Raw genomic sequence first — 70,826 nt, 5'->3', positions numbered from 1 at the left:
GATAATCTTTTTGAACCGACGAGAGGAGTAAACTTGATTATAAAGATTTCGATAATAATTCAATGGGCATGTAAAACCACCTGTGTAAGATAGAGTATTTAAATCTTTTTGTTTTGTTATAACTAAACTTATCATAGCCCCACATACCACCTGATTACAAATGAAATTGATTTCTAATTTTACGGTAGCATAACAAAGTTTGAGTGCATTCGTTAATCTTTTAACATTCGATAGAGATAAAATTTCATAAAATAAAAACTAAAAGGTTTTTTTAAATTTTTTTTTAACTTGTTTATTTACAATTAAGGCAAAAAAAAAATTTTATTAATAAAACAAAAATAGTTGTAAAATTTCTAATATATAACTCTTTCCATAAAACTTAACATGATTAGAATACATTTCAAAAGAAGGTTTTAAAAGCTTAAACTTTTTTGGACTACTATATAACTCTTTCTATAAAACTTAACCTGTTAATTTAACTTTCATTTTAATAAAGATTTGTAAAAAACTGACAAGTGATAATAGACACTTAATAGAGTTAACATACCCAGTTGAAGATCAATAATGAATAAAATATCAGGCTCAAGATCAATGAAAATAAAATATTTTTATGATACATAATCAAAAAACCATAATATGACAAACAGCACAAACGATAATACTTTTGAGGACAATATTGAAAAAGTAGAAACTTCACGTTAATGTTGAATTACAGCTATGGAAGATGTGAAAAAAGCAAACTTTTTGTCCTGGTTTTTTTCTATATATAAAAGTTTTCTTTAAAAAAAAACTTTTTATGTTTACGTGTTTTGAATAAATTTTAACTCAAGCTTTTGTACCTCTGCTGTCAAAGTTGTTGCAAAGTATCTGAAAATTGCATAAGATTATAGTGAACTCTAAGTTTTAAAGGTTTTAAAGATATTTTCAGGGTTTATAAAAAGGTTTTCAGGTTTTAAAGATACTTTCAAACAACGCTCTTTCATTTTTAAATGATTAAAATGACATGTATTTTGATAAAAAGATAGCATAATTAGTTTATTGAAAATTTGATGTCACAAACTATACAATTTTTTCACTAAAGCTTTGAAGATTATAAAAGGATATTGGTGTGATTTGTCATTAGGCAGCTTTTTCTTAATTTTTGAAAGTGAACTCAGTTTAAGTAATAATGTCATGAACTAAAAGATTATTTTTAATTCTTTCACTACAAAATGTAAGACAATTTAGTTACCTCTCTGAAAGCAATACTTGTATGCCTCAAGATCCGTATCAGTAAAATTTTTAAGGTTTCCCATGTTCCTTATTAGGTCCAATAAAGAAAAGTCACTTGATGAGAGAAACCACTCAGGAAGATATGGTAACTAAAAAACAAGTTTTTATTTACTTTTATAATTCAAATCACTTATCATTTCTATGCCTTTCTTTCTTCATTTTGATTTTCTTTATATTTTGGCTTTTCAATGTTATTTTCATGTTATTTATATCAACTAACCATAAAAAACAAAACTACAACAACAACATAAATCAGTTGTATACACTTTGCAATACAACAAACTACCTGAAAAAAATAGATATAACCCATCCTCCAAAATTGTTTGAATGATGCTTTTTGAAAAGCTCTTGAATAAGGTACATTAACAATAACTAATTTATTGACAACTTCAGGGAAATCTTAAAAGAAAAAAAAAACTAATCAATCAATTTTCAAATAAAATAAAAACATTTCCACTGTATGTGTATATATAAACATGACAAAAGTGGCAAACATTTCATGTTTCTTTCACAAAAGTTTCGATGATTAAGTACAGAAAAATTAAAAAGCCAGTATTTTTAATGGGTCACAGATTAGGCAACTTGTGAAAGATCTTAATTTTGACAAATCAATGGCTGAAGTCAAATCCAAAGCAAAGGAACTTATTTGTTTAATTTATGAATAATTTCATTGGTAACAAGATATCTGACATCCATGTCAAGCATTTTGAGTGCATGCTATTGAAATTGCAAGAGCAAGGGTGCAGCATGAGCATAAAATTTCACTTCCTGCATTTAGACCAATTTTCACAAATTTTGGGGAATTTTAGGAGCAAGGTGAAAAATTTCATCATGATATTCAGACAATGGAAGAGCATTATCATGGAAGGTAGGACTCACATATGATGGCAGACTACTGCTGGAGTTTGCAACATGATCAACCTAAAGTTGTTCATTCAAGGAGATCTTATAAAAGATCATTTTATTGTGCTAAATAGAAATTTTGTTAACATATGTATTAGCCTTCTTGTATTATTTAGTCAAAATAGTAAAACTTTTTATTTTAAAAAGAAAGCTGTTAGCAATTTTCCAGTATTTTTTTATAGTCAGAGCCATAGAAACACCTAATAACAGTAAAAAAAATTAAGGAAACAAGAATCATGTCAACCAATTTTATTTTAGTAATGATTTATTCACATTATAAAAATTAAGAGTTGAAATACATTTTTCATGGTGTCTATTCAATTCTGCCATGTCTGTGTACATTTTCTTTCTTTTTTTTTTTTTTTTTTTGCAATTAATCCCATATGCAAAATAAAAAAACACCAAATAGAATTATGAAATATAGATATTGCAAATACTTTATTTTTTGAATTTTCTTGCATATTAGTAAAATTGCTTTAACTAGAGTGGCCAATTTGCACATTAAGCAATAGATAGGCATATCTTGATTTGTATCCAATAATTTTTTTATGATGTTTGGAATAACACTTTAAGAAAAAAGGTACCTGTAATAAAAGCATATATACCACAGATGTGAAAACAAACTATATTCAGTTTTAACTAACATTACAGACAAATTATTTATTTGCTTGTTGACTATTGATAAATAATCATGTCTATTGATAAAACATAGTTACTTACTATAAGCCATAGTAAAAGATACAAGACCACCCCAATCATGTCCAACTAAAACACATGAATTGTATCCCAGCTCAAGAATAGCTTCTTTCATATCTTCAGCTATTTCATTGACATGATACCTATCCAGCTTTGAAGGCTTACTTGAATCTCCATAACCTGCATTAAAAAAAAATTTGAAAAGAAATTAGCTTTAAATTAAAAAGTACTAAGAAGAAAAGCCTTTGGAAAGCTTTTATTTTTAGTGAAACTGACCCTGCTTTTAAGATTCAAGTAATATTTTGAGAATAACGTTTTTCAAACTTTCATTAAGTGACTCATTTTTTCTAGAACTTTTTTCTGGATATTTTCTCTGTTAAAAATAGTGATTTTTTTTTTCTTGTATCATATTAAAAAAGAATTATAACTTCCTCAATTTTGGAAAAAATTCTGAAAATGCAAAAAAAATGCTTAAATGAAGTCCACTATATTTCTTTTTTTATTCATCAACAAGTCCTTATATGTTAGTTTTTATAAGCTTAAATGTAAAGACTTGGTGAATAGAAAAAAAAATTTTAAATAATTTAAATATATACCAATTTAGAAAATTGATCAGAAAATTTGTTTATATTTAAAATTTTAAATATAGATCAATTTTCATTATTTTTGAGTAAAAGCCCATTATGATATAGGATACAAGGCTTTGATTATTTGAAAAAAAATCAAACCCCAAATGTACTTACACATTGACAATAAAGTGCTATATAACTGATGATTTTAAAATTTTGAATAACTCTTTTTACTGTAACACCATATGGAGTGTCAAAAAAATGCCAAACTGCTTTTCAGTCTATTGTATTTTATGAAAACAAAAAAATAGAATGAGAAAAAGCATAACTATTCAGTCAGTGATTATAGATTCAGTCTCAAATTTGAAAATCATCATTTCAAGGGCTGAAGACAGTTAGGATAGATAATTGTTAATCAGAATTTTTTGAATAATGTGGCATAAAATTAACTTATGTATTTTTATTCTGACTGTTTGCATCATTGGTGAAATAATGGATTTTCTGATTTTGTGAATATTCTTTGTTCAGAACTGGTATGATTTTGGAAACTGAAGATTACCCTCAGTATTGTACAGCAGATAAACATAACTGAAGGCTACCCTTAGCATTGTGCAGCAGATAAACATAACTGAAGACTACCCTTAGTATTGTGCAGCAGATAAACATAACTGAAGACTACCCTCAGTATTGTACAGCAGATTATCAGACAACAATAACTTTTGCTCATTTAGAGCTTTATTGTTCTTAAGAACAATAGCTATAACCAGTGTTAAACAAACTACTCAAAGCAGTTTCATTTGCTCAATCTTCTACCTGTTTAATTTAACTTTTTTTTCATTTCTCTCTTTTCTTGGACACTTTTCATACTCATGAAACATACATGCTTTATTTTCTATTGAACATACAGTTAAGGCCATTAGATCTTTTAACTTTAACTCATTTTTTTAATTCTTTTAGAATAAGATTTGGATTTTAATTCTATATAAAAACACAGGTTGTATGTCCCTGATTTTCTAGCAACAATACAATGTTTTGGCCTTAAAAACATATGATATTATCTCCAGCTTAACTATACCATTGGATTTTAAATCCTTCTAATTGTTTCTGATGAAGTTCTTAAAGATTGCATTTGTTGCTTTGGAATGTGCTTTCCACCATCAACTGTCTCTATGCTACCACAACCCTTCTTCTGGCAAAACCCTGCTATTACTATTATCCTCATAAGAGTGACATTTTGCTTTACAACTTCAGTATTAAATTTTTTACAATTTCTTATGTCTGTTAATCTATCACCAAGGATTCCTTTAATGTCCCACAAAGCTCTAGCTTGCTTCACCATATATTGAGTTAATTTAACTTGATTTGTGGTTTCCTGAATAGTCCAATGGACAATAACTAAGTTGAGTAATTTTATATTTTGTGAAATATTGATCTCATTATGAGACTTTGGTTTAAGCTGTTCCATAATAAAATCTAAAGGGGAGCTTTTTTGAAAGTACTGATTTCCGGCTCCTCTTGTTCAGATGCATTCAAAGATTCATTTAACAACTTAACTTTCTTTTTTACTTTATTGTCTATTTGTAGCATACTCATGCTGGATAATCTTTTAATAGGAGACACACCAAATTTACTAAGACAAGAGTTTATAGCATGCACTTGTATAACAGTTATCCTATAACCTGAATCATGTCTTTTCTCAACTTCTTCAACAGCCTTGATTTTTCATACACAGCCAAAACAAATTTTCAAGGAATTAAAGTACAGTTTAATTGATTATGCTCCAGAGTGACATTGGTCAGGTTTTCTTTAACAATCTTTGAGTAAATTAGTTGAGGGTCACATCATGACTTATTGTATGTTGAATATTAACAAATAATTTGTAAACTTTGATGAGTACAAATTGTATGCAGGTGAACATTTTTTTATTCCAGTTCTTAAGGTTATTTTTCTTTATTATATAATTCTGAATTTTGCATAAATTGCAATTTTTAGCTTAACTAAAGTTACATTTGGGTATGGTATCTTTTCCATTAAAAGACCAGATCAAGGATAAGCAACCATCTGTGCCTTTTTCTTTTTAAGAAACAACTTATAATTGGTTACATCCCTCACATGGACAAGGAGGCAGGTAGGAGGGGAATTGGCTTCTACTAACACTAATCAATTCTGATAATTGAAAAAGAGGGTTTCTAAAAAATACTATGATTCTTGTTGTGAACATAAGTTTAAAATGTTTGCACTTTTATATAGTTGGCCTAATGGTTTTGTTTTCTGTTAATATTAGATCATTATAAAGTGTTAGAAATATTTATGAGTTGTCACAAAATGGATGAAAATGGGGTTTTTTAGACAAGTAGTCTAAAAAGACTACAAGCCCATTTTCCTAACATGCATGCACAACAGGAAGGTCGAGATGTTTTACTTGTTCTTAATTGTGAAATTGGTCCAGCACTTCTTAAAGCCTGTCAGTATGACTGTGATCGTGATTCAGTGTGTTTGTCAAGGGCTGCACAGATTATAGGCAAAACTATATTTGACACCGCTGAACCTTTTACAGGTACATTTCAGCCAGGGTGTCAGGAAAGGTCAGTATCAAAAAACCTCCTTGCACTCATTAATATGATACTAGAAGGTCCAAGATATTTATCTAAAAAGATTTAGTCTAAGTAAAAATCCCTATTTATAAGACAGAAATATCTGGAAAATAAATCTAGAAAAAATGAGTCACTTGTTAAAAATTAGAAAAAAGTTATAAGATTTTAAAATGGTCTATTTTTACCATTTGTGAAATTGAGGGGTACCAGCCAATAGTGTTTATAAGACTATAATTTCTGAACTGCTGCAATTGGAAGCATAATATTTCAAATTTAATCTACACTTAACCGCAAAATTAACGCACCACTTATAAATTCTGACTTATTTTGTATTTCCCAGATATTAAAATATTATGTATTTCCCGGATTTATCAATTACAAAGATGATAAAAATGTTTGTTACGCATTTTATAGGTTTTATTCCCTTATTTAATTTCAAAAATGTAGCAGCTTTTTATAAGTAGCATGTTTTGATGTAATTAAACCTCACTTCTAAAACAAAAGTATGTATTGCTTTTAAATTGTTTTAACAGTAGAAAAGATAACTTTCATTTGAGCAACACATTGTTTGCAATTCAGCGTTCTAGATAAAATTTAAGTCATGATCAATGTGTTGCACTTGTTACTTTGTTTAACAAATTACAAATTTGGTAGAAGATTTGGAGTACCTCATACAACAGTCGGTAGGGTTCTACAAAGTTTTGTAGAGGCCAATGATCATGTTAGACGACTTGGCTAAGGCAGACCATGAGCTACCAATGTCATGGAGGACTGATTTTTAATGCTACAAACACTGAGAGAATGGTTCACTACAACACAAAGTCTCCAAATACAACTTGCTGAAGTTCATAGAACTGCTGTTAGTCAAAATACCATAAGAAGAAGACTTTGTGCTTTAAATTTATGACCTTGGGCAGCAGCTACTGGTCCCAGATTGTCTGTATACCACAGAAAAAACAGACTAACTTTTGCAAGAGGTATATGAATTGGGAAATACATGATTGGGGACAGGTCTTATTTACAGATGAGTCAAGGTTTTGCCAAGTAAGTTCTGAACGCTGACAATGTCTTAACCGTATTTGGGAAGAAATGATTAGATTAGAAGAAATGATTAGATCACTAATTGAGAGTATGCCACGGTGCTGTCAGGCTGTAATAACATCAAGAGGTGCTAACACTAGTTATTGATAAGTTAAAAATGTTTCAATTTAAGCTGTATTAGTGTGCATAACAATAATAATCATTTTACTTTATTTTGTTAAACAAACCATATTTTTGGTTTTAGGTTTTTTTTCACCATCCTCAAAGTCAGTTTTATTATTATCATCAAAATAATTGTTCATGTGTTTTATTCTTAATATGTTTGTCAAAATATATGATAATATTGACAGCACATAAAATAAATCGAACTGTATAGTAGTTCGTTAATTTTGTGGTTAAGTGTATTTATATAATGCAGATGAAATATGAAAATCACGAATATCGGAAAAATCAGAGATGGTATTCCACAGGCTGTTGCTTGAAATGATCTGATCCTTTGCTATCAAGCAGTTTGTCTTCAAGACCTAGAAGAATTGCTATTATGAATTCAGTAACTAAGAAACTGCCAGATAACGAACCGGGAGCCAGTATTGACTAGTTCAATTAAAACTTCTGAAATCAGACAGTTTCTATCTAATTTCAATAAGTTAAGTACCAACACTTCAAAACAATCAAAATTAGGCACAATTTACTGTTAACAAATATTATTAAACTTTTTTTAAAATGTAATCAACAACAAAAATCAGCAATTTAAAAATAAATATGGGTGGAATTCATAATGTGATAAATTAAAAAGACACTTTTTTTTTTTAGTACTATGCATACAGTTGCAGACATAGACAAATAAATGCAGACTATATGCATACTACTGCAAGTGTACACATATGTATATTGTAGTATATGTATTTACAATGTGATGGATTAGAAAGACGCATTTTTTTTTAGTTTTAGAATTCAAGCCTACCATTGCACACCAACTATATGCATACCACATTGTAAATATTTGTCCTATTTTTCAGCATCCTAAGTGTAATTTTCAAATTCTGCACCAAAAACACTTTCCAAATACACAATGTTATATTTTTTCTGTGTTATTTTTCAATTTTTTAAAGGAAACATTTTTAAAAATTTCACGAAAACAAAGTCACTTTGGCAAACCAGGTCAATATCAAAATTGCAGTATCTATAGTGGCTAAGTACCTCTGGTCACTTTGTATTATAAAACTGGTGAACCTTTTTGACAACTTTTAAAATAATAAAACTGATGTTGTTAACAGTCTTAATTAGCTCTATATGCATAAAAAACACATGTTCAATGTAATGTCAATATATTAAGTATGTTAATACTCATATTGATATTTGCATACCAATATCACTATATGTAGTTGGAGAATCATTGAGCCTATTGAAAATTAACGCTAAATAAATAAGGAGTATTTTTAACTTCAATACCTGTCATATCTACTGCAACTACATAAAGATCTTCACTAAGACCTTGCAGCTGGAAACGCCAAGAATACCAGAACTCTGGAAAACCATGGAGAAAAAGTACTAATGGGTTACCTTTTTTACCTTTTGCAACGTAATGAATTTTAATGTTATTTCGATTTTTCAAAGTCAAATACCCATGAACTCCAAATTCAGGGCTAAGCAAACATGGAGGAGATACATGGTCTTTTGCTTTTATTCTTTTCCCTTTTAAAAAATTTAGCACTAATGTAATGACATATCCTGTGATGTACTTTGTAGAAAATGCCAACACAAAGCAGTAGTAAACAAAATCCCTCCAGAATTTTTGAATTACTGAAGCCATTTTTTTTTTTAAAAAAAAACCCTATGAATGTAATTGTAAAACTTTTTCAATAATTGCTATCAAGGTCCATTTACATTATTCATTTTTATAAATATAGGAAATGATACATTCATACATACATACATATACATATACATACATACATACATACATACATACATACATACATACATACATACATACATACATACATACATACATACATACATACATACATACATACATACATACATACATACATACATACATACATACATACATAAATGCATGCATGCATGCATACACACACAGAGAAAGATATATATATATATATATATATATATATATATATATATATATATATATATATATTATATATATATACATATATATATATGTATGTATGTATATATATACATATATATGTTACAAACATTTAATTTCAAAAAAAGCCTTGCCTAAAATATTTCAAAAAAAAAAAAAAAAAATGGCTTGCGTGAAGAAAGGTATTATCGGTTTATGAAAAGACAGTTGCACGTGTTTATCATTTTTTGGTTTTTGGTTTTAAAAAAAACATTTCTCAAAAGTGTCTCCATATGGCCCGTAATTCTATACGTATATTTTTTTAGCGGGGGCAAATGCTATAAACAATTCAAAGTTTTTTTCGAGAAAAAAAATCTTTCGTAAAAACGCAATTTTTTAAGTAAATTATCTTTACGTAAAAAAATTCGAAAACTCGAAGAATTTATGGCTGTTTGTATTATTTTCGGCCATTGCTATAAAGCATAAAACGTATGCGTCACTAAAATTCACGAACTTTTTTTATTTGTAATACATCATTGAAAACAACAACTTTTTTAAAATTTCTATTAATAAATTTTATCCGTTATTAAGTAGGCTGTGCAGTCTATTCTATTTTTATGAATATTTTTACATTCTAGTATTTGGTGTTTAAAAAGACTGTGTAAAATTAATGTAGGAACATGGATTTAATTTTTTCGGATGAAGACTTAGATTTCGAAGTTGCAGAAAATGAGCTTCGCCACCGATTGCCTCGAGAGGTTGGTGTTTAAAAAATTACTTAAAATTACTAAATTTTGATGTTTTTTTTAATGATTTTTTATCGAACAAAATCAGAAATCATACTAAATAGGCGCAGAAATTATATTTTTGTTTTGTTTTTCAATATCATTTTAGTTTAATGGTCGCTTTTTTAACGAAGATGTTTCTGACAACGTTTTTCGAAAGCAGTATCGAGTCCCAAGACCTTTATTAGATTTTTAGAAACTAGGCTTAAAGATGATTTGCCACATTATACTAAGCGAAATAAAAGCATTTCAGTACGTTTCCAGATAATGGTATTTCTTCATTTTATTGGCACAAATGTTTTTTTTCATGTTCTCAGAGACTGTCATGGAATCTCTACCAACACAATTTATCGTATTACACACAGCGTAGTAGAAGCTATTTTCAATGTTAGTGTATTAAATTAATAAAACTATTGAAAGTATATATATATATATATATATATATATATATATATACATACATACATACATACATACATACATACATACTTTAAACTACTAATAGTGCTAATGATATATAACAAGGGTAATAATAATGGTAATAATAATTGCCATTGTTATTACCCTTGTTATATATCATTAGCACTATTAGTAGTTTACTTTACATTAGTTTATAACTATTTGTATATAAGCTTGAATGTAAAATCTTTTTTTAGAAATATATGATTGATTGATTACATACTTATATTATGTTAATATATACTATATATTACATACTTATACCAGTGGCGTTGCGTGAGAAAATTCCAGGGGGGGGGAGAGACCTTATTTTTCCCAACTGCTTAACATAGTTTTCACAACTGTTTTTTATAATTTAAGAATTCAAAAAATCAATTTTTGTCCTATTTACAAAATCTACTGATTGTTATACTACATTGCACTCACTTTCATGAATTGTCAATTATCAGTATTTATTGACTTCTTTTAACAAAACATAGCTTCCTTTACATTTATACAAAATATTCAATTCAAAAAACGTCTAAAGGTTTTACCCATTCATAGTGAAACTGTATCAGTCCAAAAAAATGTTACAATTTACAAATCCAATAAACTTTACAAACCATTTTGGCAGCATATATAGCAGTTTAAAATTTTACGGAAATGAATTAGTACAAAGGAATATGGAAAATATTATTTTATTTCAAAACTTATACGCACAATATTTTATCATCACTATCATTTTTTGTCTACTGTTTGATTTTAATATGACGTTTCTTCAATTGAACCCATCGTTTAACAAGATGTTCGGGGTTAACTCCTTTACAAAGTTCTTTTTCGCACTTTAGTAGCATGAGGCTATCCAATCTCTCGTCACTCATTGTTGTTCTCAGATGTGATTTTACAATCTTGAGTTGACTGAATGAACGCTCATTTGATGCTACACCATAAGCAGCTGTGATTACAAAAATGCATAATTTATGGGCTTGTTTCAGTATATCCTTTAACTTCACAACATGGTACAAAATGTCTTGCAGCGTCTTAGCTGGTGTTCTTGATGACTTAAAATCTTCATGACCTTCTTCTAAACAGATATCTATCAAAATTTCCATCTGGCTTTTCAGCACATGAACGTCTGGAATATGATCCTTGTATCCAGGAGGAAAAAGTTTGTTTGCTTTTGTTAAGTTTTCAATACTCAAATTATCCTTATTTAAAGGAAAACTAAAAATTTTGGTGATAGGGGCAAATATTTCCTTTAATGCTGCCGAGTTTTCTGTTAAACCCATGGCTAGAGAGTCTATGACCTCTTTGAATTCTTTCCGGTAAAAAGCTTTCATCTCCATTGCTATTAATCTATGGTGTCGTTCGTAATCATTTTCTGCATCAATGTGTAATTTCCTAGAAAATATTACTGCACTTTCAATCAAATTATTCATAGCATCTGTATCGTTACTGATATTTTGTATGTTCTTGGCAGTACTTTCAATTACATTTATACTGTCGATAACATTGAAGTTTGGACTTTCTAAGATTTCTGTTAATATTTTTATCTTCTCAATGATATTCTTCATGAAGAAAAGAGTAATAATGAAATCAAAAGTTGTTACTTTTTTCAGAAGTCCCATTGCCTTAGTTCTTGTGTTAGTATCAAAAATCTTATTATTTGAGATGCTCTGAAGAAGATCAACAACCTTCTCTAAACACTGATTTAAAGCCTTAACAGATTTTGCTAGACAGGTTGTTCTAGACAGGTTTACAAGCTGTAGTGCACTGTCAATGTCTTCCAGTTTTTCTTTTAAATGACTAAATCTTTTTGTGCTTGATGTGAAGAAAACATGCAACTGTTCGAGGACATTAAACAATTCTCGTATTAAAGTATTAACATTGCATGCATGTTCAAGAGCAGTGTTTGTTCTGTGGTCTTGACAAGGTATGTAGGGTACATTATGGCCAACTTCTTCTGTTATATACTTTTGTACTCCTTTAAATTGTCCAGACATTGAACTCGCGTAATCATACGACTGAAAAGCCATCTTTGATGTGTCAATGCCTTCTTTATGTAAAGAAGATAAAATTAGCTCAGCCATCCCTTTTCCAGTCTTATCAGTGCATTCAACGGATTTTAAAAGCCTTTCCCGAATCTCACCGTTTTCATTGGCTGTTCTCACAACTATACTCATTATGTCCTTATTTGACATATCGGGAGTAGTGTCGGCCATCACGGAAAAAAAATTGGAGCTATTAATTTCTTCTATGATCTTTCCCTTTAATTCAGTTGCAATTAAACTAATCATTTCATTTTGAGACGATGGACTTGTGTATGTAACTCTATATGGACGAAGGGCTCTATCTTCAATCCAGGCTTTTAGTGTGGGATTGTGGCGAGAGATAAGATTCACTACTGCAACAAAGTTACCTTGATTAGCACTGTCCGATTCCCTAAACGCTAGCCCTTGGCTTCCTAAAGTCTTGCATGTATCAATAAGAATTTCAACAGTTTTTCTATTCTGTACCTCTATTTTTTGCTCTTCTATAAGAGCAAGTCTATTGGATTTATCAATAAGGTGATCTATATGACCTTTTTTCATAAGAAAGTGACAATATTCACTTAATGCAACTTTATGTGCTTGAGAGGTAAAGTGTGCCTGAAGCTTTCCAAGTTTTTCTTTCCCATAGCTTTTCATCTTGGACCAAGATCTTACCCCAACATTTATCCAAGCATCTTCAGTTTTTCCCTTCTTTCCAAATACCTTAGGGAAAAGCCGGCAGACAAAACAAAATGTGGCATCCTTCTGGGTACTGTATTCTAAATGTTCAAACTCTTTGTACCACTGGGGATTAAATCTATTTTTACCGTCACTTGGGAAACTAGCAAGTTTTGGTTGGTGTGGTCCTAACTGGATTAAATACGATTTTTGATTATCTGTAATTGTATGTGGACATAATCCTGGGTCATGGCTTATCAATGCTGATGAATCTGATTTGTCAATTATAATACTTTGAGCTTTGATATCGAGTTTTCTTAAAAAAGCATTTCCCATTTTCAAAACATTTTTTGACATTTCCACCACAGAACTTGTTGCATTTACAATTTCAATCGCAGCGAATTTTTCATTTACTAATTCTTCTTTACAGTATTTTTTATAAATGTCATTACAATCTTTAAGATTATCTATTAAAACACCCAAATTCCCCATGAGCAAAGTCCAACTTGTTGTTTCACTGCTTACTTCAGAAGTATCCAAGTTAATAATATTCATGTCATCCTTTTCATCTCGGTCAGGAAACTGGTTTAAATGATCTGATTTAGAATTTAGTTCTGTAAGTTTCTCTGCTTGTTCCTGGACTACAACATAACCCAAGTTTTCCCCTTTTGCATCATTATCTTGAATTTTTGAACTTGCATCCTCTTCAAATTTTTTATCAGAAGATGTTGATTCTTCTTCTATGGATATACTACATGTTGAAGTCGATGTTTCAATTATTATCAAGTCTAACTTTGCATGTTCACTACTTTGTATTTCATCATCCACTTCGACATCATCACCAGCATTCTGAGGTACCATTTTTCGTTTTTTTGAAGCTAAGGAGGCTAGAAAAGGATTCTCTGGGGCTCCCACTGTTTGTATATGAACCTTTCTACCACCATGAATGGATCTTTCATGACTGGTTTTATAGTCGTTGTTAAATACTGCTTTGCATACGCAACATTGTAATTTATATCTTTTGCTTTTCATAGTTAGTGCTGGAAAACAAATGCAGATACTATAATTTACCGTAATTTTTAACTGATTTAATGTTTATAAAAGTTATCACTCTTAATAAGTGTGATAACTTTTATAAACATTAAATAAGACAAATGTTGAAATCAATTCATGGAAATAAATATTCACGTTTCAAAGTAGAAAGTATGAAAAAAAAAAGAATAACTGCTTTTAGTCAAACATACAGCATAAACTTTCAGCTGCCATTTTTATTGTTGATAACAAAAAAAAAGTAGCGCGAAAAAAAAAACAACGCGGAAATCAAAAGGGCTCTTCTTTATGACTCCACAATTTATTTCGTCTTGTGGAAAACAGCCATAAGTCGTTTAAAAAACGTAAAGTTTATTTGTCCAAGTCAAAAAAGAATTAGATGGATGATGGATTTTTGCAAACATTTTAATTTTATTTAACTAGAAAGTATTTTTTGATTTTATCACCTATTTCCCAACTGTCCCAACTCTCGGCAAGGAAATTCCCAACTTTTCTCTTTTTTAGATTCTGGGAGGGGGGGACTCCCCCCCCTACCCCCTCCAAGGCGACGCCCCTGACTTATACCATAACATTTGTAAATATATATATATATATATATATATATATATATATATATATAAGGTAAGTATGGGTATTAAGGCCCACCTTTGTCGAATGCGCGGTAAAGAAATGCTGATTTTTTTTTGCTGCCAGTGATAAAACCAGATAGCTCTAATATTTTAATGTCGAAAAAAAGTTTCACAATTTATTTTTTCCCTAACTTTGGATTAGTGGGCCTTATTACCAGCCGGGCCTTAATACCCATACTTACCTTTATATATATATATATATATACATATATAAAATATAATGTAACTATACATATTTTTATTTAAATAGTTTGCTAATTAAAACATACTAAGCTTCCCAAGAAGAACCTCTTTGTTTTCTCTGATCTTAATTGCTAGTAACATTTTAAGTTCTTTAGACAGCATTTTATTTTGTGGTGTATCTGTGTATTATTTTGTTGTGTATTTGTGTATTATATGGCATATTTATCAACTACTTATACTTTTCTTTAGTCAAACACTATTAAAATTTTGTTTAACCAAAATTACTATCGAAAACCTACATAAATAAGTATGGAATTTTAAATTCATGCATGAATTGTTAACGAAGCACAAAAAGGAACTGAATAATCGATTAAATGCAGATTTTAAGTAATTAGTTTATTATGGAGTTACCAAAATCCTTTTCAGTTTTATCTATAAAATATCTACATAAAAACACAAACAAAGAATGTTCAATGATTTTGAAGCGCGAACTTTGTTCCAACAATGGCCGCTAAAAATCACTAAGAAAATATCTAAAATTGAGATCAAAAATCTATCTGAAGTTTTTTTTCGAAAAAGCGCATTTTTTATCTGAAAAGGCTATTCCCTGGTTCGTTTATAGCATTGGATTTAATAGCGAAGTTTTTATCTTAAAAACGGAATTTTTTGAATGTTTATAGCAATGGACTTTTTTTTCTTCGCTTTTTACGGTAAAAACTTCGTGTTTTACGGAAAAAACTTCGTGTTTTATGTTTATAGCATTAGCCCCGGGTTATAATTATGTAATAAAGCCCATATATCTGACGAAGAATAATTTATTACCAAAGTCCATTAAACTTAAAAAAAGTTGCTAATAGAAAAATTGTCAGGTAAAATTTGCCATAATAAAAAAGCTTAACGAAGTCATAGAGTATTTACAATTAATATTTTCATTGACTGTCTTGAAAGCTGACTGAGACAGCCATGACAGATGGACTGAGAAAATGATGGCGGCAATCAACATAATTATGGAAACCTTTTTTCATTTTGATTGTTATAAAGAAATACTCTTTTTTTGACTCTTGATAATGACGTCGAGATTACTGATTATTAAAATAATTTGTTATTTTTTTGTTATCTCACTTAGATTTGTATATTTCTTATCTAAACTTTTTAAAATTAATTTATCATAAAAAAAACAAGTCTCTATAACTCAATTAATATATTTGCTTTTTTTATATGAAGGTCTCCCACAGAGGGGTTTGAGACGTTTTAGTAAAATAGCAAATATATAACTGATTTGTACTTATGTTCTTATTTTAAAAGAAATCATTTCATAAAAATAAACTTAACAAAACACATGTAAAAAAGAGCTGTACACTTGTCACTCGACATATTATTAGCATGATAAATATTTCAAACATATAGGTTTATAGTATTTTTACAAAAGGTCAAGTATTTTACAAAAAAAGACTGCGAACATAATATGTTAAAGCATCCATTTTCTTACACTGATGTCCATACAGAAAGTGTATTGTTTTTTTTCAATTTTTACCCTAATGAACTGAGAAGCGCTCATCTACTCCTTAACGTCCAGAAAGTACTAATACAGCTGGAGTACAATATACCTATTTCTAAACTTGCATAACGTAATGCTTCTATCATTTGATGCTCTCGAATGAGTTGTAATTAACTTCGGTGAGTGTCAAGCTAAATGATATGAGTGTCAAGCTAAATGAAATCATAGATTAAACTCTTCAACAGTCTCCTCAATATTTTCTCCATCTGAATAACTTTCTCTGGTGTCATCAGAACTATAAGAAAAAATTTCACTTTTAAAGTTATCTGTATCACTTAATATGGTATCAGATTCATTTAAACTTAAAATTCATTTTTTATAATAAAATGAAATCTTTCCTAATGTATTGGAATTTAAGGTTTTGTCTGTGACATTGATATTTAAAAGCGTGGCACCTACCATAATTATCTGGACTCGTTTTGTCAATAAAGATATTGAAGACAAGTTTTATCTAAGCTTATGACTTTTGATGTTCGGTAGATTTGCTTCGCTTGATGCATTTAAAATACCTAAACATGCGAAATCTATTACACATAAAAGTAATATTTTTGTCATAAATTAACGCTCATAAATTTATTTTTATCTGTAATTTTTTAACGGCTTCTAACTTCATTACTTTTTGCACCAATTCAACGCGTTATTTGCATTTTACCTAGTATTTTGTTTTCTCAATTTCCAGCATTAATCTAACGGAGATAACCTTTATTCTCCAAGAGCCTACAACAGCAGCAGCGTGTTATTTTTTTAAAAAAAAACATCTTTGATTGGTTAACTTGCATTTTAAAAAAAGTCAATATCATTAAAAACTTGGGGTGGGAGCTAAGGCTAGCTTTTGTCTAACTAAAATTAGCCGACTAACTTTTTAGTCTAACTAAATTTAGTCGACTAACTTTTTAGTCTAACTAAATTTAGTCGACTAACTTTTTAGTCTAACTAAATTTAGTCGACTAACTTTTTAGCGTAACTAAAATTAGTCAGCTAACTTTTTAGTCTAACTAAAATTAGTTGACTTAAACAAGATTTAGTGCTAAAAAAAACTGAATAACATATACCATGAAATTATATGAACATAATATGAATTATGACTAGAGCATCCCGCCATCGGACTCGGCGGGAATCTCGTACGAGATTTACGAGATTTACGATAGCGATGCATCGGTTTTTACGCAAAAGGGCGTAATTGGATTATTTTCCATCGTAAAAATACGCGACTGATGGTCAAAATAAAGTTCGGTAATTTGTCGGAAAAACCTTTAAAGAAACTTTGGAAAAATAAAAACATCGAAATTCTTATGAGGTTTCTCGAGGTACAATGTAATTCGATGATTTATCACGAGATTTCACTGTAAATACGAAGTATTTCTAATAATACTAGGTATTTGATTAAATTGCGATGGTAATCTATAAAAAGAGTGAATTAACTGTAAAAACAGATTTAGATTTTCGCAAATTCCCTTCGCAACTAAACACTCCATCGGAAATTAATTTCCAATTAATTTCCGACTGACAAAAAACTAGTAAAGCTGTAAAAGCTGTAATTTGATTACAGTTTTATATTTAGTTCCTACAAACCTACTAGGGATAGCACATTTACTTACTTTGATGTTAAAAAGTTACTTTTAAACAAATATTACTTTACAAAACTTAGATTAAATTATCAAGTATATTTACATTTAAAAGTAATTCATTTTTTAAAAAGTAGCATAGTAAAATAATATATTACATGTAAAATATACTTACATAAAGTTGATTTTAAAAATGAGTAACTTTTTACTTGTTAAAGTAATTTATTATTACTAGTAAAAGTAATTAACATAAAAACGTTATTTACTTTTTCTTTGTCTATGTAAATTAATGTAAAAGTAAGTCATGTGAAAGTAATTTACTTTAAAAAGTAATTTAGATTTAGATGGTTTGCGAAATGTAAATAAAATGTAAAAAAAAAAAAGATTTAATCTTTTTATTTTCCGATAATTTACGACTGTTTGTGGTGGCTTGCAAAATTTTGCTGTAATTTTACGAAAACCTCGTAATTATATATAAATACATCGGAAATACCACAATAATACGAGTTTACACTGTAAACACGACTTATTGTAAAATTACGCGAAAATATCGTACGATGACGCGTAAATCTCGAAATATATCGGAGAGTGCGTGAAATTCTCCGAATCGGCCTCGGACTACATCGCACCTCCGATGTGATACCGTTCCTCACCATCGTATCACATCGGAGCCACCTTTATAAACTATTTCTCACATCGGAATTTACGCATTTACGCAATTTTCGATGACGGGATGCTCTACACTCTTAAAAAAGTTCAGGCAAACTCTGTCCGGAATGGTTCAGGTCGATAGATTTACCTGAACATTCAGGAAATTTACCGTATCGGTTCAGGTATTTTAGCAAATTAGCTGAACACTTAGTGTAAAACTCCTGAAATGTTCAGGCAAATGAAATTGCGTGAACTTTTCTACCGGAACGTTCAGGTGTTTTACCGGAAACATCAAGTAAATCGCCTGAAAATATGAAATTATTTTTCCGCGTCAACAGCAATCGCCATTAAAGCTTTTAGAGGTTGCATGTGCTTGCTTTCTCTTATTTTAAAACTTTTTATTAAAAAAATGAGCATAAAAAAGTTGTCAGAGTCAAAGTTGGCAGAATATTTGTTATCAAAAGGAATATCTATAGATGCTACAGAAAAGCTTAAAAGTAAGCTATCTTTTCATATTTTTTGCGAACGCACGTAAAAGAGATGTGTATATAGTAAATTTACGTATTTATGTATGTATATTTACATATACATATATATATATATATATATATATATATATATATATATATATATATATATATATATATATATATATATATATATATATATATATATATATTACATTTACATACATATAAATGTATATATTTTTTTTGCCAAAGTACGTAAAAGAGATGTATATATAATAAACACATCTCTTTTACGTACGTTCGCAAAAAATATACACACATATATGTATGTAAATGTAATATATACATATGTAAATATACACATGTATATATACGCAATGTATATACACTAGGGTGGTCCAAAATTATAAACTATTGAAATTCATTTCTCCACAAGACTGTCTTTGTTCCTATTAATATATGCAATATTGTAGCCAAATTTGAAGCAAATCTGATAATATTTATCGGTTGCTATAAATTTTGACTTTTTGAACACTATGATAAAAAATCAAAAAAATTAAGTTTTCTAAGATGCATCTTGTATGAATTACAAGATGCATCTTTTTAATTACAAGTTACATGCAAAACCTATACGACAAAAAAATATTTAAAAGTTACAAGATGATCTTGTAACTTTTAAATATTTTTTTTGTCATGTAGGTTTGGCTAAAGTATTCTTAGGTTTTGCTAAAGTAAAATTAAAGAAAAGGATTTTACAAGCAGTCTTATACTAATTCTTATCTTAATTTCAGAAGGATTTCTGTTGCAATTTCCCAGAGTCAAATGATTTTTTGGCTCATTGGGAGCAAATAACGCCACATGTTATTTCTTGGTCAAGGCAAAAGACAAATTTGATGGTGAAGCAGATTCTAGCTGAGCTTGATATGCCAGACAACCCTTCTATAGGTATCTTAGTGTTATAAAACAATATGGCAGGGTGTATTTGATATGTAAAATCATTATAATATTTTATAAATTAATAAAATGATTTTACTAACAAATTTGTTTTTTTAAAACAGGAATTGAAATGGATTTTGCATTCTTATTACTCCCCTTTATAATTAAAGTGCCATCAAAGAATAAAAGTTGTGCATCAGCTGCTGAAGTTGCAGAACATTTCATTCAATTTTATCCTGTATATTGGAATAATAGATTTCTAATAGGTATAAATTTATTCATATATGAATAAATTCTTCTAATAGATATAAATATATGTTATAAATGTTATAATAATGTTATAAATTATACATGTTATAATAATATGTTATAAGTTATACATATGTGTAAAATTATTCTAATAAATATAAATTTATACATATACATTTTTCTGTATAGCAATTATAATAACATGTAAAGTTATTAAATATATTATTGTGCATATTACTACAAACTTAATATTATACCTAATATATTAAGTATAATATTAAGTTTGTAGTAATATGCACAATAATATATATTTAATAACTTTACATGTTATTAACATTGCTATACAAAAAAATGCCCCATTGAGAGTCAGACTATCAAAGGAAGGGGAATACATAAATATTCTGACTTTAGATTATTCCGAGTTAAGTAAGTTCTCGGTAAACTGTGATACCAGTATCTTGGTATATATACAGATTTTCAATCCTCCTTTTACTCTCTCTCTCTCTCTTTATCTCTCTCTCTCTCTCTATACATACATATATGTAGAGAAAATTCAAGGGGAATTGAAAATCTGTCCGACTTATCCAGGGTCCGAGTTAACAGGATTCTACTGTAGGGTCCGATTTAACAGGATTCTACTGTTGTTGTAGTTATTAAATATAGTAAATATAGTATTAGTTCTAAGTTGTATGTGCTGATATTTATATTTATTATGTATTAAAATTACATTTTTTAAATGAGTTATTTTAATTTCCTTACTGCGTCTAAATAGGCATCAACTCTGATGGAAGTTGTGATTCAAAGTCCTACTCACAAGCATCCTTTAGTCATAGCTTTGGGTACTCATTGCTTTGTCAAACAATTATTTATTGTTACAGAGTGTCGAGCTATTCCTGTCAACAGATGTATATCTTATGCTGTGGACATTATAATTAAAGTTTATTTTTTAATAAACATGGAGTGTGCGGAACAATGTAGCCATATATTGTACTTTTTGCAACATACTGCGTTAGGTTACCAAGATGAAACGCATCTATAGAGAGGAGCCAGTGACTTGTCGCTTTATCTTAGACAAAAAAGACTTAATTAATTTTAATATGCTGAAACATTTATATTTTAATAACTATTTCCTATATTGCTTTGTTAAGCGTAAATTTGTAATAATTATAAAATTAAATATATTGACTTTCAGAAAATCAAATATCGTTTTTACGTCTAAACCGAGTTCATTTAAAATCACAATTTGGCATTTTACTGAATATTTAACATCTTCAGGCCTACTAAAAACTAATATCGAATTTATGCCTAAACCAAGATAGTTTATAATCGCGATTTGGAATTTTACTGAATATTTACTCTTTTCAGGCAAAATACCTGAACTACTTTGTGCCGTATGGAACCAGACGAACATTCAGTTAAAATACCTGAACCTGAACTGGTTCAGGTTCAGGCATAATACCGGAACCGAAAAAGTTCAGGTAAAAATCCTGAACCAGTTCAGGTTCAGGTATTTTACCTGAATGTTCGTCTGGTTCCATACGGCACGAAGTAGTTCAGGAATTTTGCCTGAAATTTCCGTCATTTTACCGGAACTTTTTTAAGAGTGTAATTATGACAAACAAATCAATTTAAAGACATTCATCAAAATTTATTGTTTTTAAGAAATTTAAAATACTTAATATAATTTGTGACAATTAGGTAATAAATATGTTTTGTTTGTACCTAGTTTTGCCCGAATTTTTCTTTTATTGAATGAAATAAAAATTGGTTTGTTAGCAGTTCAACTCCGTCAAAAACAGCTGATATTTTATACTGAAAACATGATTAGTTATTAGCATTTTAATAATAATTTTTAAAAGAAAAACAAAATTGAGAGTTGAACAAGATATATATTCTATTACACAATATAGAAATAGTAAAAAACATTAATTGCCTAACTGTTTATTGCCTCATTGTTGTCACTGCAAATATATGCGTTTTTATGAGTGTAACTACTACAATATGCGGATTCCAGGACATTGACAGTCTTCTCCATACTTAAGGAATTCAAGATGGTGTTGTGTTTTTAAAATGTAAAAATGTTATTAGATTTCCATCTCATTGTTAATATCATGCCGGAACCTGCAAAGAAGTATAAAACTGTATCTTTTTCGTAATTTAATCATCAGGTCCGAAGAGTTTATCATAATCCATAAATGTAAAGCACGGTTTTAGTTTGTAGTGTCCAATGGCTAGCGTGTGAATTCCGTCTTGTAAGATGTGTCTTTTGTCGTCATTAGCGCTGAGAGCGACTTTGTTGATTTCTTCGGTGTATATGTCATGTTCATGAGATCTGAAAACGTTCATGGTGGCGAGCTTTTCCATCTTATTCATTAAGCAGTCGTAATAGTCTTGATGAGTGATGTGTTTATCAACAACTTTCTTTTTAACCCCTTTGCATCTTTTCTCTTCTTTTTCATTAAAGAGCTTATAGGAGTATAGCTTAGGACGAAGTCCAACAAACTCTTTAATTTGTTTACCAGCAGCTTCATCCTTGAACTTGCCTATAACCTTTTTATTTTTAAACCCAATATCAAATCCAAAGTTTTGAACGGCAGGATGATCTTTCGCGAATTCGCTCGTGTCAAATTTAGCTTCAATATCGTTGGCAATGTCTTGATAAAAATCATCCGTTTCGATTTCGTAAAAGAGTGAGTCAGTATCGGTCATGAGTAATTTCGCGCGATCTCCGTATTTAGGTTTGATATAGTCGTAATGATGCTCAAACATGAGAATTTTGCTTATGTCTAGAACACACAATCCTAAGTAAACAGGCTTGTTGTAAAAGAGTTTTGTTCTTTTCATGTGAACCGCAGCAAGGTTTTCATCAAAAATGGTACTTCTATCATAATTAGGTTTTCTTGACAATTTTAGAACTTCTTTTCTTGTGGTGACAAGTTTAATATCAACATGTTTTAGAATATTCTCCATGGTTTTTCCAAAGACAGAGTTGTTCATAAGCTTGAAGAATTCTTTTTCAAACTCGTTTTTAGCTTTTGCTCTTAATGCGGTGTTGAGATCGATGTATTGTTTCATAAAAGGTTCTTCTTCAAAGGTGATACCACGATGAATTTTGGTAACGATCAATCCAAGTCGTTCATATAGTTTTAGGCTTTCATTGTGAATAGTATATTTTTCCTTGTTGTTTAAATTAGGAACAAGCTTTTCCACTTTTCCAATGGTTAGTCTTTCAGGAGCTAAAGGATAGTCGTTGTGTAAATCGTGTAGGCTTTCGGGATAGGTTAAATCAACTTCGAGAATACAAGGCATGGATTTCCAATTAGCGAGTTCCTCTTCAGTCATCCATCTGAATCCTCTAACAGGAAGAGGCTTACACATAGCCCATCCATATAAATTATTAGCGTCTAAGTACTGAATGAATTTCGAAGGTTGTGAAGGATCATAATCACTCATGTATTTGTTGTTAGCAGTTCCATGTCGTTTGCTGATCATGCAAATTCCACCGCGTATCCCTCTTTGAACCATGAGAAGCATATCAATATCAGACAGAAGCTCTAACTGAATTCCAGTTAGTTTCAACATGGCATCCCAAGCCAAACCGGGTGAGGTGTAATACCAAGCAGGGTCAAGCTTGTAATAGTTACGACACACGTCTCTGAAATTTTCAAAGACATCGGCAAGTATCAGCACGTCGGACATGTTGTACAGCTCGTGATAGTTTTTAAACGTTTCACATCCAAATACATTCCAAACGTTTTTTGCATGCGCATAGTCTTCACAGCTTATTTCCTCATCATTCAGTTTGGAATAGAATGCTTCAATAGGAGGTAATTGCGTTTCGGAGAACTTTTCAATCGAGTCCACCCATTCGTAAGGGTAAACGCCTTTTTTTCTTAATAAATCAAACTTTTCTCCAGAGTAATATTGAGCAACGTTTTTGCATTGGTCGTTGTTTAGATTTTTAGCTAGATCTTCTAACTTGAAACCCATGAACCTGTAGCTGTCAATAAACCTTAGCTCTTTCCATATTTCCTGAAGTTTACCCTTCTTATTAATAAATTCTCTCACTTTGATTTGTTTAGAGAAGCTGATATATTTTTCTTCATTGTTGGGTATGCAATTGAGCTTTCCACCTAATTTCTTGATGAACAAATGGCTGTCATAGCCAGACAAATTATGTAAAATGATAGGTATGAATTTTGGAAGTTTATAATCCAAGTTGCATTTGTTATGAGCAGCTCCTCGATACTTTCCAGTCAAATGACAGTGGTCTAAGACTTTATCACCGTTAAGGTCTTTTTCGCAAATATGACATAGGGTTGTAGTATTAAAATTCTTTTCATCCTCATCAGTCATGACTTTCTTTTTTATTAAATCAATCTTGTCGAAAATCTTTATAAGATCTGATTCAAGCATGGTTATAAACTTTTGAGCTACGTCATCGTCATCGCTTTCAGCTGTGTACATGACTGGTTTTCCTTTGTAAAGGCTATCGTCGAAGCATTTGATGTAATAGCAGAAGGAGCTTGGAACGTGCTTTTGGTATTTTTTAGTATGAGACTCACCATGTTGCTTAATGTCATCGAAGGGTTGGATAAAACTTTCAAAGTCAGCATATACGACGTATGGAACCCTCATACCCTTTTGATAGTTTTTAAACTGAACAGTCGTCCCTTCTTTAGGAAGTTCGATTCTTACTGAGGTGTTATCATAACAATAAGGTTGATGATGTTGAAGCTTTTCTTCCTGGTCATAGCCTTGCAAGCAATTTCTGCAATAATGTTGTTTTCTTTTACCTTTTGATGTTTGTGTAGATAATAACCGACTCAAACTTTTAATCGCGCAATAATGGTTAGTGTCTTCGTTTGAAATAAACAACAAATCAACACAGTTATTTCGATCAGCAAATTCAGATACTCGCAAAGGGTAAGGTTTTTTATTTTCATACCCAAAGACGTTAATGCTAATAGTTGGATTATTCTTTTCAAACTTGTTGATTTTATTAAGCTTGACAGGAAACTCCATTCCATCCCAATTCAGCTCTTCTGATTTTAAAATAAGATCATTGTCAATTCTTTCGTTATGCGTATTTTTTAAATTCAGCGCTCGAGTGACTGACCATTTAAAGCATTGATCGTCCTTGTTTTTCATGTTGATGATTGCATTTTTGTCTTTCAGCTCTTTAGGTAGCTCAATATAGGAAGAACCGCTAAGAGGTTCATAATCAGTAAAGTTAATATCCATCCTTAAAATCTTAGATATAGTGCAATTAGATCCTAAAGCATTGTATTTAACACTACTTTCCAAGACTTTCTCTTCCATCTCACCCATGAGTTCTTTTACATTTGTAGCTGTTAGAATAATCTCTGATCTTGATGAAAAGCTTGCTTCCCGAGTCACTTCTTCACCAGTCATGATGCTTACAGATTTCATTTTACACGTTAAAATAATTCTTACTCTGGTGTTTCTTTCCCCTTCCATGGTTTGAATGCTAGACTCTCTTACCAAATTAAAAAAGGATGCAATGTCTTGGTATCGAGAAGAAGGTGTGTAAGAAAATTGTCTCACAGAACTCTCCGCTGAATGTTCAGTCATTTTAAACTTTACTGTAAATGGTTTTGGCACAGGCTGTACTATAATTGGCACGGGTTGTTTATACTCTGTTCTTAATACAAGTGATTTGATAGACTTTATTTTTTTATCGATTTGTTCTACTGATTTGCTTACCTGATTCTTGACTACTTCAGGAACGTAGGGTTCTATCCATTCTTTAATATCATTAAACTTAGTTTTAACATAGGACGCCACACTTTTTGTAGCTGCCGTCAGACTTGAAAATAAAGGTCTTGATGCTGGAACCGGTCTAGGTGTAATAACGTTTGTTGAATCTATAACCGGTGTGTTAAGAATAGAGGGTTCATCTCTTGTTATCTGATTTTGCAAGAGAGCAGAAGGTTCGAATGAAATCAAGTCGCTAGACCTTGGTCTTAGAGCAGGCACAGGTCTTGGGGCAGGCACAGGTCTTTCAGGACTAACAACAAGCCTTACTTTTGTTGGCTTTATTGAAACTTTTGTAGGTTTTACAGAAACTTTTACAGGTGGTTGAACAAACCTAACCACTGTAGGACTATCATTAACAGGCAACGGTCTTGCCTCAGTCGTTCGTCTACGAGCTACAGGTTGAGGAGCAGGGTCATACCCAATGACAGGTCTTATGACCTCAATGAGCTCGGCTTTTTTCATTTTATAGATACCTTTGATATCACCACGACCTTTAGCCATCTCTCTTAATTCTTTTACAGCCATTTTATTTCGATCTTTTCGATCATTAACAGACTTTTGGCCAATGACAGGTTTTGTTGTTCTTATTGCTTCAACAAGCTCTTCCCTAGTCATTCTGGTATAGTCTTTTATAGCTCTTTCTTTAGCATCTCTTCTTAATGATGCCATTGATACTTTTCGATCATTAACAGTTTTACTTTCCATTTTTATTACGGAAAGATTTTTCTTTATGTCACTTTCAATTTTTCGCTCTTTGGCGGTAGTTTTTGCTTTTTGCTTTTTAGCATCAGTTTTATCACCCATTTTATTAAGGGAAATAAAATTTTTTTCGATGCATTCAATTTTTCGCTCTTTAGCAATTAATTTTTTTGAAGAATGGAGACTCATTTTTATTATACTAAGATTTTCTTTAAGTCAATTCAATTTTTTTAAATCTTGGCACACTTTCAGCATATTTTCTTCTTCGAAAAGTTTTTACCGTTTTTTAATTCTTTTCGCGGGAGAATTAAAAACTTATGAAACAAGATAATTGGCAAAAATTTCGCTTATTGAGTCGTATACATGTGCTTGACCCATTTCATCAAATCTAATCGTATACTTTCTTCCCCACTCGTCATGTGCAGTAAATTCGCATCCAGTCGCATGAATTTCTTTTTCTTCATTAAACAGATGCGCACGACCCATGGTATCAAATTCAATCACATACTTCCTCTCCATCTTTTTATTTATGCCAAGAATTTTATTTAAGTCAATTTTTTAACATGCTAAAAGTTAAAAAATCAATTTTGCTGCTTTTTACGTTTTTCAAGCTTTTCAGAATTTAAAAATTCAATCTTGATTCCATTATCCACCTTTCCATCTCGACGCTCTAAATATCTCCATCCACGTCCAGTTCCTGCCATCGCTTTGTAAAGAGACTTGTATTCAATCACCTCACCCGTTTCAATGTTGGTTACTCTCACAGTGATGGGCTTTTTCTTAACTAAACTAAGCCATTCCCATTTTGGATCAACAGGTTTTTTTTCTTTTGGAAGAAGCTTTACTTTTTTTTCTTTTGCTCTTTCTAATATCTCATCTTTACTGATCAAATTATTTTCAACCGCAAGCATCATCAACGTTATTAAATCATCTGCTGTTTTACTAACACCGTTTTCATTCAGCAAATTTTTCAAATACGATGTTGTATATCTCATTTTATTATACCAAGATTTTTTTTTAAGTCAATTCAATTTTTCCTGAAAAGACATCTTAATAAACAGCAGTCATGTTGATTCCATCTGAAACAAATTTAAGCAGTTTGTCAGAGATCACCACTGCAAAAATAACGGTATTTGCAATAGTTGAAGTTCGAAATTTAAGGTTTACCACTAATTCAGCTGTTTCCGACGTCATTCTTTCTTTTTGCTTGCTGATATCCACAAAGAACAACGGATATAATTTTATATATTCAAGCAAGCTTAACCCAGATTGACAAACAAGTTCATTTGTGCCGTAATATTTTTCATCAAAAGAGAACGCATCTGAATAAGCCATGACCACTCTCTTTTCTCCAAAATTCAAGTCGTAATTGTAATTTGGATACTTTATTCCATTAACAGTCACGTAAAAATTGCTAACATCACAATGGTCGAATAGTGACGGATTAACTGTTTGACTGGAATTTCTGTTTGTCTGAAGTCCGAACAAGATAAATCTTGGAATGCTTTTGTCAGTAACTCTTCCAAGCGACCAGGTAAATTCTGTTTGACCGGCTGGAATAAGCTGTCTTTCACATTTGTTTGATTTATAAGCCACTTGAATGGGAATTTTTTGAGCTATTAAATTCATGAAATCAGTCTTTTTCGAAATATCTAATTCAACGCGAGGCATATAAAGTCTGAATTTTTTAAGGTTGATCATTCCTGCACTAACGCTCTCCGCTCTATAAATCGCATCATCACATTCTTTCTTTGTAAAGGTGATGGTATGCCTAAACCCATAAACAACTTTGTCATAGGTTTCGCAAAATCCAAAAATGTGCTTCAACGGAATTTTAAACGAAAAAGCTCCAACGGATGTAGTGTCTGCAAACAAGTGGTCTCGTCTAACATTGAATCCTGAATTTCCAACAAGATTTGACGTATCCATATACCACATCTGTTTTAATCCATCAGCAAACTGAAATCCATAAGGATATTTCATCAATCCAAGTATGGTGGTGGCTGGACCTGGATACATCACTCGTTCCACTTGCTCTCCCGACAAGTCATAATTCACATCATTAAACAAATACAACAAAGCGTTGTTCACCAGTGCAATGTTGTCTTTAGCATCGTAAAAGGTTCCATCGCTCTTTTTCAACACTCCTTCAATAAGAATGTAAGCCTCTGATGGTACTGTTTGAATCGATTGACAGTCAATCTCAAAAGTAATCGTGCCTGAAGAATTTAAATCGAGATTGGTTGGAAGATACTCAAAAAAATCAACTTTTTCAATACCAATATCATACTCTGGGTTCTCAGTAACTCTTAATCGCTCAGTACTTATCATTTTTTATATAATAAAAAAATTATTTAATTCATTTAAATGTCTCTTATCGCAAGCCATCGCAAGTTTATAACAAGCCATCGCAACAGAATGCTATCTTCATGCTATTTTCATACCCTGTCCTATTTTCACCAGGTCTTGAATTCGAATCGCGTTCTTTTTAGACATTTTATTACTTTGAATAGATGAACCAGTCTTTAATTTCTCAATGGTCTTTTTACCTTTATCAATAGCCACATCTCTAGCAGTGGAAATGGCTGAAAGAGCTAACTCTGTCCCAGCAGATTTTGCAGCTGTAATCGCTTCTTGCCCAATTTTGCTTGTTGCAGCATTTTTAAGCAAATTCACTGTTGCTTTTGACACACTTGACGCAGCTGCTCTTTTTATGAAATTTTTAATCATATCCACAATACCACCTCCACCAACAACGTTCTTTTTCACATATCTTCTTTTGTTCACAATGAGCATTTTTTAAATAAAACAATTTTTTTAAATAATTTTATCAATAGTCTTCATTAACGATTTATATTCCTCTTTATTAATCTCTCCTTGTCTCAACAGCTCATCGCAAATAGCAACAGCCACATTTCTAGACTCTTTATTCCCAGCATGCCAAGCAGCAATACTCAATTCAAGCTTTTCCACCAACGCATTAGGATCACCTGGAAGAATAATAACACCACGACCTTTTTTACCTTTTTCAATACGCATCATTTTTTCCCAAATAGGAGCAATAAGTTGCTGATACTTTGGTCTTCTTGATGATTTCGGTTTATGCGGTTGCGAATCAGATCTTATAGCATCACTATCTATTAAAATTTTTTCATAATTTTGCAAATCTTCATCGGTATAGCTCTTTGGTATTGTTAATTCAGTCATCAGTTCCCAAAGACCTTTTGTTCCATTATACTTTTCTTCACCGACAATGATATCATTTCCATCTATTTCAACCTCCATTTTTCCAATGTACATTTTATCTGCAACTTTGTTCACTTCGAAAGGTCTTTTCTTTTTTTGATCGACTGACAGGCTTTTAATCATCTTTTCATTGCTTTCAATCAGAGGCTTGTAAAGCTTTCTCAAATCAGTCTGAAGATTAGCATCTGAAATGTTGCCGTTTCTTCTGTCATTAATTTCTTTCACAATTTCATCCCTTTTATTCATGTCTTGTATTTTAAAGAAAAGCATCTTTTTAAAATACGTGGAAAAAATACATAAATTGGTTTTACGACTACGTTGATCCTTTTTTAAACATGTTATTGAACGTTTGAATCGCATCTTCTCTTCCTTTTTGAATCAAGTTTTCTTTAGTAACTTCATCTATCCCCTTTTTGGTTTTGGTTCGTATTTCCTCCATCAAGGATTTAAATTTTTGAAGCTCATCAATAATCAATTGAAACTCTGAATCGTTTATTTTTCCATCCATCAACGCTTTGGAAATGTGCTCGCTAATCGTATTCAATTTCGACTCTGCCAACACTTTGATCTTTTCATGCTTCTCCGCTTTTAATGCTAGTTTTTTGTTGACTTGTCCTCCTACAATGGATAAAAACCCCATTCCAATAGCTACACCTTCACACGCAATCGCAACAGGGGCGGCAGCGATGGTTGATAAAAGGCTAATTCCAGTCACACCCAAAGCAATGCATAAGGTTTGCATTGTATTATCTACATTAGAAATGATCCTAAACACGCGATGATACTTTTTGCTTAGATGAACTCTTTTTGCTTTTTCACTCTCTATCTCTTTTTGTATCTCGCTTATTTTCTGAAGCCTATAAACATGTCCTTCATCTGCAGGAGCTGTTGGAAGAACTGGATAAAGTTTTTCATTCAATATTTCCATTTTTTATTAATAAAAAAAACTATTTTAAATCAATATAGTTAATCTTGCAAAGTTTTTCTCCTTTTTTAACAATCACGTCCTGTTTGCTGTTACTATTCACATCTATAATAGCATATTCTACAGACTCTGAAATAATAACTTCGTTTTTTCTATAATTCAATTGATCAGTAATTTTATTCATTAATGTTATCACTGCAATACCTTTCTCCAAATTCAGCCCAATGGATAAAGCTATCATTGTATGTGAGAGAGCAGCAAATTTAATGTCTTTCTGAGCAAAAATCTCATATTGTTCGTTAACGTTGAAATAAGGTGGATGATCTAACGTTTTCGTAGACACAATAATGTTGTTTGGTCTTCTTTCCTCCAACTCTCTAACTCTCTCTTCCAAAATTTTTAATTGCAAATCCAAACTGTGGACTTCTGCTAAGGTAACATTTCTAAAAAACTTGTGAGGAGCATGCATTTTACATATTAAAAGTAAATTTTTAGATCATTTTTGCAAACTTAACAATTCATTATTATCTACCCATGAGTTGAACGAGTCTGGATATCCCAACCATTTGACTAACGACTTGCTCTTGGTTTTGCGAATGATTTTTTCAATTCTGAATATGTCTTGATGTGTCTTTTGCATCTCCTGCTCGTAAAAGGTGCCTTGAATTTCTTCACCGTTAGCGTCAGAGATTTTATACGTGGGCGGATTCGTATACTGAACTTTTGACACTGTAAAAACCTCCTCAGTCCATCTCGGCGTATACCCCTTTTCAAAATGAGACTTCTTTTTTACGATCCTCACTTGATCACCCATGGAAAATTTTGGTTTTGCTGGTAATGTTTGATCCTTTCCATACAGACTCCACCAGACCTTATATTTATTCTTTTCATCGCTAGCTTCCACTGGTGTCATTTTGATAGAAGAGTGTTTGGTGTTGTTGTAATTCTTCACCATCTCATCTAATACGTCAATGTATTTATTGGTATTGTTGGCTGAAAAATATTTAAACATTCTCTCTTTCATCGTTCTGTTCCATCGCTCGACAACAGAACTTTTTTCCTCGTTTTCAGTGGAATACAGTTGCACACCCAACGCTCTCACATGTCTGTTGTAAAACTCTTTTCCTTTGTCTACCCACAATTTAATGCATTTTCTTTCTGTGAAAATCTTTTTTAACGCTTCAGCTACTTCAAGACCTGTTTTGCTTTTTAACGGAACAATCCATCCATACTTTGAAAACACGTCGATCACCATGAGCAAATATTTTACGCCGTTGTTGAATTTTGAAAACGATTGCATGTCCACCAAATCAGCAGCCCATATCTCATCAATCTCGTTCACAATCACTTTTCTTTTTTTAAAATGATGTATTACTGGTTTATGAAGCTCCTCTGCAAGTTGATCCGTCCATTTCAAATCACTCACACCCAATCCGAATTTAGCTTTGGCTTTGATGATAGGCTCGATGATTTTTCGCTCGCTTATTTCTTTCTGAGTAGGATTTTGTATAGAATCCATTTCTTCAAGCGTCATTCGATCTGCTAAATTTCTGTTTTGCTTGTCGTTAAAATACTTGTAAGCTAAATCGTGGTGATATGCAGCATTGTCCACTCTATCCACCGGTTTGCTCCACTCTTGATACATATCTGTGGAAGTGAGTCTTTTGTCCAAATTGGTGCCAGGTCCTGCAAAGTTCATCCCTGGAACGTGCATTTCTCCTGGAAACTTTGCCCATGGAAGCTTTATTTTTTTTGAAAAATTGTTGATCGATTCCACCAAGTCTCCTCCGCTAAGCGCATGCGAAGATGATCCTTTAGACGTATGCGAAGAAACAAACTTACATTTTGTTATCCCACAAGAGTTGCAAGTCCCTTTCAACATAGGTCTGTTGTTTTTTGTGATCTCGTTTTTCAAGTGAATGGTTTCAGTCTCTCTTCTACACTTAACGCAGTACATTTTAACATATATAAAAACTTTTTAAATATAAAATATGGAAGTGATGAAATTGTCGTGTAAAATTGGGAAAACCAAAAGAAACAACAGCAAGCTTTTACCGAGAAGCATTCGAGGAATCATCGTTGGAAAGTCTGGATACGGAAAAACAACGCTGCTACTCAATTTACTTTTAAGACCGGGATGGCTTGATTATAACTGCTTGCAAGTGTTTGGAAAATCTCTTTTCCAACCCGAATACAAAATACTCAAAAGATCCTTTGAAAATAAACTTCCTAAAAAGGATATTGTTGATTTGTTAACGGATGATGTACAAGACGAAATGGAAAAATTGAATTTAATCCATGAAGATGTTATTAACGATCTTTCAAAAAAATGTTCCAACAATGATGATATGGAATGTCAATTTTTCGAAACAGCAGACGATGTTCCAGAACCAGAAGATCTTGATTCATCTAAAAACAATTTAATGATCTTTGATGATTTGCAATTGACCAATCAAAACAAATGTGAAAAATATTATATCCGAGGAAGACATTCTAACGTCGACTGCTTTTATCTCGCTCAAAACTATTTCGAGATTCCAAGACATACCATCAGAGAAAATGCCAACTTTATTTGCCTCTTTAAACAAGACCAAAAAAGTGTTAATCACATTTATCAAGACCACGTTTCCTGCGATATGAAAATAGAAGATTTTAAAGCTTTTTGCAATCATTGCTGGAATGAACCTCACGGATTTGCTGTCATCGATCTCTCTTCTAAAAAGAACGAGGGAAAGTACAGAAGCGGATTTGACGATTTTTTATTTTTCTAAAACAATTTAAAAAATAATTCTTATTTTAAAAATGACAGGTATAATCATCGATGTAGATGGAAAATCAAGTGTTATCACCACTGATTTTTTGGATAAAATCGTTTTTGACGAAGGAAAAAGTTATGAAATGGCTTTTCTCGGTCTTGAGACTTACAACAGCATTCCAAATGTAAACAGTAAAAACAATTCTTTCAAATACAGCATGAACAATGGAGTTCATTGGGAGAACATTATCATTCCATCAGGAAGCTATGACATTAAAGACATCAATGAGTATTTGCAAAGGTCTATTTTAAGCACAATAAAATCAGCTCAACGTGGAAGTTATATTATTGCAAATAAAATTAATTACTCACCAAGCAACCTTCAAATTGGAATCAATCTTAATACTTTAAAATCAACCATTAAACTTGGCTTGAATTATTTGATTGACTTTAATGTGGAGAATAGCATCTCTTCAGTTTTAGGGTTTACTAGAAGAAAATTAAATTCCAATTCCGAATACGAGTCGGATCATATCGTTAGAATTTCAAGCATTAACACCATCAGAATCGTTAACAACGTTATCGGATCATCCTATATTAATGGAACCCAATTAAATTGCATTTACTCGTTTTATCCAAATGTTAGTCCAGGCTATAAAATCATTGAGAGACCAATGCATTTGATTTATCTTCCTGTTAAACTGTTTGAAATTTCAACAATGGTTACTCGCATCATTGATCAGAATGGAGATTTGGTTGATTTTCGTGGAGAGGATATTACAATACGATATCATATTCGAGAAGTGAAATAAATAATTTTTAATACATAAAAAAATGAGCAATTATCAAAATATCAAAATTAACATCTCGCAGAGCCAATCTGATAAAATTAAAAAAGCCATGCAAGACAAAACCGATACTAGCATTAAGCTTTCTCATCAAGACTTGAACGGTAAACATGTTCTCGCTATCACTAATGCGCAGTTGAACAAAATTAGAAAAGCGTATGAAGCTGGTAAAGGAGTCACTCTTAAATTGAGTAAAAGACAAATTGCATACAACTCGAAAATAGAAGGAGGTTTCATCGGAGCTCTTTTACCGTTACTAGGTATGATAGGCAGCACTCTTGCAACAAGAGTAGTTCCTGCTCTCGCCACTGGATTGTTAGCAGGTGTAGGCTCTTCTGCTGGCTCTGCTATGGTTGATAAAATTGCTGGGCGAGGTCTTTTTTACATGAGCAAAAATGGAAAAGGAATGAAGATAAAAACTTTAGGTGGAGAAGGATTGTTTATCACCCCATGGACTAAAAATGTTCGCGGTGATGGACTCTTCATTAAAACTGGAAAAGGTTATCAATCTGTTGGAGCTGGTTTATTACTCGGACCTAACTCACCCTTTAATAGTATACCCTTTTTAGGTGCTATTCTATGAAAATCGCTTGTTAAAAAATTCGGATAAACTTTTTAAGAAATTAAAAAAATGATCGACTTTCAATGGATTGACGTAGAAGGAATTGTTTTACCTAATGAGGCTTTAACTAACTTTCAATTGATAAAGGCTGCTAAACAGTTAAAATTGAAAAACTTTCGAGGTGTTTTTGTGAGGGATGATTTACCAAAAAAGCCAATGAAAAAAGAATGTGGAATCGTGAATACGGGAGATTCATGCACTGGTGGATTTCATTGGGTGTGTTGGTATAAAGACGGTGATAAGAAATACAGTTTTGACTCTTATGCTCAACCTCCTCTTGTAGAGCTCATTGATTATTTAAAAAGTCCGGTTTATTATAACAGCGAGAGAGTTCAGTTTGGTGATACGTCTTATTGCGGTCATTTGTGTCTTTACGTCTTGAAAAAATTGAATGAAGGTCTTGACTTTCAAGAAGTTATCAATACCTTGTGGTGACTGCTTAATGAATAAGATGGAAAAGCTCGCCACCATGAACGTTTTCAGATCTCATGAACATGACATATACACCGAAGAAATCAACAAAGTCGCTCTCAGCGCTAATGACGACAAAAGACACATCTTACAAGACGGAATTCACACGCTAGCCATTGGACACTACAAACTAAAACCGTGCTTTACATTTATGGATTATGATAAACTCTTCGGACCTGATGATTAAATTACGAAAAAGATACAGTTTTATACTTCTTTGCAGGTTCCGGCATGATATTAACAATGAGATGGAAATCTAATAACATTTTTACATTTTAAAAACACAACACCATCTTGAATTCCTTAAGTATGGAGAAGACTGTCAATGTCCTGGAATCCGCATATTGTAGTAGTAGTGTAGAACGAAATAAATCACGTATTGTTCCCTCAAAAAATCATTGCAAATATTATATAAAGGAAATCCGAAAATGCTTCTGCACATAACAGACCTTTCAAAAACATGGCACTTTTTTTTTTTTTAATAAATAGATTTCACAGGTGTTTTATAATTTGTAATTCACTTTCATTAGAAACTGAAAAAATCCAGATCTGAAACGCTTTTCATTGAAAGTTAAAACAAGTATTTAATAATAACGGGGGACTAATTAGATAAGTTTTATTACAAAATTCTGAGTGTCTAAGTCTCAAACCTTTCTCCTTAAATCTAAAAAATTCTGAAAATCGAACTTTGAAATAGATGCCCTGCAGATAAAAATTTTAACTTTCAGCAATTTGTAATTAAAAGCATGGCGCTCAAACCACTTCTCAACTAACGCATAACCAGATTTTAAAAAAAAATTTGGGGTAACAGTAACAATATATTTTTCGCAAATTAAAAATTTAGTCCACTAACTTTAGTTATTTGTAACTAACTTAACTAAAAAAACTAAATTTTGTCGACTAACTAAAAAGTTAGTCGACAAAATTTAGTTTTTTTAGTTAAGTTAGTTACAATTTTTAGTTTTTGGTCACAACGCTATTTAAAACCTTTATTTTAAACACGACTCAATATGATGTTAACAAACTCTTCAAAAAGATATTTCCTTTTATTTTGTTTCATGATTAAGAGGTATTTCATTTTTTAGTTGTTTGCTATTTTTTAAATGATTAAGAATTAAATTATTATTTTTTAAATGAATGATTTGAATCAGGAAATATTAAAGTGCTCATTATAACCATTTTTCTTCTTTTCTCAGATTTGTAATGTTTTCTATAGTCAAATTATTTCTTCTTCGTATTTTTTTTTTTTTTTTTTTTCTGATCAGTAGTCATAAACTGGCATTTGGCAGGTAAAACGTACTTTGACCTTTACACAAAATACCGCTCTAGTCGTGACTTTTCCCTCTGGTATATCTATTTGCGATAAGCTCAGAATATTCCTCATTAGCCTCAATTTAAATTGTTGAGACCAAATGAAGATGTTAAAGAGAAAAGATCGAATTTTTCATTGTCGTGGAAGCGTTTTCATGAGTCCAAATAAGCTTTCATGAGTCTTAAATTAGAAAGCAGTTATTTGATATAGAATATTTGATATATATACAATTTGATATCTCGACATTATGCATAGCTTAGAAAAGTCTCCACAAATAGTTTTTTTTGCTACTTTTGATTTGTTTTAATTTATAATTGAACAGATGCTAGACACAGCGAGTCAAGTTTGTGCTGGCTATTCAGCTACTGAAGGTTTAGCACATACTTTAAAAATGGCTCGGAAAATTTTGCTTTAACCAACTTGATATAAAAGTTAAATTTGAAGAAAAAAAAATCATTGTCTGGTGGGTAACTCTTTCTACTAAATAAAGTCTAAGTACCAATAAATATTTTGTAAAACCTATTATACGGTATCTTTTAACATAATAACGCATATTATATACTATAAAATAACGTGTTGTCAGAAATATAAAACATATCTTGTTTAAAATATCATTTTAAAGTATTTACTGTCAAAAAAACTAAATTGAGTTATAAATTAACTGTTTTTCACTCTTGCCTTTTAAACTTTTTAACTGAATCATCATTTTTTAAAATATACCATTTTGTTCTCGTACCATTTTGTCCGTAATATTTTGTCCTCTACCTTTTCTTCGGTTACCAAACTAAAAATCGATAAAAATGATCCATTACAAAAAATTGATAATTTGGAAATTCTATTTACCGTTTTTTTCCACGTGACTAATACTTTAATCTAAAGTAATGTAATTAATCTTTAGAACGACAAAAAAAAAGGTGGTTTTAATCTTCTTCGTTTCCTCTTTAAGTTCTGCCGCGCTGCTAAATCTAAAATCTTCTTCATTATCATTATTAACTCCTGAAATATTTTCAAGGCATTTTGTACTCCCCCTTAATTGTTAAAAATGTAACCTTAAAAGTAAAACAAATCACGAATTTTTAATATTGGGGAGAAAAAGTCTTTCAGTCAATAAATAGTAAGTTTATTTTCAAATAAAATGTTCAGAGGATATTTAAAAAAAGTTGTTTGGTTTTTTTTTTTAGAGTTAAGTTGTTCTGGAGAAATGCTCTGCAACACATTAGAATAAGTTGCTCTGGAGCTATGAAATGCTCCGCGACACATTAGAATAAGTTGCTCTGGAGCTATGAAATGCTCCGCGACACATTAGAATAAGTTGCTCTGGAGCTATGAAATGCTCTGCAACACATTAGAATAAGTTGCTCTGGAGCTATGATATGCTCTGCGACACATTAGAATAAGTTGCTCTGGAGCTATGAAATGCTCCGCGACGCATTAGAATAAAGACAAACCAACTTTAGTCATTCTGTGCCGTATTAAAGCACCTTGAAGTGAATGGGGAAACTACTTTACAACAGCAATATTCAAATTAAGCAGCAGTAAATTTCATTAATCAAAATGCATATCACCCCGAATGACGTTTGAAATTGATTTTACTTGTTGTTTCCCTGAGAACACAATTAAATCCGTTTAATCTGTTACTTTTGAACAACTTCCTTGATTCAAATTAGTTTTCAACTTTGTTTAAAAACCTTTTTTTTTTAAATCTTCCTTCATGGAGTTTTTTTGGCGTACAGACTTTACGCCAAAAAATTAATAAACTGTGCGGTACAGTTTATTTATTGCTATAATATTTTTACTAATTCATTAATTGTTTTAGCTTGTTTTTTGACGTTAACAACTTATTATTTATTTACGCTGATATTATTTGGTTACGTTGATACTGAACAATATATGCAACATTTTTTCTCAAAAGTTTATAGATTGCTGTAAATTTTTAGAGCTATATTTTCAACTTTACTTCCGGAAACCCGGAAAAATATTTTCCCAAAAGCTTACGTATGCCGTAAAGTATTCAACTTTTGTCATGAGTATTATGTATTGCCAGCACTAATAATTCTAAAACCTTTAAAGATTATCAAAAAGGTCACTAGAAATACTTGGTAAAAAGGTACAATTGGATTCTAATCTCATTAAATTTTTGATAGTTACTTTTTTGAAATCCGGATTAACATAAGATTTTAGAAAACTATTTTGTTGTTCTGAAATGCAATTTTAAACTGAATTCATACTTAATTCAATATTAATGGCCATTTCTCAGCGGCGGAGCAAGCATTCTAGTCAGAAGGAGGCGTCAGAAGATATTATGACACAAACTTCTTCACGGGGCCCGAACTGTTTTAAATACTAATTATACTTTACAAACTTCTGTAAAAGTAATTAGGAAAAAAGATTTTCTAAAAACATTACTTCATATTTATAATCGTCAATACGTTTTTCATCTATTGGCTTACAGAAAACATGGAAACCAAGTCTAATTTGTTTAATTTATTTTCCTTTAAGTAAAAAAATGTGTTTCAATAATATTTATAACTTCATTTTTTTAGTTTTAACCTTTTAAAAATTTAATCATATATTTATTATATACAATATTTATATATATATTTTAATGCTAAATGACTGCTAATATTTTTTATTCACACTCATTTTGAAGAGTGGATTTAAAAATTTGGCATAAAAATTTGGTTCTGTCGTTTTTTGCTAAATAAAAAAAAAATAACATACCTCTTTCTAAAGCATGATCAGAGATCTTTAAAAACTCAAGTTTTTATAGCAGGACAGGTCTGTAAACACAGGACGAGTAAAACTCAAAAAAAAAATTAAGTCAAAGCACGAGGTGTGGAAGGCTCAAAAAAAAGATTTAAGAAATCTAGGATTTAAGATTTAAGATCTGGAAATCTATTGTAACTATCTCCATGATGAAACTTAAACAAATTGGGATATTAAAAATTGTTGTTTCAAAGACCAATTATAAATTCCAAAGAAGATTAGATGTGCTATACTTTTAAAGACAATTGTTTTATTCTTATCATAAACTCTATCAATAATGATAAAAAGGTATAATTATTAGCTACAATGGATATATTTAACCGCCTTAACACTCCTCTCAGTGCCTCGTTTTTTGGTCATTGTTTAACATCTTTAAAGTACCAGTATCGTAATATCTTTCTAATTGCAATGTACAAAAATTATGCAAATATGGTAAAAAATCATTTTTAACTAAAGGTCTGAATGTTTTCTTTTTTTTTTTTTTTTTTTTTCTTTTTCTTCTTTTTTTTCTTTACATTATATGTAATAAGGTTAGAATTAATTACTGAAAATTAATTCCACTGACCTTTGCAACCATTTAGTATATTAAACTTCAAAGAGAGACAAAACTTACACTTAAACACGTTAGAGTTATTTTTTTCTAAATTTTCTGTTTTTTGGTGTATATTAGCTTTTCTCTTGTTGCTTTAATATTGGATCCATTTAAATTTGTAGTAAAAGTGTTTCAGACGATAGGGTTTCTTTAACTCAAACTCCCATTTGATTTAACAAAAAAACATAGAGGGCAAAGACGTATTTAATTATCATGACAATATTGTTCAACCTACCCACCCAACATAAGACGTCTTTAAAACGTGTTTAACTCATCTTTAAGTTGTCTAGTCATCTTAAAGTCATCTTAAAGATGTCTTTTGTTGGGTGAGTATGTTCTCTCATTTTGTTTTTAAGCAATTCACTAATTTTGTTTCTCATAAATCCATTTTGGTCATGTCTTTGAGAAATGCACATAGCTGTCTGATAATCTAACAGTTTTATAATTTTAATTGAGAATGATTAAAACTGTTAGAATGCAGTCAGAATGAAGGATTGAAACATTTTAGAAAAATGTATATCTCAGGATATTTCAAAATAAAACCATGAAAAAAGCTACGCTATCAATTTCAGTGTAGGTCTTGATGAAAATCTCTCTTTTATCTTTTTTAACTTTTACAATAAAGTAGAATTTTGATGTAACGAACCTCTGATATAATAAACGTCTTGACTTTGCGAATTGCACTTTATTTACCCTCACCTATCTCTAAGATAAACTTTTTTATAAAAAATTTTTCATTACAATTATTTCTTGATATAACGACTAATTTTTTATTTCCCTTGAGGCTCTGTATCACTTTTCTTAATGGCAGTAGACTCTACTGCCATTAAAAAAAGTGAAAAAATAATCTTAGCAAAGCAAGCAAAGAATTAGAAATAAGACTCAAAAGAGTAGAGTGCAGATAGAAGGGGCGCTGATTATTTGGTATTTGAGGATATATAGTGTTCTCAAAAGTGTATAAATATTTTTATCTCTTAATAAACTGATAATCACGTTAAAATGACGCTCTTTCATTTACCATCTTTGATTATTATTAATAAACGACAAACTCAGAAAAATGTAGTCTGAAATTCTGAGTAAAGGAATACCTGATATATTAAAAGAAGTTCAAATATAATCTCATTTTTTAGAAACTTTATTATGGTAATTCAAGTAAGCATTACTTGCTTTATTTAGAGTCAACGATAATTGTAAATTATTTTATTATTAAAATTTTCAAATCTCTAAATAGCTAATATATAATAGTTAAAAGAAATTGATAATTGAATTTGACAGGGAAAATAGAATTTAGAATTTGGTTAAATGAAAGACGTTTACTAGGTTTATGATTATCTAAGTTATAATCTTTTAATGATTTTTTTCTTTTTTATATTCTGAAACATTTTAAAAAGTTTCTGTCTTTGTTGTCGGCTTTTTTCTAAAGATGAATTTTTGTCTAATTTTATCAACTGCTGCTTAATTGATTAGATTTTCTCCGTAAATCTTTCAAAGCTCTTTTTATTATGAGTGCAAAGTTAATTTTTCCATTATAGAGTGAACATAAAAATAATTTTTCCTACGATAAGATTATTCACAATTGAGATGTTTTTTAGGACTTACGATTTCCCGATTTATTAACTGTATAAGTGGCTTTTTCTTTGCCTAAAAATTGCTATGCATTTAAATGAACATTATTTGTGCTCGTATGCATGAAGTAAAAGTTTAAATTCCTAAAGGACTTAGTTTATTTATTTAGTTTATTATCATTATCATAAATGTTTAGTTTTTACCTTCTAAAAACGTTAGATTTAGACATAAAACTTTATGCACCAGGAATTATTGTTGTTGTTATTATTATTATTATTATTATTATTATTATTATTATTATTATTATTATTATTATTATTATTATTATTATTATTATTATTATTATTATTATTATTATTATTATTATTATTATTATTATTATTATTATTATTATTATTATATCATTAGTAGTAGTAGTAGTAGTAGTAGTAGTAGTAGTAGTAGTAGTAGTAGTAGTAGTAGTAGTAGTAGTAGTAGTAGTAGTAGTAGTAGTAGTAGTAGTAGTAGTAGTAGTAGTAGTAGTAGTAGTAGTAGTAGTAGTAGTAGTAGTAGTAGTAGTAGTAGTAGTAGTAGTAGTAGTAGTAGTAGTAGTAGTAGTAGTAGTAGTAGTAGTAGTAGTAGTAGTAGTAGTAGTAGTAGTAGTAGTAGTAGTAGTAGTAGTAGTAGTAGTAGTAGTAGTAGTAGTAGTAGTAGTAGTAGTAGTAGTTTTTCTTATATTGATATATATAATATATATCTTTTCTTATATAACATTGTCAAGCAAACAAATTGTTTCATAATTTAACACCGGATAAAAATACCATCATATTTTGCATTACGTTGTCGCTTAAGAAAACAAACGAAAACAGGATATTATTTATAAGTATGTCATTAAGGATAATTACTCTTTCTTTTTTAATGTTATAACTAAGAATTAGTTTTAAAGTATTCAATTCTTTCGCTAATCTCAACCTTTTGTTAGAATGAAAGAGTTTTTTTTTTGTATTTATGACTTGTTAAGAAACTAAGCATCGGCATAAAATACTGAAATGTATTTATCTGTACATGATTGATATTATTCAGATGTGTTTATAAGTAACAATTTGTTTAGCTTGTGTATGTATGTATGTATGTATGTATGTATGTATGTATGTATGTATGTATGTATGTATGTATGTATGTATGTATGTATGTATGTATGTATGTATGTATGTATGTATGTATGTATGTATGTATGTATGTATGTATGTATGTATGTATGTATGTATGTATGTATGTATGTATGTATGTATGTATATATGTATGTATGTATGTATGTATGTATTTATGTATGTATGTGTAATATATTTGGATAGATTTAATTGAAAATGTTTATAATCAATATATTTTTAGAAACGATGGCATTACCTAGAAAGAGTAGTAAAAAGCTAAGGTATTTGGGGTATTTGATTTTACTTGCTGTATCATTTTTTATTATTTTACGATCTCTGTTCGTGAAGAAAAAAAATATTCAAGATATTGTTACAAACACTAAAATTGAACCAATTGAACCGAAACTTATTTTGATATACAATACCTTATGGGGAAGCAAACTGTGGACTGGATTAGAAACAACTGAGAAATGGAATAACTGGGGGGGACATGCATGTAAAGTGCAAAATTGTAGACTTACTTATAACAAAAAGTTGTTAAATAAAGCTGACGTAGTTTTATTCCATGCATTTGGGAGTGACATGTTATCAAGGAGAGAGTTATTGAAGATTCAAAAAGATCGGAATCCGAAATCCTACTGGATATATTTTCTTCACGAGAGCCCTCATAACGCAAAACCAGAGCCACACTTGTATGATGGGTTATTTAACTGGACTATGGGATATCGTCATGATGCTGATATTGTTGTTCCATATAACTGGGAATGGGGTACTTGGGAAGAAAGAAGCCCAGACGATAAACCTATAACGTTTAAAAATCACGCTGAAGATAAAGATAAGTTAGTATGGGGCGGAATAAGTCATTGCGGTTGCATGAGAGAGCATTACATTCACAAACTAAAAGAGTATATCAATGTTGACATATTTGGTAATTGCGCAAAAACATTCTACAAAGATAAAACTCCACCGGAGTGTCCTCGTGGGTCCTCTGAATGCAATGCAAGGATAAAGCGTTACAAGTTTTATTTAGCTTTTGAAAATTCGTTTTGTGAAGATTATGTTTCTGAAAAGTTCTCAGAGACTATTTTAGATGGACATACAGTTCCAATTGTAATGGGCGGCGCAAATTACAAAAAGATTGCATTGCCCAATTCTTATATAGATGTGAATGATTTTGATACAATTGAGGACTTAGCAAATTACATCAAATATCTTGATGAAAATGATAATGCTTACAACAAGCATTTTGAGTACAAGAAAAGTTGGAAACTCGGTAAGCCACGTGCTTGGAGTTGCAAAATATGCGAAATGATCAATTCTATAGATTTAAAACCTAAGACTTATGAAGCACTTGGGGACTGGTATTCAGTTAAAAATACATGCGGAACACGACTTAAAAAACTGAGAGAAATTATGCATAGATCCGGAGTACCTCATCCTTATACTGATGAATATTATTGGTACGATTATGAAGCAGCTTCTTAATTTTAGAAAAATAAAATAATAAATTTATTTATACATTATTTAAATTCATTCATATTTAACTTTTTTTAACTAATTGTTAAAAAAAATTTTAAAAATTAAAAAAAAAAAAGTAAATATTTTTACTTTATCATATCAGCTGTTGTCGTTTTAGTTGATGATGATGTCGGAAGGTTCGGATAGTAATTTGCTTGACCTTGCAAATAGACCCGAATCTTAATGTAATAGTTAATGATTCAGGAGATGGGGAGGGGTATGCTTAATAATCGTGTTATTTAAACTTTTAAATTGTTTCGAAGATTGCATGAAATTAAAAAAAACAAAGCTGTTTAGATCATAAAACAAAAATAATAAAAAATCAGAGCTAAAACAAATTTACAAAAGTTAAATAGTAAATAAAATGATTCAAAAGGGAGCGAAACACACTTGAAGTCTTTGAGGGAAAAACATTACGTTTGACAATGACGAATAACGAACAAACAAAAAATCAACGTTTGTCGAAAGAAGACAAAAAAACTATGTGCTCCAATAGTTGTGTAGAGAGTACATGTGCTCCTATAGTTGTGTGGAGAGAACATGGGTGGGAAAAAATATCTCTGACATTAAACAACAAAATCTTTCGTTAGGACAGTTTTACTTGTCTCAAGTCTTTTTTCTTTCTTTTTGTCTTCGTCATTTCCGGTGCTAAACTTAACGTTGATTAAAATGACATCAGAAATATCAAAAAAATTTATTTTATTTGCATTTAGGTATCATAAAAATATATAGATAAATATACATATAAATATACTGATAAATACTGAGAACTTGTTGTAAATAAAAAAACGATTATCTATCTTTTATCGTCGAGTAGGGGAAAAGGGTACCCCATTGGATTCAAAACTGGTCGAAAACGCACCTTGAATTTTGATGCTTTAGTTTTAATAGGTTAATTAAAAATGGTTAGAGGGGCAGGATATAGATTAGAAATTCTAATCATATATAGGGCAGTTTTTTAACTGATGACGCTTTATTTCTCCCTTTAGATTTTTCTGCTTTTCTTTAAAAAAGTAATTTACAAGATGTATTTGAATTACTATTAGCAATTTAAATTACCATATTGTAGCAAGACTGTTAATTAAAAAAATGTCATAATAACTTGATGTTCAGAACGTGTAAAATTGATTATAATCCCTGGATTACATCTATTTTGATTTTGATTATAGTGTATATCAATGTTGTTGACACAAATCAAATAAAATACATGTTTCCTCACAGTTCGCAGTTCCCAAAACGCTTAGTGCTTCTTGGATGTCATTTTGAAGTTTTTAAAAGGCATCGGACAAAAAACTGGGACACTTTAAATAGAAATATATAAATATATACTTTCATATTTATTAAAAGATATTATGTGGTTAAACAACTGGACAACACGCGAACCAACAGAAAGACTTCAATAAAATTTCTAAAGAACGTAGCAAAAATAAAAAGCAGCTGAAATACGTCAAACATTAAAGCTGATAAATTGCAGACTTAAAATTACGAAGTTAACTATCAAGTCGTCGGTCAAGATGCGACACACCCACTAAAACTTACCAGTTTTGCAGTGTAAAAAACTGCCATCCCATAATAATTTTAGGAATCATTAAACCATGATTAAGGTGTCTTGATGGTGAAAACTGATGATGATACTATGGTGCATTCTCCTAATCGTTACTTTTTATATATCATTTACTGTAGTTTACAATAATATGTAAAAAATACTATACACTTCTAACTAAAAATGTACATTTTTTAATTACAAGTTATTATGTTTAGCTCAGCAGTCTATTATAAGAAAACATATTTTCGATGTAAAAATTAACCAGTTGCTCAATAAATTTCAACAAATTTGTTGAAAATTATTGAGCAACTGGTTAATTTTTTAAAAGTGCTTCAATATCTAAGATTTATCTAAAAATTTTCTAAACTAAAAATTAACTCGGGTTTTTGACTCTTAATATTTAACTTTTTGATTAATTTTGTACAATATTGATTACATATTTCGGCACTGGTTTTTAAACTGTCAAAGTCATGATTAATCACATAATTATGTGTTTCGTAACTAGTCTAGACATTAATCACATGATTATGTGTTTGGTAACTAGTATAGATATTAGACAACTATTGGATTTCATGTGTTCAACAATTACCCTTGTTAAATCCTATTTCTGAAGTGCTATTCTTAAAGTTCATATTTCTAAAGTTCATTTAAACAATTTCAAAAGCCTAAGATTTCAGTAGAGCCATTTCAAGTTTATTTCCCTGTTTAAGAGATTCAGAGACCACTGGTGGTTGAGATCTACTTAAACACCAGTTCAGCCGAGAAGGATAGCCATTGATAGATACAACAGATAACGTTAACCACTCATTCAAAAGATCTTTATTTTACATTGAGAGTTTCTTCATTTGTTAATGGTGATGATTAGCCTTGACCCCCAAAAAAGGTTGTGTAAGTCTGGTGCCATGCAACGTTGATGGCTAGGGTAATTGAGCTTTATTTCAGCTGTAATAAAAAAAAGTCATGAACTTGTTCGGACGTAAACTGCATGAAGTTTAACGGTCCAAATGGTTCGTCATGTGCATCATGTACTCAGTCATGGTTTTGTAGCAAAATTATGGAAGATGCTGTTGCCAGCTTGTTCAACGTATATTAATTGTTGCTAGAAGCCTTGAAAAGATGATACATTTGTTCGACACTACGCCATTTTTGATTTATTAGCCAAAAAAGGTTGTGTAAATCTGGTGGAGGTTGCTACTCTTGCGCTTGTCAGTAAACGGTTGTCATACGATGGAAAAAATCACTTTCATAAAACATCACAAATAAAATTATGACATGGATCATCACAGACATCTTTCACTTGAAAGCTTAATTGAGACATAAATATTACAATCATGCAAGACTCAAGAAATTACTGTAAATGGCTGTATTAAACGAGGTTTTTAATTAATTCAGACTTTAAGAGACATTTACTACATTATTTGCTGCAAGTAGTAGAGAAAAATTGTTGTTTGCTTTCGGGACAAGCTATACAATATGTAGAATTGTATATTTTAACATTACTAGTGTTACGTTAACGGTATGGTTTATACTCTTCTACTCAGGCTCTATTATCATTCAACCAAAATATGTTTTCACTTTTTAAAGAACATATAGATTATTTACACTTTACATCACCAAATAAAATATTGTCGATATATATTTTACACAGTTAAATCTCCATAACTTGTACCTTCAAGGGACCAAGGAAATGGTTCAAATTAACGAATGTTAGATTTAAGCGAAGTTTTTTCCACATTGAGTTTTCAAGGGACCAAAGAAAATAGTTCGATACAATAAAAGTTCGAGATAATAATAGTTCGAATTAACCGGTCTTCGAGTTACCAGGATTTAATTCTAACCGATAACTTCTTTTAAATAGCCAGCTTTCCGAGTGTGAGATATCTAAATTCTCAAGTTTGATTTAGCCATACTATGTTATAGAACGTTTAAAATATTTGGACGTTTTTTTTTTTAATTCACTCAGATGTCTTATTTTATAGAACAAACCTTTGTTTGTCAAACTAATCTTAACATCAATTTTGCTCAAATTGAAGTTTGTTTTTAAAACCATTCTGAAATATTTTAGTAATTTGGCGTGTTTAAATGCTTAAAATTTCATGAATGACGCCTTAATATCGGTGAGTACTGAGCAATAAAACTTAATTAGCTGAAATTATCGCGTTCTTTTTCTGTTCTCGTTACTTAATAAAAATCCAGCCTGACAGCTTGAGGTAAAAAAAATTGAATAAGTAAGTAAAATAGCGGCCCGTCATAAAAAAAAGTAATTTAATTGTGAAAGTACGGAGGAGAACTCACCACGTGGCAAATGGTATAAAGCCTGATGATGATCCAGCCTTCCTTTATCATGCGATTGTACTCAATTTCTCAATGATTCCGACACTCAAGCGACATGTAAATCACAACGCCAACCTGTTTATCATCCTCTGAAAAACATTCTTGTGCTTTTTTTAGTAATTATTTATAACTAGGTCGAATTTTAACAAGATTAATTAAATAAATTTTAATTTTAGTTTATTAAACCTTCTTTAGTAAGGATTGTGTCTCATAAGACACCATTTTTTATAGTTTAATATTTACTTTTGACTAACGATTATATGACTATCTTGTGAAATTTAAGTTTCATTAAAGTTGTATAAATATCAAAAGGTAGATTAGATAGAAGAAGTAATTTTTAAATGTATATTTAGTTCTAAAAAATGAATAAATGGTTATCTTGTAAAATTTCAGTTTCATTAAAATTGTATTTTTATTCATTAGATCATTCATAAAAAAAAATGGCAACTGAACGAACTTTTATTATGGTAAAGCCTGATGGTGTTGTTCGTGGTGTGACAGCTAAAGTTATTAAGCGGTTTGAAGAAAAAGGGTATAAACTTGTAGCCATGAAGTTTATGAAAGCCAGTGAGGAGCTTTTACATCAACATTATGCTGATCTTAAAGAGAAAAAATTCTTTCCGTCACTTATAAAACATATTGCATCTGGTCCAGTTGTTCCAATGGTTTGGGAAGGTAAAGATGCATGCCGAACAGGTCGAGTACTGTTAGGTGAAACTAATCCTTTGGACTCAAAGCCTGGTACAATCCGTGGTGATTATTCAATTGATTTAGGTAGAAATATAGTCCATGGGTCTGATAGTGTTGAATCTGCAAACAAAGAAATTGCCCTATGGTTTACTGAAAGTGAATTGGTTGAATGGAGTTCTCCTCTACACCATTCTGTTTATGAATAGATAATACATATTGTAAATGTTGAAAAATAAATGCTGAAATTGCAACTTAACATTTGTTCCTGTGTGTTCTAAATTAAAGACTACAGGGAAAAACCAGACATGTCGCAAATTTTAATATTTATTATCATTCTTTTTTTCCCAAATTTTAATTTTGATCTGACTTTACAAACAAAATAATCACTTATGTCACCAGTAAAGCTCAGTTACAAATACTATATCCTTTGGAAGAATAAATATTCTCAAACATTAAAATCCAAAGTTCCAAAATGTGATGTCTGTTTTTTCTGTTGTGGTCTTCAATTATCTTTAGTGGAAAAATGTAAAAGTTACCTCTACCATTTTTGAAAATAAGTAGTGATTTGTTAGGCTAATAAAAGTTCATGATATACTAGCTATGATTTTTAGTGATTTTAAGATACTTTAGTTTTATGCTTTTTTAATATTCATTTTTGGCATGTAAGAATGCTAACACAAGGACTTTTTACTTTTTGTAAAAGTTTTAGTCTATGCTTAGTACAATTTTTTTTGAAGTTCATTAAGGAAGTTATACTTCTGTAGATCTGTATAAAACGTTTAACTTTAACAAGGATCTACATATTTCTTCATGTAGGAAGAAATAAGAAAATCAGATGATTGATAAAAACTAAAATTTTTAGAATTTCAGGACGTCTATTCATGATTAATAGAGCTAAAATCATTTGAAAGTGTATCTACGGTGTGGAGAATAATTTTATGACCTTTTCCCTCAGAAAATATCTTTTGTATTTGGATTACTTCTTCCAGATGATTAAAATTCCCCTTTTCTCTACTTTCTCGGTATGAACGAACGCAACGCCTCATCTATAAAAACTTGTTTTTAACTCAAACCCTTCTGTTAAAGAGGCATCTGCCCATACATGCATCTCTATTAATCGTCAATCAGAAACTCTTTTATTACCTATGTCCAATTAAACGATCAATTTTATTTCGCTCTTGAAATAAAGGTCCTTCAACACACCCACAACTCAGTTACTTTGTGTCGATGTTAAAGGTACACAAATTAGAGGCTAAAACTTGAAAGAGACAAACTGATTTAGCCTAAAAAGAAAAGGTCACCCACAATATGATTCTGTAATTTATAAAAAAAGTAGTTATTATGAAAGTATATTACAATTAAATTGTAAATCATCTCATCATTTTGAGGGATTCAGATTTTAGAAAAAAAATGTTTCCCCCGCGCCCCATTCCCTCCCGAAAAATTGTTTGCGGACGCTTGTGCATGAGTCTGGCTAGTCAAAATTCAATGGTCAATATGTGGAGTTAAATTTAATTTTTCAGGTGCAGAACGAATAAGCAACAGAAGTAGTTCGATTAGTAAAAAATGGTAGCATCTTCAAATGATTGGTCCTCATTGAGAAATGAAGGTAATAATCATTTTAAAGAATGTCGATACAATGAAGCTGTTGCAAGTTATACTCAAGCAATTAAGCTTTGCGAAATTCAAGCTGAGCGATGTGTTTTACATAAAAATCGTAGTGTATGTTATCTAAAATTAGAGAAATATCAGGAAGCCTGTGAAGATGCAGACATTGTATTGGAAAGTCAACCAAATGATGTTAAGGCACTTTTCAGAAGGTTTATAGTTTAATCATGTTGTATTTTATTTTGATTTATTACTCCACCCTTTTCTCTTAGTTTTGAAAAAAAAAAAAAAAAAAACAATTATGCTAGGACAACAAGTGTATATCAATTTGTATATATAATAATAGTTTGTGTTATTCTGTTACTAGTCATGTATAAAAGGCATAAAAATTAGTCTTCATTCCCCACAAAGTTATGCACAGAGCATATAATACAGGTATTTGAAAATTGATCTTCAAAAAAAAAAAAAAATAAAAAAAAATAATTGACAAAGTTTTTTCTTCTTGATAAATTCAGAAATCAAATTTCAGAAATCAAATTTATACAATCAATACAATCAAATTTTACCATTTTCAACACTAAATAATACAAAACTTGTTGCAAAAGATTGAAGTGAGCTCCATTTCAACAATTCTCAACTTTTAAACTTTAGATAAAGTTTTAAAGACTGTTTGAAAAGCTTTCCAAAGTTGCTTACTAAGCATATGAAAATAATTTCATCTAGTTTTTATTTTCTTTGAAAATCAGTGCTGTCATAATTGTTTGTGAATAAAGTCAGTGTTTTTGAAGAAATTGTAACAGTTTAGTCGCTTCAATACAATTAATTGCTTTTTTTTTTAAAAAAGAAACAATTTATTCTATTCATACTTATTCCAAGATATGTTTAGTTCAGCTTCTTATCTTGTTTGCACTTATGTCAGTTTGCAGATATACCAGTTTGTGTAAAAATCTGCAGCACATTTACAAGTTTACACATCCCAATTCATGTTTAATATAGTTTCTACATCATGTTTGCACTTCTGAATTGGTTGAATGGAGTTATAATAAGTGCAAAGTTGTTAAATAAAAACACTAGTTTTAATTTAATAACTTTGCACTTATTCTGCTTCTAGTTCGCAATTTAAGTTAACAAGCAAACTTGAAATTTAAAGTGTGATGTTTTATGTTAGATTTATTTGTGTTAATCAACTATTTTTTTAACAGTATGCACTAACTTTTGCAATCTTAAATTGATTTGTACTCTTAAATTTTGCAGTATCAGGTCCGAACTGTACTTATACCCAGAATGCACTTATTCTGCAGAATAACATTTATTAGCTTTAAATGGGAAGCTAATTAAATAGCATTTTAAACTAGGGTAGTAATATATTATTAGGAAAATAAATCTTTACTAGTTCTAGCATAGTAGTTTTACGTTTTGCAGTTTAAATCTGTAGGGAATCTAACACTCCCAATTTTAGTAGCATAAAATGTCTACTATCATTTGGAATGTGTTAGATTTCCTGTATGGCTGAAAATTTCATTAGAATCTTCAGCTAATATAATAAAAAAAATCTTTATTGCCCTATATTTGTGTAATATATTTGGATAGATTTAATTGGAAATGTTTATAATCAATATATTTTTAGAAACCTATGTAAATATGTATATTAAAAGATATTTTTATAATCAATTATAAATTTTTTTTCATACATACATACATACATACATACATACATACATACATACATACATACATACATACATACATACATACATACATACATACATACATACAAAAAACATTTTTAAAAATGTATCTATATGCATATGTATATGTATATATAAAAGAGAATAAATAGCTAGTATAATTGTTCTTAAATATACATTAAATAGGTGTCAAGCCTTTGAAGCAATGGGAAAGCTTGATTTAGCATATAAAGATATCAAAAGACTAATTCAACTAGAACCAAAAAATACAGCTATTCAAGACACATATCGTCACCTTACTATGCAAGCACAAGAAAAAGTCAACAAAAGTAAGTCAACAATTGGAATGATTGAAGAGATGATAATATGCTTGTCCAGTCCCAATGAGTCTTTAGACCGAAAAAACCAAGCCATAACTAATTTGATAATCTATGCACATAAGCCTGGACCATCAGACATTCTGTTTAAAGGAGGTTTCTTTCAACAATTGATCCCATTGTTATCTAAAAATGCAGAAAGTGCATCAGGCCTTATGAAAATATGTCATGGATTTTGTGAAAAGAATTATTTGCGTTCTGTTGAAGTAATGCAAGTCTTTCCATTGGAGAAATTAAAAGAGATTTTAGTTTCTTTTAATGACATCAATTTAGTAGCTAATACACTTTCTTTTGTAATTGCTGTACTTACTGCAGTGGTTTCACATTTTAAAGATTTGCATAAGTTAAAACCTGAGGATGAATACAAAAATCATTTAATTCGTGAGAACGAAATTCTTATCCGCAAGGTGCTTGAAGATCATCCATTGTACCTAAAGCTGTTAAATTTTTTAGTGAATCTTCTTGGTTTGATATCAATTTCTGATTCTGGAAGAGATGCAGTAATTGATGCAATTATAAAATCAATTGATCTTCATAAAGCAATCAGTGACTTTATTTTGGCAAATAAAGGCATTAAAAAGATGCTAGACTTGGCTGCTCTGAGTTATTTCCCGATGACCAAGTCTGTTTGTAAACTTCCAGTTAGTGAGAAGATGTATATTCATATTTCTGTTGTATTGTCCCATTTGTGGGAAAAAATCCAGCATTATGAAAAAGACCGAGCATTATTTGATGAACAAGCTGAGGCTGTTGTCAATCAGTTACTCGATTCTTCAGATAATATTTCAAACATGCAAGGGTTAATAGTTTTATCTACTGTTATGATGGCATCTAGAGACTCTGGTCAGGCAATTGCTGCAAAAAATAATTGTATTGAAAAAGTGCTAGTTCTAGCTTGTAAGGAAGAAGAAATATCTAAACTATTATCCGCAGAAGCTTTAGCGTATGCAGCTTCTGACAAGGCAGTATGTAGTGCAATAGCAAACACAGGAATAGACATAATTCAAAGTCTATATCACAGCTCGAATAATATTTTATGTGTACGTGGACTAGTTATCCTATGTAAGGTTGCCATGAAAGGTGGTGGGAACATTAAAGAACAGATTTTAGTGGATGGAGGTGCTCAAAAGCTTTATAAAACATGCCGAAGTTTTTTAATGAATAACGATAAAAACTTAGAACTTAAAAAATGGGCATGCGAAGGACTAGCTTATCTCTCATTTGATGCTGAAGTGAAAGAAATACTTGTTAGAGACGTTGAAGCACTAAACTCTTTGTTAGACTTGGCGAAATCTGAAGACTCCACTATAACTTATGGTATATGTAATGCTCTTGTTAACCTGACAAATGCATTTGATAAACCTGAAAAAAATCCGGAGTTAGAGCAGCTTGCTAAATTTGCAAAGCAGCCGATTCCAGAGCCTCATGAAAAAGATGGTGATGAATTTGTTCAGAAACGAATACGTTTGTTAATGGATAACGGTCTAATTTCCGCATTGGTTAATTTGAATAATGTAAATAGCGAAAGAACGAAAGAGATGATGGCGCGAATTTTCTGTGCGGTTGTTGAAGAAGTTTCAAACAGAGGGAAAGTTATTGCCCAGGGTGGAGTTAAAACTTTACTCCCTCTTGCTCTTAAAGGGACAGAAAAAGGAATGGATTTTGCATCTCAAGCATTAGCGAAAATTGGTATTACAAATGATCCGCGTTTAGCATTTTCAGGTCAGCGTTGTATGGAAGTAGTCCGCCCATTAGTTAAACTGTTGAACTTCAAGAAGTCTCCTCTGCTACGTTTCGAAGGATTAATGGCGTTAACAAATCTTGCTTCCATGAATGATGATGTGCGCAAGCGTATTATGAAAGAAAAAGGGTTTTGTGAAATTGAATCTCTGATGTTTGAAGAAGACGACCAACTAAAGTGCGCTGCGGTTCAGTGCATGTGTAATTTGGTTCTTAATCAAGAGGCGTTTAACATGTTCAAAGATACAAGTTCTGTGACGGAGCGCTTAAAGTTAATTGTTTTATATTGTGGTGAAGATCCTCCTGAATTATCGAAAGCTGCAGCCGGAACACTCGCTGTGTTAACATCAGACCCTGAAATTTGTAAAATGGTTGTAGCGGTGAAATCTCACTTAGAAATATTGAAGTATCTCGTTACGAATGAATCCTCTGAATTCCGTCATCGTGGCTTATTTATAGTAGCAAATTTGTTGGAGAGTTCTAAAGAAATCGCTATTCCACTGGTCGAGGACGAATTATTCGATGCGTTACTCGCTTTAAAAGTTTCCGGAGAAGCAGAGAAAGTTAATTTAGAACTGGAAAGGTGTTTTGCTGCCGCTAAACGCTGGAAAATTATCGCGCCCAATCCTGTTCTTTAACTTTTTATCATATTTTAGTTTTACTTTAGACCAATGAAAATAGACTTTTGTTTTTGTTTTTTTTAAAGGTGTTATACGCCTACTTATTTATTACAATTATAATAATACATTTTTTATAAACTTAATGCAACAGTGGCGTAACAAACTCGGAGCGAACATCAGAACTACTTTAAAACTCAATTTACATCTCAGATTTTTTCTTTCATCTATTCGCTGGATTACAGTTGCAGTGTTTAAGTATTTTTTTCATTGTTATTCCAAAAATATAAAGTATTTATTACTACTCTCGGCTCTATTATGCCGACGGTTTCTTTTTTAGAAGTTCGCTCAAACTTTTTTTTTTTTTTTTTTAGCTGAATTCTCTTTGTCAAAACTCATCAAAAATTTTGAATTCATTTGTAAATTTGTAATCTACGCGATCATTCCTAAATAAAGATTCCTAGGACGTTACCGCTGTACTTAAGTTGTTTCCTTCGTTCATTTATCTGCTGATACCAGTGGCGTATCTAGGGTAGGGCAGGCAGGGCACGTGCCATGGGCGCCAGCCTGAAAGGGGCGCAAAAGAGGCTTGGTTGCGATACAATAAGCGAGAATTATATAAAATAAATTAAGAAATAATATATCATATAAAATAAATATATTATATAAAATAAAGTTTGTGTCATCATTTGTTAAAAAATTGTAATTAAGCACTTTATGTGGGGGAAGAGGGGCGCGAGATCGGTGTTTGCCTCAGGCGCTATTTACCCTAGGTACGCCACTGGCTGATACTAACACTAATTCAAACAAAATCTTTAAAAGCGTGATTTTTTTCATTGGCTCAAATGATATGAGAATAATGCTACTCTATTGAAACAAGATATCCCCGCTAAAATTAAAAATTTTGTAAAGTTTTGTTTTTAGTTGAATCGAGCGTTAAACTTTGTTAGAATACAAGAAACTGTCAGGTACCTAATGTTTTTATTTATAATTTGCTGTCACCTATAACAATTATTTTCGAAAACAAATAATTTTCAGCTCTAAAAAATCTCAGATCGTTACTTATTTTTGAATATCAAACTACAGCCGAGTAGAAGAATTTAGTTTGACCAAAATGATGAGCAATCATGATAAACTTTCCCCAAACCGTACAAAAAAAATCGCCTCGCTAGAAAACAGATTATTGTTGTTATTTTTTAAATTTCTAATCTAATATTTATTTTTAAAATATTAAGAAAGTTTCTAAAAAAGATTAAGCATATGAGATTAGTTATTATAAGGATCTTGATAACAATTACATTTAGATCTACTATTTGTTAACTTATTTTTTATAATATCTTTCATTTATGAATAATTTAAATGTAAAGATAAAAAGATTAGCAAAGCTCATAATGAATATACATTTTAAGTATTGTAAGAAAGCACTGTGAAGAAGTGGAATGAAGAATATGAAGAAGAAAAACGCAATGCTTTAGGTATTTTTAATATTATGCGGACGAATTGGAGTTTTTTTCGTTGTCAAATCTTTTCTTGTCAAAACTTGTTGAAATCTGGCGCAAAAAGCAAAGTAGAAGTGAAGCCAGTAACTTTTAATGTTGAATGTACTTTTGAATCTAAACTACATATCTAAAAACTCATTTGAAAAAATTTTTAACCAGAAAAATTTGCTTAGTTAAGAGTAAATCTGAATAGTTTTTTTTGTGTTGTTGTTGTTGTTTTTTTGTTTTGTTTTTTTTTTTAAAAAAAAATTGCAGTAAAAAAACTACTTGTAAGGCAAAAATTTTTCCTTCGGGATTATTTTATTGATAATTGTACACTTTGTTTCTGCTTAAAAAGTTTTAATGATTTTTCAATGAAAATGTTTTATGTGAAACTAATTGGGCATTTACTTTAATTTTCAATAAGAGATTCCCCAAGTGTGTACGGGGTGGAAGGACAAAGAAAAAAACATTTTTTTTACAATGATTTATAATGAATAAATAGTAATTAAAGCAGCACGGATGCATGAAGCTAAATTTTAAAGCATTAATCTAATTTGCCGATTTAAGAGTTCACTTTTTTTTTGTAGCAACTTATATTTTTACAAAAATAAACAAACTTGTCGCTGTGTCGGTACTTGAAGTAGAATGCGGTGCAAAACATGTTCAAAAATTCATTGAAATCACCCCAGTTTAGAAGAAAAAAAACGTCGAGTTGAATTTTGTTGCGCCCCCCTACCTTCCCTCTAAAAAGTGAAGTTTGTTTTAAAAGTTATTGAATCTGTTTTCGCTAATATTATTGTAAAAAAAACACATATGCCGATAAATAGGTTCAAAGAAAGAGGGGCCGACACAAAACTTGAGAGAAAATAAGCCGACAATTCATAATTAGCCATGCAGAAAAATACCAATACTCACAAACGCGCAGAATAATTAGATTCACACAAAAAAAGAATCTGATCTTTTCTCCAAGTCAGACGTTCAAATCTGAAATTATTAAAACTTTATAATAAAGCTTCTTTTGCACGAAAGAAAAATGTAACAGCGAGATAAATTAAGATTATATAGTAATAGAAAGTGAGAGAAAAAGAAAAATTCATAGTTCTCGTGTTAGGGTTTAACGCGTGATAGTTGCACTTCGGAAAGAAAATGTTACAAAGTTGCAGCGCAGTAAGAAAAAACACGAAGTTCGATATTCGATGGAAGAAAATTCTTTTCATATCTGCTTGTTCACTGTTTTTAACAATAGTACTATTAAACAACACGAACAAAACATCGTTGGAAATTTATTTCCCTGGTAAATCTAACGTTGCCTTGGTTATTGCACATCCTGACGATGAGGTAATTTTTTTTTCTCCTACAATCTTACAGCTGCAAAAGCAGCCGGATGTTAAACTTTACGTGATTTGTGTAACTGATGGAAATTTCTATGGGCTTGGTACAACTCGAACAAAAGAATTGTATAGCAGCTGCAGTAAGTTGGGTTTAGAAAGCGAAGAAGTGTTTTTTGTGAACGATGATAACTTTTACGATAATCCGTCCATCAGGTGGAATAACACTTCACTCTTAGCAAAAGATCTCGAGAGGATTCTAACAAAGTTAAATATCGGAACAGTTCTAACATTTGGTCCGTATGGATGTTCAGGACATCCTAATCATAGAGATGTGCATTTAACTGTTCGCTCATTAACAAAGTATCGGAGGTTTTTCCTAACAGACGTAAATATATTTAGCTATTATGGCGGAATTTTTGAAGTTTTTTTTACGTATCTCTCAACCCCAACAAACAATGCGCTTTTCTTTTCATGGGATTTCTACAAAACTTACAGCGCGATGACGTCACATAAAACTCAATTCCATTTTCATTGGATTTTAACGCGATATGTTCTTATAAACGATTGGTGGGTCTACGAGGTGAATGAAGAGGTTGGAGAAGAGTTGCCACCCCTCTGATGAATCAGCATTACCCTTGTAATACAAAATTTTCTGAATTTTTTTTTGTTTTTTAGTATTTCGCATTTGTTACTAACTCTAATCTAATAACTTTATTAATTTTTTTCACAAAAAATTTTGCTTTTATGCTTGTTAAAATACGAATTACGTCATTATAATAAGGATAACGTCATTATAATGAAGATTTCGTTGTATTAAATATATATTTTTTTAGATGTCCAATTTAATCCAAACTTCAATAACCTAAATAAACCTCTTTTTTTTTAAAGGAAAACCTGATCTTTTTTTTTCAAAGAAAACCGATACTAAAAAAAGCTCAGTTTTCTTTTCTTTTTTTTTTTTTTTCTTGTTTTTTTATCGAAATTTTGATTTAATGACCTCAATGAATTATAGTTATTCTTATATTTAGGAAAGAGGGGGGGGGGGAATGGGCCATTAAACGACGTCCTGTTAAAGAATTTCAACAAATAGTTATAAAATTAGAATTTAATTTTGTAAAGTCAGTCCAAATTTGAAATTAAAAACATAATTAGTACTTGAACACACAGGATTTTTCATCAATCGGAATAACGGAAAATCTTTGGGAAAATGCTAGGGGAAACCTATAAGTAATAAATTATATAAAACAAAGACCTCAAAAAAACATTTTAATTCAAAAACTTTTTATTTTAAGGGGGTGGTTCTTTTCCCCCACCTGTCTATTTCTCCCCACTCTCCACTCTCCCCTACACATACGAGTAACAAATCAAAAACTAGAGAAATTTATTCATGCTTTATATTTAGTTTTAGATTCTTTTTTTTTTTTTTTTCTTCTGTTTTCATAGTTTTAATAAAAAATAAATTTTTACTAAAACTATGAAAAAGAAAAATACAGCGTAGGTCATCTTTGAAAACCTCCATTACCTACCAACTTTAAGAAATAAACTCCCCTATAAAGCAGGTGGTAAAACTTAAAAACGATGTTGCTTTTAAAATCTTTTGCGATTTCACACCACGTTGAAAATCTCTTTTTTCGACCAAACAAACTTAATAAATAAAACAGTACGAAAAAAAACAGTACGAAAAAAAAGAAATGTTTTTTGTTTTTTTATTTTGCATTGAAAATTTTGTTAATCGGGTGTTGTTTTTTTTGTTTGTTTGTAATTTAATGAGTATCGAAGATTAAGTTTTTATAATTTCTATCGGAAAATTCCTCTGATCTCGGATTAACTTTTCTTGCAAAAAAAAAAAAAAAAAAAAAAAAACCCTAAAGAATTGTAATTTTCCCGTATTTAAAAAATTATTAAAAAATTATTAAATGCTCCTGAATTTTTTTTTTTTTTAAAAAAAAAAAAAGGTTAAACTTATTCTTTCTGTTTCAAATATTTAATTCTATTGACCAACAAGCTCTGTTTGGTATTGCTACCAACCCCCTCCACTTATCCCCCCCCCCCCCCCCCAATATACAAAACTCTATGTGGGGTAAGACGAAGCTCATAAAATTTTAAGGTTATCGTAATAATATTTAGATTACCATAAAACACTTTTTAAGATCATAGATAGTTTAGTTTTTCATGGGCTTTTTTTTAGTGACACCTCGATTTAATTGCAACAGTTTTTTAGACTTTAACCCTGTCACAAATTTTGACTAAATAACTGCAGTAGAAAACTTAAAACTTCTTTTAAATCATAGCTTTGAATTCGAATTGAGTTGTTGATTGAAAAAAAAATGTTGATTGAAAAAAAAAAAGATATTTAGTGTTTGTATGCTCCCAGCGCCCCTTCCTTACTTCCCCCTTTTCCATACATTTGAACGGCAATTAGGGTGGAAAACCCCTGAAAAATTTTTTTTGGAGTAAATATCAATATTTTATAAATTTAACTTCATATACATAAAGTAAATAACAAAATTAACTGAAAAAAACAAAAAAAATTTTTTTTGGATAGAATGGTAGCTGTAGCAGGTGCCAAAAACACCAAAATATTGAAAGACCCCGGCCAATGTATCTAAAGATGTACACAATTTTAACAAAATCTTTTTTTGCATACTTGTTCTAACAAGGTAGTTCTGTGATATGAACGAAGCAGATTTTTCTTATTAATTTTTAATAGGCTAATATATTGGACCGAAGTACATGAAAAAAACTTGACCGAATTTTATGACTTTGTTGACCTATTTAAGGACTGGTTCAATTTTTAAAAAAATCTGTCGCGTTTAAATCACAGAAGACAATCAAACAAATTCATACTTAAAATTTTAGCTTAACACCACTTTTAGTTATTTAGATATGCTGGCCGGCGTCTTAAAAACTCTTCATCTGAGAAAAACAGCTTTTAAAAATGCTAACATAAAAAATTTCTAAGTAGTGTAAATAAATATGCAAATCTGTATATAATAAAAAAAGTTAAATCTTAAAATGCACCAGTTTGATATGGATTTTGCAATTTTTTTAAGAGATTTGTTATATCGACTCTTCTTTTTTCCACGAATTACTTGTCTGCGTTTCTTTGGTCGTTCTGTGTTTTTATATATGGCTAAGTATAATCGCTTTTGATTAGTTTTCCAATATCCTTCTAACAAATACTTTCCAGGTCTTAAATTCATTTTTTCTAAAACTAAAATACTAGCTTGTCTACCAATGTTAAAATGGGCAACTGCATCAAAAGTGCAACAGCGATAACATTAGGCACATGTTCTGGAAAAGAATTTAAAATAAGATCACTCTTCAAGTCTTTTAATTCTTGAGCAGCATCCATCATAGTGTCTTCAGCTACAGATTTTACTGCATTAGTTAATTTTATAACACTTTTATTGTAATTATTAGCACTCATTGGTTTAGGCATGTCCATTAATGAGACAAATCTTTAGAATCCAGAATACCCTTGACCACATGATCTCATAGCATATACAGCCCTGGTGTTAATATCAAAACTTTTTTGTATATTCAATGTTGAGGTATAATATTCTCTTGAATAATCACATACACAGCAGTTAACATAAAGATAAGACGCTAGACCTTTTCTCTTGTTTTCATTTTCAGAGCGAAACAACTTAAATGACATACATTCTGGACATCTAAGGGTAGAAACTACAGAATTTAGTATTTCTAAATCTATAAAACGGTATCCAGTAATTACATTACTACACAACTTTGGTCTTGATGACGAAGTTTTTTTTATTTTTCTAGCAGAAGCACATATTTCATCAGAATTAATAAAGTTAAAATTAACTGGTTTCTCCATGTTTACATTTACATCTTCAACACTTGTAATAATATTTATGCTCATATCTACAATATTCGATTCCATATTTACATCCATATCAACATTATTTACAACTAAGTTCTTTTTTACATTAAATATTTTTTTCCTTTTATTATTTTTAGCTCTTTGTTTAACTCTGCAAGTCTTAGCCATTGAAGAAGATTTATGATATATTTATGAGCTTTCCAGTAACTGTTTTTATACTCAAGTTGTTTTGAACAATGGAAAATACAATTTACTTGATAAGATACATTTTTCATATAAAAAAATAGGATTTTGGACTATTTTTTAGTAAAGGCAAAAAATAGTGCCGTTGTTATGGCGGTTGTTAAGGAAGCTTAAAATACTGGGGTTCAATAAAATCTATTTTGATGAAGATCTATAGCGAATTTCCAAAAATGGTTTTCAGATGGTGAATCTCTGATAAATTTTGCACAAAACAAGAAAATAATATTTTTTTTCAGAAATTTCATATTTCTGAGGGGTTCTCCACCTCAAGTTTATGAAATTTTACTATTGGTAATCAGTAACAAGATTGTTTCAAATAAGAGGCAATATGAAGAATTTTTACTTATTACACGTAAAGTTAAATGTAATATTTTTAATTTTCAATAAGTTTATCAAAATAGAATGTAACAGTTGTAATGATTACGTTATATTTACTTTAGTCATTAAGTAAAAGTTTTAACCATTTGCATGTGAGAACTATATGTGATAAGAAACAAAAGCTGAAAAAGTTAGAGAGCCACGGAATAAGTTAAACTAAATGTTTAAAGTAGGTCTCTTTCAACTCAATACGAAGAAATTCTTTTGATTTAAGTTGACATGTTCTTTTTTTTTTGAATCTAAAGAAACGAATTTCCATGATAAAACACTTTTATGTACTAAGATATCTATAAGATATGGAGGAGGTCCTTTTGTGAGATCTTTCTCAATTGTTCGGCATTCCTAGTGGTATTACTTAAAAATGTTTTAGAGTCAGCACAAATATATTCATTAAGGGGCTTTAGTTAAGGAAGATGTAATAGTTTTATAGTTAGCTTTTTCTGTTACATAAAAAACTACAACTGTTGTTTAGTAGAAACTGATAGCTGTAGTTGAAAGACCGAATGCCACAGTAAATATAAAGTAAATCCAATTGAGAATTTATGAAGCAACATGATGATAAAGTAAGTTTGCATGGTAGGTTCAGAAATGTTGATGAATGTTAACCGGAACTTTAAACTGCCTGGTTACAAATAAAATAAGTTTGAATTGACAAACCTAGAGACTATGCCTCATAGGTATACTGAAGTTACTAAGAACAATGGATCTTTAATTACTCTTAAAAATTCTTTTTATTTTGGAGCTGAAATTTTTTTTTTTATATTTTTTCTTTTTTGTTATATTGCTGCGTCAATATATTACTGTCTCGTATAGAATAGATGCTCAGACTATATTTTATCTGAATTAATATTTGCTTGTATTGAATTAAAAATAGTAGGTTGCACATTGTGTTTTTATAAATTTCTTATTATATGCTCCCTTTATTTTTGGTGGACAGTGTATAAATTGAAATCATTTTACCTTAGGTAGAAAAACAATTTTACAAACCAATTTTTTAAAATTCTTGAGTTCAGGTAACTTTTTAATTTGTGATGCCAGAAAAATGATACAATTTTTGACGTATTTATAAAACTATTAGATAAGTTACAACTTTCATTGCGACAAAATATCCTTTCAAATAATTCTACAGACGGATTCGTCACATTACTTAAGCATATAACATTTTTTCATTATAAAATGAAAAAAAAAACCATTTGTTTTTTATAGCGTCAAGTGAAAACATTTACTTTTTCCATCCAAAACGTGAAAACATTTACTATCTCAATCTAGAACGTGAAAAGCTCGAAAAAATCGTAGAACGTGAAAAGCTAGTGGCTTGTAAGTGATGACGCGATTTGCTCCCTGAGACTGTAACAAACAGTAATATAAGTAGAAAATATTCAGCATGTTTAAAAATTAAGAAGAATAAAATAGAGATTAATGACGGGGTGTTCAAGGTTACATACAAAAGCACTGAAACCTCTTTTTTCTGTTGTTGGTTTTTTTTTACATAATTGAACTATTTCCTATATATTTATGCATACATAAATACATGTATACATACATACATACATACATACATACATACATACATACATACATACATACATACATACATACATACATACATACATACATACATACATACATACATACATACATATACACATACATGTTTTTTGTGTGTTTGTGTGTGTATTTGCCAACTGAATGTAGAGAGGATTTTTTTCTCCAAAACAAGCCAAATGTTTATTAAGCTGCTTCAGTTTTTAAATGATGCACTATGATTTATGAAAAAAGATCAGCGCTACTTTTTTTATAAAAATATTTGATACATGCAGTGAGGTAACTTTTGATATAAAAATTAAAATTAACTATAAGCATATAAAACAAACTGTGCAAGATGCATGCTAGTATTTCCATACTTCAGCCCTTGTGTGAATTTATAATTTATCAGTAACCATATAAATCAGTGCCTCTTTTTCTTAAACAAGGGTTATTTAAGAATGTGTGAATATGCTTCAGAAACTTGTAATATGAAGAAACATTCCTTACCTTTTAACTATTGGTTCATACATCTCTTTCACCTGTTGGACTGACAAATCTTTGATGGCATTTACTGAGTACTAAACCATGTATTAGTTAAATTTGAGAAATATCTAATTACACCAAGTTCATTTGTTAAGCTAAAATTCCTTAGCTATTAAAAAGTTAACAAAATTAAAAAAGCTTACCTCAACACTACTCGCAGATTTTCTAAAGAAACATTTTCCTTCTTCATTTTGATAAACGAGTGGTAGTTGAATACAAAATGTGTCATCTTTATTTAAATTAAAACTGGATTTTTGTGGAAATATCAAAATCTCTATAATATAATCTTGAAGGTGTGCACCCTGAATCAGACAAATGTAAAAATAATGTGAAATGTTTTTTTTTTTATTTTAAAAGAACGTTTGCATCTTTTACAAATCAATATAGTTTATGAAATATAGATATAAAAAAAAATTTTTCTATAAAACTTCATAGTTAAAATATCAAAATGCAAAACGGTTTTTTATCTCTTGTTTAATAATAAACTAACTCTAAGAAACTCCTAAAACTTCTGGTCACAATTTATTGTAGGTTTTGTAGAAGATCATTTAATGAACTATAAGTAGGCTTTGGAAGAAATGTTTGAAAAGATATTTTTTAAAAAAAAGAAAACTTCTGATTTTCTTAGTTTTCTACAACTTCTTACATTTTCAATGCACTTTGTAAAATCCTTATCACACCAGCAAAATTCATAAGTCCGAAGTAGATGTGGTTGCATGCGTTCCAAAGAAAGTCTAAGTTCAAAAAAAAAAAAAAAAAAAAAAAAAAAAAGAACTAATAAATACCTTACAGAAGATAACTTTTACAAAAACAAATCATTTTATTTAAATAAGACTTTGTAATAAAAAAGGGAGAAATTAGACTTCATAATAAGTAAGGGAGAAATAAGACTTCATAATAAGTAAGGGAGAAATTACATGTTTGGCTCACAAAATAATCTACAATCTTCATCTTTACCAAATATCGGAACAAACTCTATCTTTAAAAAAAATATTATTTTTATAAAAAACAGGATTGGAAACCCAAACACATTATTTATGCAAACATAATATAACAGGTGGAGGGCAACAAATTTTGCTTAAACAAAAATTAGGAAATACCTCATACTTTATACTTATCTTCAGACACAGGGGGTTGGTATCTTGAAAACAAATCTTTAATTGCAATGATAACATGATCTTTCTGAAATGGGAAGTAAAATTTTCTAAAAATCAGTCAAAAACATCCTTCATTGAACTTTCTTCAATGAAGAATGAACAGGAGAACATAAGACTGAAATATTTTATGAGTTAAACTTTTTTTTTAGCTTAAATTATCAAGAATATACTTGGTATTCAGTCAAGAAAAGCCCTTTTACAATACCATCATCAATAATTCCTAAGTAAACAGTTCCACCACGACCAGAATTCAAAAATGATGCCAAAGCTCTAATGAAAAATATCAACTTTTTTAAAATTATATTTATAGATTGCTATAATACTTTAATTCATTATTAACTTCTTTGAACAGTATTTTACAAACTATTATTATATTAATTATTATTATAATATTCTATTTTATTTTAAGAATGTAAATTGCTTAAGATGTTTTTTACTACTTATAATAAAGTCATAAAATTTAACTACACATAAATTAAATAAATCAAAATTTGCAAAGACTGTCACCATAGTGATAGCAAAGAGTTTTGAAACTAATCAAAACTTATCTTGTAAAAAACAAAAATTTTTTGACTGCAAACTACAAAGAGCTACAAACCTTTGCAAACCTTTATATGATTTCTTTTAATTTTTTATGTTAACAATAAAAAAAAACTATAAAAATTAGTAAGCAGTTTTTGTTTTAGCTTCCTGGACTTTCATATATAGAACTAAATGCATTAATAATAATATACATGCATAATAACATACATGATAGTTCAACTAACTGTAAATAGCATATAAATGATGCATTAAGTGTTAAATTAAAGAAGCAATTTGCAAACAAATCATTTTATATCTATTTCTTTTTTTCAGGCTAAAAAATCTAAAACACCACACACAAAAAAAACACCTGGAAACAGCCTTCTTTGTTGTTTTTCCAGTATCTGGCTCAAAAGCCCAGGGTGGTAAATCTTCAACAGATATACTTCGATGTCCTTTAAACTCATTATACTCATCTTCTTCAACATCTATCAGTGAATTTCTTACATAAAAACGTTTCACCTGCAAACTAGCTGTGTTCATGACTATTATTCTTTAGTACATTTGGACATTCTGAGCTTAAACTTTTGAAAATGGTAAATAGGTAGGCAAACAACATACAATAACAAGATTTTAATATAAACTGGTATGAATTAAGTATAAACTGGTATTGAACAAATTTAAAAGTAACATTCTTTTATTTATAGAATACAACATAAATACTTGATTAGCAATATTAGTTTTCAATCAATTGAACCCTTTGCATCAGTTTCAATCACTTAAATTAATCTAGTCCAGGAAGAACAAATGGCTTTTCTTGTTATCAATAGAAAAATTCATTTTTTAGTTTTAACAAAATCAACAGAAGATTTAATTAACACTTAAAAATGCTTTAAAAATGCCAAATCCCAGTCTGACAAGATGGATACAACTTTGAGTTTAAAAACACATTGTGACCTAAATGATTTACATATACTTTACCATTTAGTGCTACCAATCAGTATAAATTTAATTTACCTAAGTCTAACATGCATCCTCAAACATAATGACATCAGCTTTGGAGGTGGTTGTTTGAACCTAGTGATTTGGTACATGCTGCACCTGCATAGATTTAATCAACAATACACTTACAGCCTTGAATAATAACCTATGCAGGGTAACAGTTACTTTTGATTTGGTACATTTGTTAAAGTCAAAATAATTGGATCACTACAAAAAGTCTGAAATTTAGTTAGATGAATTTATTTAGTTGGATGAATTGATTTAGATGGGGAAAATCTACTGCTAAATAGAAACACACTAGAAAGCTTCAAAAGTTGGAGAAAGTGAGCTGGTTCATGTCCAAGCTGACTTATACTGCTACCAACCCAAAACCTATTAAAAAACAAAAAACTAATACATGAGTGAAAGTATTTTATGAAGAAATGGATTGAACTAGTATTAAGAGAATGGAAGTTGATGGTGCTTATTGAACTACTTTTTCTTGAATCAAGTCCATTTAAAAGAATCCATTTGAAAGACAGCTTACAAGATACCATATCATCAGTTGACAATTTATGTTTCAATAATTTAATTTTCTAAATTGGCAAAGGCAACATCAGTTAATAGAAAGAGAAAAGCATACCATGGCATGAGCAACACACTAGTTCAAACAACACACTAGTTCAAACACTATGATTTGTAAATCAATTCCCTTATGTATGTTTTACTTGGAAAATTACATTAGACGCCATAGAAAGAGCAACTTATTTTACAATACCTGACAAGTAATTAAAAGTGGAATATCAGCAAGACCAAATCAATTCTTCAAAAAGCTGGAAATATTTTAAACAAGACTATTACATCTTGTCATAAATATGATGTGTTTTTTTTTATGCACTTTCAGTAAATGATTGTGAGATGCTTATTTACCTAAACGTTTAGATCAAATTTCATCTGAGATTAAGTTATTATTAGTTTAGATTACAGGTTATGTTTCTTTGTTATGTTACTTTTTCAAATTATGGTAACTTTGTTTTCTGTCCTATTCAATATTGTGACACATTTATATTTATGCCTTGTATTCATGATCATTTATGTTTTATAAAAAAAAAGTTTTGCTTTCACTTTACAAGACCATAAGGAAGGTTTAGTGATTACTGGTCTGAGACTGAGTCTCAAGACCAGTAATCACTAAATACTTCTTTATGGTCTTATAGAGAGAAAGTAATAAAAAAATATATACATTTATTTAAAAGATATAATCTGACAGTTCCCTATTCTTTAAAGTTTTATAATTTCACACAAAGTTTTTCAATTTGTTTAATATTTGCAACCACAATAAAAAATCAGAAACAAAAATGGGATAAAAATAGTGAATATAAAATAATAGAAGTTTTAAAATCTGAATCCTTATACCAATTTAAATTCTGCTACGTATAAATTAGTAGATCATGATGGATTAACAAAAGTTGGAAGAGTATCAGTTAGGGGAATTATGACAAGAGATGATCTGTTGACTATAACTCACAATGTGCATAATGTTTGTGGGTGTTATGAGCCCGCAACAAGATACAATATTAAATATTAGGCTTTAATCGAATATATAAAGTCGCTACAATAATGACAATAAAGTAAGTTAAAAACGCAAGGAATAAACATAATTAATAAATACGGTTCGCTGAAGTGTTAAACCATAAAGAAAGGGAAATGACGTCTTTAGATCAGAGCTTTTAATATAAGACAGTGGCCATAAAGGAAAGAGAGAAAAAAAACAAAGAAACTGATAACCAATACAGTAATATAACATGGGCCTCAGAAAAATTTTATAAGAAAAGGGGTTGATGTAAAGAAAACTTAAGAAAATCTGTGCAAAAAGGAATTGTAGTTCCACCTATAACAGTTAATGACTTGAATCAAAGAGAGCAAGTTGATACTGTTGATTTTCAGAGTTTACCTGATGGTGATTTTAAGTTCATCTTTCACTATGATGAAAATTTAACATGATATAGTAACTAGCATTCCCTAAGAAAGCATCTGAAATTGCCAAAAAGCTATATTTTTTTAGACTTTGGGGCACCAACTACTTTAAAATCAGATAAAGGAAAAGAGTTTGCAAGTATAACTTTTTATGAATTAAGAATGTTGCTGAAAAAGTCACTATTAATTAATCAAGGCAGACATTAATACCCTCAAAGTCAAGGTTCTATTGAGCAAATTAACTTAACTTAAAAAAAAATCACTAATTAATTAAAAAAAAATCACTAACTAAACAAATGGAGTTTTGTTTTCTCTCATTCATGCAAATTGTTCAGCGGAGAATGAACATAGCTAACCATTAAGCTATTAAAAACTAAATAACCATTAAGCTATTAAAAACTAGCTAACCATTAAGCTTTTTCAAAAACTTAAAATGACATTATCTTCAATGAGTGCTTCAGAATTTTTAATGAAAATAAACAATTGAGTTTTAAAGGAAGATATAGAAGATTTGTTGTAATCAGAAGAACAAATTATTGAATCTGGACAAAAAGAATTTTCAAAATCTTATCATGAAATAACAGTGAACAAAATTTATTGCAAGAACATGACAATCCGGTTTAGGATTTAATGGCAATACATTACAAACTTTGACCAGTGAGCTAACTGAAATAAACACAATCAATTTTTGCAGTGAAATAGTTAATACAAGTAGAACTGGTATTGTAAACTTTAAAAACTGGATAAAAAAATTAATTTGACTAAAACTTAAAAGGATTTTTTTGTCATAAGTTAAAGAGGTTTGATTGCGGCATAAAGTTTTGGATGCCTGCACATCCGATTTAAGGAGGATAGGGGAGAGGGTCACTTGCCTCCTCTGATCTTCTTCATTCTATTAAAATCACAATCTTTTACAGTAACATCGTTATTGCGAACCGTAATATAAATTCTATTTCATGTTGTTCGGCTTTTATCAAATATAAAGTCAAACACAACAAAACAGCAAGGTAAAAATGTAACATAATTAATAAAGTTCACCTATGTAAATGATTTAAGTATCGATTTATCAGTTTACAATTAAAACACATTAACCGTTTTCTCTAAGCACCGGAGTTTTTCAAAGTACCGGAGTTTCGCTTTTCCGTTAATGACCTATAATAACTTATAAAGTGTCCTAAATCCAGTTAAAAGTTGTTAATATATTTAGCCATACAAATTCTCGATTTCCTTAAAATTTTTTTGGTACCTCACATAGCTTCAATTATTTTGTTTCAACCCTTTAAGATATTCTGCAATATTGGTATTCAATTAAATCCGTTCAACCTATTTTTTAAAAAATTGTGTTGGAATATAGAATTTTCTCATCAACAATTTTGTTGTTTTAAACGCATTTAAATTATGCTTTCAAAAACTTCAGAAAACTCGATTTATCTTAGAAGTTTAATTATCTTAGAAGTTTGTAATTTATGCGTTTTTACTTGTTTCGACTGATTTTTCAAACTTAAGAACGTAATGTCTCGGAAGGCCGATACTTTTAAGGAATAGTTTTTATTTTGTAAGAAGTTGATCAAAATGGTTGCTCGCAAGCCCTTTCCCCAGATCATTTTTTTCAGAAT

At 30.2% G+C, this 70,826-nt stretch overlaps 8 protein-coding genes and 2 long non-coding RNA genes across 28 annotated transcripts in view; 6 read left to right on the top strand and 4 right to left on the bottom strand.

Annotated features, from left to right (window-relative positions):
• The window catches only part of LOC149886580 (epoxide hydrolase 1-like), a 9,284-nt gene extending 356 nt beyond the window's left edge, over positions 1–8,928 (bottom strand). Inside the window, exons 1-5 of the mRNA XM_090090871.1 lie at positions 8,528–8,928; positions 2,896–3,051; positions 1,559–1,671; positions 1,232–1,361; positions 1–80 (exon numbers count right to left, since the gene is read on the bottom strand). The exon at positions 1–80 is cut by the window's left edge and continues 41 nt beyond it. Of these exons, the coding sequence (XP_089946997.1) occupies positions 1–80; positions 1,232–1,361; positions 1,559–1,671; positions 2,896–3,051; positions 8,528–8,888 (840 nt within the window). The 5' untranslated portion in view covers positions 8,889–8,928. The remainder of the gene's footprint in view (positions 81–1,231; positions 1,362–1,558; positions 1,672–2,895; positions 3,052–8,527) is intronic.
• Positions 8,929–9,693: 765 nt separating this feature from the next.
• LOC149886579 (uncharacterized) lies at positions 9,694–10,326 on the top strand. The gene is made up of 2 exons (XR_016453773.1): positions 9,694–9,928; positions 10,065–10,326. It is a non-coding gene; the product is annotated as an uncharacterized LOC149886579 (long non-coding RNA).
• A 615-nt stretch (positions 10,327–10,941) lies between these two features.
• LOC149886578 (zinc finger MYM-type protein 1-like) lies at positions 10,942–14,375 on the bottom strand. Its single transcript, XM_090091242.1, has one exon. The coding sequence runs from the start codon at positions 14,131–14,133 to the stop codon at positions 11,143–11,145; it is 2,991 nt and encodes a 996-aa protein (XP_089947368.1). The 5' UTR covers positions 14,134–14,375; the 3' UTR covers positions 10,942–11,142.
• Positions 14,376–19,061: 4,686 nt separating this feature from the next.
• Positions 19,062–21,489, top strand: LOC149886577 (uncharacterized). The gene is made up of 4 exons (XM_090090987.1): positions 19,062–19,234; positions 19,999–20,152; positions 20,266–20,409; positions 21,165–21,489. The coding sequence occupies exons 1-4, from the start codon at positions 19,214–19,216 to the stop codon at positions 21,326–21,328; spliced, it is 483 nt and encodes a 160-aa protein (XP_089947113.1). The 5' UTR covers positions 19,062–19,213; the 3' UTR covers positions 21,329–21,489.
• An 18,689-nt stretch (positions 21,490–40,178) lies between these two features.
• LOC145190447 (lewis-type alpha-(1,3)-fucosyltransferase-like) lies at positions 40,179–44,700 on the top strand. Its single transcript, XM_090091876.1, has 2 exons — positions 40,179–40,273; positions 43,347–44,700. The coding sequence occupies exon 2, from the start codon at positions 43,352–43,354 to the stop codon at positions 44,588–44,590; it is 1,239 nt and encodes a 412-aa protein (XP_089948002.1). The 5' UTR covers positions 40,179–40,273; positions 43,347–43,351; the 3' UTR covers positions 44,591–44,700.
• A 4,186-nt stretch (positions 44,701–48,886) lies between these two features.
• On the top strand, positions 48,887–49,449 carry LOC145190013 (nucleoside diphosphate kinase B-like). Its single transcript, XM_080066758.2, has one exon. It carries the CDS (start codon positions 48,944–48,946, stop codon positions 49,397–49,399), a length of 456 nt encoding a protein of 151 aa, XP_079922884.2. The 5' UTR covers positions 48,887–48,943; the 3' UTR covers positions 49,400–49,449.
• A 1,180-nt stretch (positions 49,450–50,629) lies between these two features.
• LOC145189803 (protein unc-45 homolog A-like) lies at positions 50,630–55,702 on the top strand. Of its 2 annotated transcripts, XR_016453401.1 has the most exons (3): positions 50,630–51,013; positions 52,676–55,481; positions 55,598–55,702. XR_016453401.1 is itself a non-coding variant. In XM_090090635.1 (2 exons), the coding sequence occupies exons 1-2, from the start codon at positions 50,760–50,762 to the stop codon at positions 55,242–55,244; spliced, it is 2,823 nt and encodes a 940-aa protein (XP_089946761.1). In that variant the 5' UTR covers positions 50,630–50,759; the 3' UTR covers positions 55,245–55,702. The 2 variants fall into 2 exon arrangements, 1 of the variants encoding a protein (XP_089946761.1); XM_090090635.1 differs by having other exon boundaries at positions 52,676–55,702.
• Positions 55,703–56,704: 1,002 nt separating this feature from the next.
• On the top strand, positions 56,705–59,727 carry LOC149886576 (uncharacterized). The gene is made up of 2 exons (XR_016453403.1): positions 56,705–56,991; positions 57,129–59,727. It is a non-coding gene; the product is annotated as an uncharacterized LOC149886576 (long non-coding RNA).
• A 1,125-nt stretch (positions 59,728–60,852) lies between these two features.
• On the bottom strand, positions 60,853–62,050 carry LOC149886575 (uncharacterized). The gene has a single exon (XM_090091040.1). The coding sequence runs from the start codon at positions 62,048–62,050 to the stop codon at positions 61,499–61,501; it is 552 nt and encodes a 183-aa protein (XP_089947166.1). The 3' UTR covers positions 60,853–61,498.
• A 1,504-nt stretch (positions 62,051–63,554) lies between these two features.
• LOC145189981 (schlafen-like protein 2) lies at positions 63,555–70,335 on the bottom strand. Of its 18 annotated transcripts, none has more exons than XM_090091025.1 (9): positions 70,249–70,335; positions 67,270–67,353; positions 65,901–66,000; positions 65,681–65,755; positions 65,491–65,552; positions 65,220–65,307; positions 64,717–64,875; positions 64,538–64,608; positions 63,555–64,263 (listed from the first exon to the last, which is right to left on the bottom strand). In XM_090091025.1, exons 1-9 carry the CDS (start codon positions 70,296–70,298, stop codon positions 64,245–64,247), a joined length of 708 nt encoding a protein of 235 aa, XP_089947151.1. In that variant the 5' UTR covers positions 70,299–70,335; the 3' UTR covers positions 63,555–64,244. The 18 variants fall into 18 exon arrangements, with proteins under 18 accessions (XP_089947151.1, XP_089947150.1, XP_089947152.1 ...); XM_090091024.1 differs by having other exon boundaries at positions 63,555–63,850; positions 70,249–70,329; XM_090091026.1 differs by lacking the exon at positions 70,249–70,335 and adding an exon at positions 69,500–70,242 and having other exon boundaries at positions 63,555–63,850.
• Between the last annotated feature and the right edge of the window lie 491 nt (positions 70,336–70,826).

The sequence above is a fragment of the Hydra viridissima genome, unplaced genomic scaffold (assembly GCF_058129835.1).
Source record: "Hydra viridissima isolate aposymbiotic clone 2 unplaced genomic scaffold, HvirCarnegie_v1 scaffold_6, whole genome shotgun sequence".
Taxonomy (NCBI): domain Eukaryota; kingdom Metazoa; phylum Cnidaria; class Hydrozoa; order Anthoathecata; family Hydridae; genus Hydra; species Hydra viridissima.
This window is presented reverse-complemented; position numbering and strand designations above follow the sequence as displayed.

What these genes read in the sequence shown, in the direction of transcription:
- LOC149886578 (XM_090091242.1), bottom strand. Translation starts at nt 14,133, where the DNA reads ATGAAAAGCAAAAGATATAAATTACAATGTTGCGTATGCAAAGCAGTA.
- LOC149886577 (XM_090090987.1), top strand. Translation starts at nt 19,214, where the DNA reads ATGCTACAGAAAAGCTTAAAA. An exon ending in GCCAGACAACCCTTCTATAG is followed by an intron (nt 20,153 to 20,265) that starts GTATCTTAGTGT and finishes TTTTTAAAACAG; the next exon opens with GAATTGAAATGGATTTTGCA. An exon ending in GAATAATAGATTTCTAATAG is followed by an intron (nt 20,410 to 21,164) that starts GTATAAATTTAT and finishes GCGTCTAAATAG; the next exon opens with GCATCAACTCTGATGGAAGT.
- LOC145190447 (XM_090091876.1), top strand. Translation starts at nt 43,352, where the DNA reads ATGGCATTACCTAGAAAGAGTAGTAAAAAGCTAAGGTATTTGGGGTAT.
- LOC145190013 (XM_080066758.2), top strand. Translation starts at nt 48,944, where the DNA reads ATGGCAACTGAACGAACTTTTATTATGGTAAAGCCTGATGGTGTTGTT.
- LOC145189803 (XM_090090635.1), top strand. Translation starts at nt 50,760, where the DNA reads ATGGTAGCATCTTCAAATGATTGGTCCTCATTGAGAAATGAAGGTAAT. An exon ending in GTTAAGGCACTTTTCAGAAG is followed by an intron (nt 51,014 to 52,675) that starts GTTTATAGTTTA and finishes TACATTAAATAG; the next exon opens with GTGTCAAGCCTTTGAAGCAA.
- LOC149886575 (XM_090091040.1), bottom strand. Translation starts at nt 62,050, where the DNA reads ATGGCTAAGACTTGCAGAGTTAAACAAAGAGCTAAAAATAATAAAAGG.
- LOC145189981 (XM_090091021.1), bottom strand. Translation starts at nt 66,795, where the DNA reads ATGAACACAGCTAGTTTGCAGGTGAAACGTTTTTATGTAAGAAATTCA. An exon ending in TTTTCTTGACTGAATACCAA is followed by an intron (nt 65,756 to 65,900) that starts GTATATTCTTGA and finishes TTCCCATTTCAG; the next exon opens with AAAGATCATGTTATCATTGC. An exon ending in AATCTGCGAGTAGTGTTGAG is followed by an intron (nt 64,609 to 64,716) that starts GTAAGCTTTTTT and finishes TACATGGTTTAG; the next exon opens with TACTCAGTAAATGCCATCAA.